Source organism: Antrostomus carolinensis, unplaced genomic scaffold (assembly GCF_000700745.2).
Source record: "Antrostomus carolinensis isolate BGI_N321 unplaced genomic scaffold, ASM70074v2 scaffold30758, whole genome shotgun sequence".
Taxonomy (NCBI): domain Eukaryota; kingdom Metazoa; phylum Chordata; class Aves; order Caprimulgiformes; family Caprimulgidae; genus Antrostomus; species Antrostomus carolinensis.
Window position 1 is genome coordinate 1 of NW_010332847.1, and position 55,988 is coordinate 55,988.

At 37.9% G+C, this 55,988-nt stretch overlaps 2 protein-coding genes across 2 annotated transcripts; one reads left to right on the forward strand and one right to left on the reverse strand.

Moving 5' to 3' along the window:
* Window positions 1-1,358: 1,358 nt before the first annotated feature.
* On the forward strand, window positions 1,359-33,541 carry LOC104517641 (extracellular sulfatase Sulf-2; the record flags this gene model as incomplete). Its single annotated transcript, XM_010173665.1, has 15 exons — window positions 1,359-1,534; window positions 4,562-4,690; window positions 5,641-5,697; window positions 6,416-6,545; window positions 16,499-16,706; window positions 22,884-23,127; window positions 24,942-25,038; window positions 26,757-26,851; window positions 29,368-29,427; window positions 29,865-30,034; window positions 30,525-30,667; window positions 30,890-31,013; window positions 32,020-32,050; window positions 32,359-32,415; window positions 33,511-33,541. Coding segments are annotated over 15 exons (1,752 nt in total), but the record flags the coding sequence as incomplete, so codon positions are not given.
* Window positions 33,542-38,679: 5,138 nt separating this feature from the next.
* NCOA3 (nuclear receptor coactivator 3) lies at window positions 38,680-55,171 on the reverse strand (the record flags this gene model as incomplete). The annotated part of the gene is made up of 18 exons (XM_010173666.1): window positions 38,680-39,175; window positions 40,185-40,326; window positions 41,002-41,176; window positions 41,379-41,604; window positions 42,078-42,182; window positions 43,124-43,420; window positions 44,201-44,372; window positions 44,849-44,975; window positions 46,354-46,593; window positions 47,126-47,314; window positions 47,414-47,549; window positions 49,111-49,991; window positions 50,249-50,637; window positions 51,559-51,706; window positions 52,932-53,072; window positions 53,910-54,011; window positions 54,257-54,445; window positions 54,997-55,171. Coding segments are annotated over 18 exons (3,846 nt in total), but the record flags the coding sequence as incomplete, so codon positions are not given.
* Between the last annotated feature and the right edge of the window lie 817 nt (window positions 55,172-55,988).

Here is a 55,988-nt window from a genome sequence, read left to right on the forward strand (position 1 = left end):
TATATATATATATATAAAAAAAATTAATTAAGTCTGCATTATGTAACAATGAAATTTCTTAGTGCAAGCTGGGCATCTTGAACAGAAACATCTGAATTAGCTAAAAGCTACTCTGAATGGGTTTCCAGTTGTTAGAAGGCAGATTGCAATTTACTGCTTATCTCTTGGCATTCTTACTCAAAAAAGGTAGAACATAAAATAAGAGGACTCTTGTAAGGCAAAGATGAGATTATCTGGATGGCATTGCATCAACTTGTTAGTAATGTCTTATGATTACTGATTCAGGCAAGTATGATCTCTACTTCATATTAATGAACCTGTTTAGATGGATCAGATACCAGCATTAGGGAAGATTGGCTGTTTTACTACACTATTTTGATTTTCTGTTTAGTAAAATAGTTTCACTTTAGGTGATACACTTCAGGCAAAATCAGTTGGGTTGTTTTTTAGTTGTAATCACCAAGTCAGCCTGATCTTTTCTACTGAATTATATGCATCTAATCATCTTTCAAAATTTAAAAAAAAAAAAACAAAACAAAACAAAAAACCCCAAAACCCCAAACAAACCCCCCAAAAGAACCAAAAGCCCAAACTAACAACAACAAAAGAGTTTTTCTTCTGTGCTGATGCGTTCTGGATCTGTGTAAGGCACCACTTTTGTGGTCTCCCACCACCTTCGTACCTTTGCAAGCGAAAATGTCATAGATAAATTGATCTGTGGTGCTTAAGTTGGTACATTTCACATAAAGATTCTCATGTAAATCTACTGAAGCAGCCACAAACAGAGTTAAGGCTCCTTTTAATTCTCCTTGTTAGTTCTCTCTCCAGTGAGAGAGTATGACTGAGTGATATTTATCTGGAAGAGATTTTGCAAATACTCTGCATAATGGGGACTCATTTGTCTGAAGGCAAGGTCATTGAGTGTTGCTTAAATAAGTATGAGATTCAAAATGCTGTCATTTTATTAAAATTGTTTGCTGCAGGAAAAGGATAAAGGTAGAGAGAAAACTTCAAAAATTATTATCACCTTGAAACTTTTATCTCTGTTACTATATGTATTTAGTACTATCTTGACAGCTCTCATGCAAAATACTGAACCCAAACACTTTTGAAAATATGACATGCTAATATGTTTACTTTAAAACAGAAGTTTGCCTTGTCATAGCCACAATATTCGGTTAGTAAAATTATTATGCAGTTATGGATTATTCTGAATGGTTCATTGTGATAACTCAGTGCCATCCTGAACTGTTGTTATTTATTTGTATATTACACATAGGAAGAAAATTATATCCCATATTTTACATATAGTACTACTCAGTGGAATTAAATTTATATTTTGTTTTGCTTTTTTCCAGATTTACAATACATTGGTTGAAACAGGTGAACTGGACAATACGTATATAATATACACAGCAGACCATGGTTATCACATTGGGCAGTTTGGGCTGGTGAAAGGGAAGTCCATGCCATATGAGTTTGATATCAGAGTTCCTTTCTATGTCCGAGGTCCAAATGTGGAGGCTGGATCCTTGTAAGTTCTTGGCCATTGTGTGTGTATGTAGTGATCAGAAAAATCCTTTCTGTTCACATCCTTAGTTATATTGTCTTGGCATCCAAATGGAGGCATGAAGTCCTGTCCTTCCTGACTGACTTCCTGCTCACCTTTGGCAGAAAAATATGTCTACTCAGGCAGCAGGTGCTGTTGCCTTTTTGCTTGCATAGGTGTGCAGCCTGAGCCACTGCAGTTTTGTGGATGTAGCTGAAAAAGCCACTTTGAAATATGTCTGATCTAGGAAATGCTTATTTGCCTCCTTTTGAGAGGTGCAAATAATACACAACTATGACATTTTCAAGGTAAAAAATATATTGTGTAATGTTCACTGACACGGTAGATAATTATTGCTGAACATTAAAGTGGAACCATTTGTTTCAGTTTATAATCAGAATGTACATAATAGTTCATATATTATCATCCACAAAAGATTCTTTTTGGTTCATCCTTTGAGATTACTTGGTTAGGGATGTTTGTCGGATGCACGCAAGCATGCAGAATATGCCTGTTAATTAAAATGGTAGCTTTGATCAGCTAAGAAATTATGTAAATACACTTTCTAAGTAATTATTTCAATAGCAAATATTTGCACTTAAGTAATGATTTTGGACAGAGTGCCATAATTTGCTGCCTTTTATTTATATCAGTGTGCATGTTTTAGCATAATTAACACGCACAAAGTCTTCCATACACAATTTTTTTTCTTTACTGCAGAGGAACAGATCCAATGTGCAATATGGTAGCAAATAGTTGTAAAAAAAATTTCATTCCATTTGCTGGTTAAATTCACTGATTCACATTATCAGTAGACACAAAAATTTTAAATTCTGTAGATATTGCACTATGTGTCTAATTTGTTTATAACAGTTATGCATGTGAAATAAACAATATTACTTTTCTAAAGGGCAGGGGAAGGATTCCTCAGGTGGAATTAAACATATTACCTCAGCATTGAAAAAGGTTTGTCTGCAGCAGCACTAAATTTCAAGTGAGCTGGATTAGCCTCCTAGGAACCTGCTCTCTTTCCCCTTGACTGCAGGTTTTGGCCTTACTGGAGAGGCAGTGCTGATATGGCCCAAGTGGACTGAGATAATTTTTCTGCAACATGCAATGCTAGAGACCAGCCACCTCATGTCTCGTTCAAGGATCTTTACACCCAGGCATACATAAAATCTGCAAAACCATCCCACTGAATTTTTATTTTTCAGTGGCTTCTGAAGATGAAAAAATGTTTCTATTAGAATCAGAGGAGTCAGCCTGACAGAGTCTAACAGAACAGGGCCCATCGCAGTATAACAAATAGGAAGAACAGGATAAAATACCTTGAGGGGGGAATATATCAGATAATAAATTTATCCTCCCTTTCAGCCTGTTTTTCTTTAAATGGTAGAACTTCAATCATCTGTGTTTTGCATGAACCTTGTGTTTTTCCTGCAGAGTAATTGTCATGACTCCCTTTTGATGCTGACGAAGATTTAGTAGCAGTCACTGTAGCAAGTCATTACTAAGCTCTCATTTCTTTTACCAAATGTGCTACACCACAATTATTAGTAATTAAAATCAAATTAGGTACATCAATTTAATTCATCATCCATGCTCTTGTCAGTGCCTGTTTGCTCACTCGCTCAAAAATGTAGTAATTTTTGAATGGTGTCTCATTAATTAGTGTGAATTTAGCAGCTTTCTTCTGTCCTGTATTTTAAGCTAGAATTCTGCACTGACATGTATAGCAGCCCATCTGGTCCCATCCTTCCTTTGTGCCTGCAAATCATAGCACAGTGATTCTTTATGTTCAACACTGTAGAAGACTGTATAGCAGTATGCTCACTTTCTCTTTTTTTTTGCCACTTTTAAGAAATCAAGTGCCCTACTTGAATTTTTTAAAAAGTAGAAAAATAAATAGTACGCAGCTGATAAACAGTAGGTATATATGTAATATTGTGAGTAATTACACAATACTGTCGTAGACATATTTGAGACAAGTTTGTAAGGTTCAACATAAACTGAAGACACTTTGCAAAACCAGACCCATAGTAAAACCAAGTCACATGATGGGAAATTTGGGCTTTGATTTAGCTCCTGTATGCTGCGCTGTGCAACCAGATGCTCTGATCTGCAAACTCACCCATATTGTGCTGTGGCAGTTCAAGGGATCTGGGGATAGGAACTGTCTGTGCTACTCAGGAGTTGATGCCAATGTTTTAAAACCAAATTTGAAGTCAGTTTGAGTTCAAATATTGTCCTGCTAACTGTGGTGGCTAAGGAGCAGCATATGCCATACTCTACTCAGTAACAGGGCATGACTGTTTCTAAGTGTTTGCAGAATGGATAGCTTGGGAAGACATTATTCCAATTAAATCTGTGCTTTTGTTTTCTCTCTCTTTTCTTTTCTTTTTTTTTTCTCCATAACTTTTTCCTCTCTACTTTCTCTTTCCTGATCTCTTTCCTTTTCCTGTCTCCCACTCTGCATTAGCAGCAACTTTTAGTCATTTCCTGTAGTGTCTAGCAATATATTTTTCATCATATTCTATTCAGAACATGCTTACTGTGATATTAGCTGAAGTACTTGCTTCTACAGCATATTTTGAAACAGATGTGCTACCTGCCAGATCTACTTTTTAATAAAGTCATCAGCATATTTGGCAGACACTTTGATTCTGTAAGACATCCAAGGAGTTTTTTCAATACCTTCTCATGTTTTGAAAGACTTTTGAACCCTCTTTTGCAATAATGAACTAACTTTGCCTTATGAACTACTTTGCTTTCTTGAAAATGCTCTATGCTAAAGTTTTAAATCTTCATATTAGTCCCCCTTGTTGTTATGCAACTTACCTATATTCTACGTTTTAATTCCCTTCATGGAAAGGAAGTGGATTGTGTTCTCTTTTCTTATTTGCAGGTGTCACAAAATAAGCCTTTTCAGCTCCCAGGTCTCTGTAGAAGAGCTGGAGTTGCTTGCTATCATTGCACAGACATTAAACCAGGCTCTCATATATATTTTTTCAGGAATCCTCACATTGTGTTGAATATTGATCTTGCACCTACAATTCTAGATATTGCTGGATTGGATATTCCATCTGATATGGATGGTAAATCCATTCTCAAGCTTCTGGATTCTGAGAGACCAGTGAATAGGTAAGAAATGTAAATGTATGTGTAAACATGCATGTGTTTGTACAGGAAACTGAGCAAGGATTCAGCAACACACAGCAAATTTAAAGGAAAATATAATAAAATTACCATCTATATGACTACATAATTCACTGGAAAATCTAAAGACCTATTTGGCAATATGTTACTGACTTCAGTTACTCATTTTCATTTTGTGAGGTTCATATACTAGATATATGGCATGTATGGCATGCGGATATACTAAATGTAATCTGTGTAGCAGTGAGAGGGCTATACGTGAAGGTCTTTAGCTATATGAGTTATAGATTTTAAGTGTCTCTGTGGCATCATTTGTAGCAAATCATTTCATATTGAAAAAATTGTAGAATAATTGAGTTGAAAGGGTTGATTGTGTATCAGACTATAATATAAAGACAGACTAGCACTCAGAATTGCAGTTATTATTTCAGACCTTCCATCAATACTTTCATTGGAAAAAGACTGAGGAAGAGAATTTGACTGGATGCTTGCTAGAGAAAATCAGCAGCAAAAAAGAAGAAGATTTGTTTTACAAGTACTTGGGTGGAGGGAAGAGGGGAAAAGGAGCAGCTGCTTTAGGATCTGATACTTTGCGGGTAGTTTGCAGGCTAAGAACCCAAACTGGAGTCAGGAAATCCTGATTTAATTTGCAATCCTTTGTGATCAAGGACAATTCATTTAATCCCCTGTGCCTTAAACATGCTTATGTTGAAATAGTTGTACTGTGTGAATCTGTTGTGGATTTTGTCCCTGTGAGAACAGATCTATCCTATGTTTGTTCGTGATTTGCACTGGAGAGGCATGTGTGCCTGCTTCATAAAGCTGGATGTCCCCTTGTGCAGTCATATGTAGTGTTTCTCATCTGAATTGAGTGGGATTTGATTTGATTACTGGTTTTGTGGGAATTGCTTCTTCCTTTCCTTGTTTACTCCTAGGTTCCATTTAAAGAAAAAGATGAAGGTATGGAGAGACTCATTCCTAGTGGAAAGAGGGTAAGGAAAGTGTTAATCACAAAGCCCAGTCTTTTTAAATAGAAGTATACTGAATAGCTAAAGCCAAAGCAGCTCTCTACCACAGACCTAGAGCCATTTAGCTGTGCCAGCAGGGACACGGCTGCAGTATGCCTAATGGCAGTGATTGTGTGATGGGAGGGAATGTATGGCCTTTGCCTACAGCCTGCATGAATGTGCTATTGAGGAGGGGGAAGGGGAGTTTTACTTGGATTGAGAGATGGAAAGGCATCCTGTTTTTCTTTCAGCTGCTGCCCCTCGACCTTCCCACTTGTATCATGGGAATATGAATAACCCTTCCTCTCTATGTGTTCATCTGCTGGCCATTCCCTCTATGCCTCTGCCTTAATAGGTAACAAGAGGCATGAAGGGTTTGCAAAGTGCAGCCCTGCAGAGTGAGGGGGATACGGTCTCTTTATATCGACTGTTGTTACTGCCTGCCAGTCGGACATGAAACACACTGCTTGGATTTGTATGTTTTTGTACGCTCCCTGAGAGCATGATAAATAACTGCATGCTATCGAAGATTGTAATAAGTGCTAGTTTCTACTGGACTATTAATTTTGGCCACCAGTGATGCTATGGACTTGTCTGATAACCTGCTTGCGTGAGCCTTTTCAGCAAACTGTATGTATATCTTGGAATTAATATTAATGCAAAAATAAACGTGGTTTGGTTTTGGTTGTTTTTTTTTCCCTAGTAAACTACTGCATAAGAGAGAGAATGAGAAGGTAGATGCCCAAGAAGAAAACTTTCTACCCAAATACCAGCGTGTGAAAGACCTCTGTCAGCGAGCTGAGTATCAAACAGCTTGTGAACAGCTTGGCCAGGTAAGGCATCGTACCCCTGACTGAAAGCAAGCAGTTGTAGTTGGGCTAAGCTTAACACCTTAACTGTGACAATGTCCTTCACTTTGTTATCAATGGCAGCTTATAAATTAAATGGCTCATTCTGTGGCCTTTGCTCAAAACTGTATTACAGCATTTATGAGATGGACTGTCAGTCAGGAAATTGCTGATTCAAGTGTTTCTGTATTGATTTCTGACTACTGTTAAGAGAACTGCCTAGGCTGTTTTAACATTTTGTTCCCCAAACAGAATGTGGTTTGGGATTCGTTAGCGATGAGAAGCGACAATGAACCTAACAGATTAGCTGCCTCCAAATACATGTAGCTGCCTTGCTTTAAATTCTTAATTTAACTCATTTTGTCGTTATTGTTTGGAATTACATATAATAATGGGAAGCTAACATTCTGTGAACTCAATATATCCCTTTTGTTAACAAAAATACACTATGAAAACGCACGTGTGAGTATGACTGCAGGTGGCCTGTGTGTATATGGGCACAATGCTCATCGATTGTGTGTCATTTCTCTTGTTGTTACATAACTGGTCTGTGCAGATACGAAAATACGTTCACTTTCGATCCAAGTTATGTAGAAGAAATTCAGTAAACAAAATTTAGAGTAGTATCAGTACGTGGTCTCAGCACAGAAGGTTTGCAAATTTACCAGAGCAGTGCAAAGGCATAGCAAAGCTGTCACCAGCAGCTCCACTCTTGGGGGAGTTCTTATCCTCTGTATGACTGTGTGCCATTGCTTTCTCAGGCAGGTACTGGTCAGAGTAGCCCCTTCCAAGGACTGTAACACATTCAGTCTGTGGAGGTGCGGACAAAGGGGTGAAAGTAGATGTGTCCACATGGTAATGTGTGTTATTAGACTGGCATTACCTCATATCCTGGCAGCTCAGAGGGCTGTTGGAGTGTCAGTCTGTGGAGTATAACTGGCAGACATGATCTGAATGTCCTACCAAGGATATAGTCAGTAATGGACGACTTAGGCTGCAGTAATTAGTTTCCTGCTGTCGGAGGCCAGACTCCCTGCTTCTGGCTCTACTGATCACAGGTTCGGTGCACCTGTGAAATGAGTCCATTGCTTCTTAGGTGTTTGGGTCCAATTTATATGTATAAGCATTTTCCAGATGTTCTTTTCCTCCTGTGGCTTCTTTGTCAGATATAGTATACAGAGGGATTATAATGCCCTGTTCTTCCTAAAGATATTGAACTGCAGTAGTTTATTGTCATCAGATGTCTTGAGCTGAAATTGATGGGTGGGAGCAAGCCATTGTTTTTCGAATTTGCAGTGTTCTTTGAGAAACTGTGTGAAAAGTCATTGTTTCTGCTACAACATAATCTGGTAAGTAGTTTGGGGAAATTGAGCTTTTCTTTTTCCATCAGTATTTTCCCTTTGAGAGATGTTTCAACTTCTTCCTTTTGTCTTCGTCTTCCCAATTATTTTGAACATTATTGTAAGTACAGAGGGGAAAAGAGACTTTCCAAGTCCGTGTTGTCACTGAAGCTGTCTCTTTGCATAAGGTAACTTAGCTACATTCAGGCTTTCTTACTCTAATTACCACTTGTCTCAGTTATGGAAGAGAGAGGAAAGGCCCTGTATTGTCTACACACATTCACAGGCTTATGTTTTCTTCCATGGATAATAAAATATCTTTGACATCTGTAAGAAGTGGGCATAAAATGTCAACTCTGTACTCAGAATTGCCAATAAATTCTGAAGTGAAGGTGTGCTAATAAGAGATGCATATGCTGCATCCTCATTGTCAGGAGACAGAGAGGAGAGGAATTGTTTTGAGCTGTTCAGTCAGACGTAATTGGAAGTGATAGGATGAAATTGAGCAAAAAACGAAATTTAAGTTGGACATCAGGAAAAATTGCCTAACAATCAAGTCAATTAGAGTCTGGGAAGGGCTCTCAAGGGAGTCCCAATCCATCTAACCCCTGCTCTAGAGAATATGTCCTAGTAGTCTGTCTAGACAGCAATGGGAGATGAATGTGTGTTTTTGAGGATAAATTGTGTCTAAATATGGGTGCACCCAAAAGTCTTTTCAGAGTAAAGCAAGACTAACTTCTAAAATGATAAATGTTGTCTGTTTGCTGGTGCTGTTCACAGCTCTGCATAGTAAGTAGAATGAGCCCAAATGAATAACATACCACTGCCTTGGGGGAGTTTATGGTATACAGATACAGTGGTTATTTAGCAGATGTCTCCTGATCCTGCAGGACACTTTATTATTGTGCATTTAACAGTATCTGGAATGTTCAGTGTAAAAGGTGAGTTTTCACATCCTGATGCAAGATGAAGAGAAGTCTGTATAAGAATTAGGTGAAAGTTTGCTAAAGTCATTGAGAGTCTTTCTTTTGACTCAAACAAGTTTTTGGGACCTGCTGTTCCATGCACAGAGAAGGCTGAGCAGTACCAGGGAATCTGAAATGTGAGCAGGAGACAAGGAGCACAAATGGAGCACAAAGACTCAGAAAGGGAGTGAATGAGAAGAGACAAGGACAGAGCTTAGAGTAAAGGAGAGGTAAAGAAAGCTTTGAATGTGAGATGGAGAATTTGAAATTCTGCTTTGTGAGCATGCAAGTTTGTGAATACAGTTCTATCACCACAAAATGCTCTTCCTTTGCAAATCTCTGTCACCCTCCTTGACCTATAATCGTTTTGATAAGAGAGCACCAGGATCATGGAGATGAGGCTATTCACACTGCTTAAAACCTTGTTTCAGAGTCCATTATGTGGGACTTTTTTGGCCACACTAATATATGTAAATTCTTCTGAGCGCAATGGGAATCTGTGTGTTGCCATGTTTTCTTTTTCAGTTAGTAGGGTTTGGTCTGTGTTAGTTATTTGCATCCAACAAAGGGTGACTGTAGGCTCAGATGAAAGAGCAGCTCAGCATTTATATTCGAGGATTTAAAAAAGATGAGCTCTTTCTTCCCACATGAAATAAAAAACATTTATCCTAGTACCTAATGGCTTCCACACAGATTTTTTTCTCTTCAGTGTAGTTCAGCCTTTCATTCTAAACTGGCTGGTAAGTGGAAGCTGACCCACTTTTATCTGGCGGCCTGCATTAATGTGCTTTTGTGGAAGCCAATTATGATATCAGCATTGCTCTGTAGAGTATTCCCAGCAACTCCACAGTATCATAACAACAGCTGCACAAAATCTCCCTCTAACTAATTTGCCAACTTTGTGTACATTTTTTAAACATGAAATACCTGCAGCACTGCTGATTGCTATAGGGAATCTATGCTGTACATGTTAAAAAAAATTATATATATATATAAAATTTGTCTTTAGCAGGACCTGGCATAGTACAATAATTTTACTAACTTATGGAGAAAAAAATAGTTATCTGAATTCACATTATTGCCTTTTCAAATCCTGTTTATTTTCAAAGCTCTGTTTATGTGCATATCTGATACAATTAGTATTTGACTTTAAATAGCACTAGGAAGTATTAGTTTATATGACAGGGGTTTTTTTTTCACCAGGAGAACATTCAAAATGCAAAAATTTGCATTTTGTTTCCTTCAGATGTCCTGCAAATGAAAGGTTTAATACACAGTCTTCCCTTTGACTGCTTTGTGCTGTACCAGGATCATGAAGGGATAGTCTTTTTTTGTAACTGGCATGAAAATACCATAAGTAAAAGTATGTCACTCAGTTGGTCCCCCCAGTTCTCTGCCATGACATGGCATAGCAGTGATGAAAACTATTCTGATCACTGTGTGCTTTCCTACAGCAGTTCCTGAGTGGTACCTCTGGATGATATTCCTGCCACCATAATCATTGTTAGCCATTGCCTAGTGCCAAAGGTGGAACAGCAGAAAAAAATTACTTACTTTTTCTCCTTTTGCTGAAGGCACTGTAGCTTGAACTTAGGTTAGCCAGACCTAGGAAACTAAGTCAGGTTCTATAAGGAATTTCTTTAAAAACTGGGAAGAAGGTTTTTGATCTGTGTATCTTTTGTGGTTGTCCAGTTCTTTTGTACCCAGCAGAGATATCTTGAGGTTACTAAAGAATTTAGGTTCTGCTGTTAAGTGAAGCTAGAATCCAGATAATTTTAATAGCTCTTTAGGTAGATCTTTGGAGTTCCTGAATTCTAGTGTGAGTTGCACATGCTCAGCAACTTTCAGGATCTGGTTCTTAATCTGTGATTGCAACAAGAAATGACTTGTTGATAACTTCATACATTAAAAATTTTATCAGCCCTCAACCTGATAACATGAGGAGACAGCAAACTATGATAATTAAAATCATCATGATTTATTAAGGGCTGTTATTTAAGGATTGTATTCCTTATCAGGAATTATAATTAACAAAACTGTTCTCCTCCTTTAGCCAGAAATAGCTTGTAATGATTTCTAGAGGCTATTTTACTTATGGGGTTTTTTGCTGCTGTTACTTCACAAAACCAAGAAATTTCCATCTCTTGTTAACTGAGATTTTTAAACTTCTTGTCATTGCAGTAGTGGAGGTTGCAAGTAGCTTGCCAAAATCAATACCAACATTTAATAAAAACACCAAATTTTTCAAATATCTTGACATGAGTAGCAGTGTTGTTTAGTTCAAAAGACAATGAGCTGGAGGTCAGGAGACTGACTTCAGCCTCAGAACTGTTACAGGCTCGATGTGGGACCTCAGAGAAATCAATTCCCCTTTTGGTGCTGCTGTTTTATTCCTCCACCACTAATGTAATTTCTGCTTAGGCTGCACTCACTCCTTAGCTTCTGCAGTACCTAACACAGCAGCTGGGACCATTTGATACCACAATCCAATTACTATATTAATAATAAATGAATTATATAATTGTAATCTTAAATTTAGCTGAATACCTGATGTTTCATTGGTGTGCTGGTTGATTGTCCCATCTGCCTCACTTCAGCTACAGTTTGGGGCATTTAAAAGCCCTCCAAATTGTCTGTCAATAAATTGTTCATCCATCTTATACTTTAAGGTTTGAGTGATATGTAGTGTGTGACAACTGAAACTGAGCTGAGAGCCCAGAGGTCTGAATCTCCAAAAATCGTGAGCCAGTGTAATGAAATAATGTCCAGTTGGAATGAAGACCAAGCAGTGCTATTTATATACTGATGACATGAAATAGAGGAAATTAGACTTATTCTTTGCCAATGGATAAAATTGGAAGAAGGTACAGAGAAGGGAAAAAAAACCTCAACAAAAATGTTAAAAGATTAAGAACATAATGCCTGTTGGGAAGAGTTAAGAAACTGAGCATAGTCAGTAAAAAAATAGCTGAGGAGGGAGGAATCTGTCTGCATGAATCAAGAGATGCTGTACAGAGGACACGAGCCAATTATTTTCTGTCAACAAGAACAGAGAGGTAGTAATGTGCATGAGACAAACAGTGGGAAATTCAGGTTGACTCTTTCCTGAAACCTGTAACAGCTGAGCAGTAGGATGAGCTGCCAGCAACAGCAGTAGAAATACCTCGTGTAGAGAAGGGGTTTGCATCCCTCTCTGGATTTTGCTGTTTTGTCCTCATTAGCCAAATAAAAAATAACACAAGGAGGAAACCAAAGCAAAAGATAAGAGCTAACTAAACTGTAACTTCAGCTGTTTACTACTAAGTAAACTGTAACTGTATTGTTTCATACAAGATAAAAAATGTGGCCTGACTACCCATAAATTAATTTAGACTGGAAGTTAGAATATTTCTAGGCATTAAAGCAGTTTGTCTCTAGCTCACCATCCAATGTGGCAGCAAGAATGGGGTTCAGAAATCATCCTCATACTAAAGAAGATGGTTATTGCTGAAATGTTTTTGTCAGGTTGTTGGCAGGGACAGAGGACTTTATTATCCTGCAGAAACTTTGATTCCTAGAGCCTATATTCCTAAAACTGTTAGGGAGGGAGCCTTGCTGGCAGCTAACTGATCAGATAGTTTCACTATTCACTTCCCTGTAAAAGGGAATGGAATCTCTTTCGCTTAACAAAAAGAGGAGCTGATGAGACACAGCATGATGATTTAGGGCTCAGCTCTGAAAGCTGTATGTTTCAACTGGAATCTTTTCTTAGCCAGGCTTGTGTGATCAGCCCATTTCCCCCAAAGAAAACAATGTCAATTGAGAGAGATGCACTGAGGGAAATGAGTGAATTGTAGGAAAAAATCCTACAGGGAAGGTCATGGCTATTTATTTCTGATTGGGGCCTCAAGTAATGACTTTGAATTAACATCTGTGATTGCAGTAGCGTTAAGAAGACATTGATGCACAGTAATGCAAAAACCACTTCATGGTGATGGAAACTATGAAGGAAATAGTGGGGTTTTGACACACAGAAAAATATGTGCCTTTTTCTGCAAAGGGGTCATTTGCATGTTCAAGGTGAATGGTGTTATGGGAGGGAAACAGGGCATCTGTTCAGTGTACAACTGCTGCTGTTAAGATTCATGTTTCATAAGATACTGAAGTCCTGATTTACTCTTGTTGATACATACAGCAAGTAGTTTGGGCTGGAGGGGAGAATATATGTTACAAACTCTTCTTTTCACCTTTGCAGTGCAAACAGTAGCACTAATTTCTCCATTAAACTAAAGCCCAGACTCTTCTGCTTTGCAAACAAATAACTGAGTAGCATGTGTTGTGCAGTGGGAGGTAGGGTAGAGGATGGAGTAGAAGTGTTAGAACAAGCCCAGCACAGTAGGTGGCAGAAAGCACAAGCACAGCAGCTAACTTGGCCTTGCCTGAAGATGGTGGGAAATCTCCAGCTGGAACAGCTTTAATGATTAAATGAGGTGTCTGGAAAGTTTTGCACAACGTGAGCCTGATGGACTTTGGGACATATTGCAAAAGCCATTTGTTTGATGGCTTGAGTAGCTGTTCTGCATGGCTTTACAAGAGGAAAGACAGATTCTTCCTTTGGAGTTTTGATATGAGCTGAGATAAGATTGTGTGGGAGTCTGGGTTTTCCACAGACTTTTAGTTTGTGTTAAACTGCCCTCCCTTCCAGGACTTGACTCTTGTGAGATATTACAAGCTATAGAACTTGAATTATGAACACATCTTTTGGTCTAATGAAGAAAAGACCTGAAAAGTTAGGGGCAAGTGGTGAACTAAGGGTTCTTTGTTTTCTTGACTGGTTGAGTTAATCCACTATTCACGTGTAATTATGTTTTGCTGCCGGATGGTTATCATTTGTACCTGTGAGCCAAAGTATCTCTGGGGCACTCTGGAGTTCTTCATATAGAGTTAATTATTTAAGTGATTACCTCTTAGAAGATATTTTAGTTGCTTCCAGGGTTGACACAGGTTTCTGCATGATGGTATGCTGTGCACTAGAAACTAATTCAAAATGCCAAAATTCACAATGTTTAAACTTCTTGACTGTCAAGCAGAGGTTTTCACAATTCCCTGGCAATTACTGCCCTTTTTCCCTACGTTTGAAAGCATCCTGTGGAAATGACTGCAATTGATACAGCTGTGATATTGACCTAGAGAATGAATTTGTGTTTGTACACAAGCAGACTAAGGGTAAGTTGCTGAATCCCAGACACATTCACATACATGCCCATATCTGTTTTGGGGAAAAAAGTAAGAGACTTTTCTTTTTCTGTTTTGTTTTGGGTTTTTTTTCCTTCCTCCCCAGTGTGTTCAATATTTGCTTCTAAAGTTATTTCTGTAGTTCTGCACTGCAGTCCTTCGGCAGTGGGCCTGTTAATGGATACAATGTGCCCTTGCAGCAAAGCCTTTAAGAAGTTTTCACTGCAGCATACAGCTGCCTTGGAAAGATTTAAACTGCAACAAAAAATAGAGGATTTTTTCCAGTTCACCTGGAGGGGAAAATGAGCATCACTTTCTTGACAGGAGATGAAAGAAATAGAGTAAAAAAATATTTTTGGGCCACACATCAGAGGACTTATTTACAGTAGTTCTCATCATGGCATTTAACTTGCCTTCTGTTGCATCTTAATTTTGCATGTATCAGATACCTACAGCATAGTGCTCTACTGAGCAGAAAATGCAGCTTGTTCATGTGTTTTCAAAAATAAGGTTCAGATTAATTGAAATGGGAAACAGCAACAAACATTTTTATATCTTTTTCTCATGTGAAAGAAACCATTGCTTATTCTAATAAAATAACTTTTACTTCAAACCTCAGTCTGTGCATCAATCAGTGCTAGGCATTTATGAGAAATACTAATAAAATTAAGACTCAGCAGTTTGTTCTTCAAAGGTTGTTTTTGTTCTATACCCCATATAGGTAAATGTGTCCTGCTTTACAGATGAAGACAGTGACACAAAGATGTCTGATTCAGATGTCTTATTGTCAGTATCTCTCGCTGATTTGCTATGATTCTTTGTGCTAAAAGTTAAGCCAGGTTCATCCACGTCAGTGCGAGGCTTTGATTGTACAGGAGCTTGGACACAGTATCTGCGCCGAAGAAGTAACCATAGCTCAGGAGACTTGGCATCCAATTCTCTGAGGAAATAAGTGGACACACCGTAAAAATCTGATAGTTTTAAATGAGAGGAACTCCTGTGGACATAGATAAATCCACTGTAACTGGCCAGTTCGCTTCCAACTCCTGTTAAATTCTTTATAATAAAAAGCACAGCAATACTGTTTTCTTAGTTTGCTGTCATGCAAACAACGGAGGGAATTTCAGTGGCAAGTGTAGGCTTTATTGTCCTAGCCTGGGCACACCTTTCTGTGGGAACTGAAGTGACTGAATCTCTCTCGTAGAGCTGCAGGCTGCTGTAAAATATCATCTCACTTGGGAACTGTTGCTGTTTCTCCTTCTGTTCTTGTATTTGGAAAATTCTCAATATTCCAGTGAGTCCTGGAGGCACAGACGTAGGATTTTGTAATAGGGGAAAAAGAGGAACGCCTCTCAAGACTCAGCAGAAAGCTGAAGTGTTTCCGAGAGCTTCTATTTAAAGCAGTAGCAACTGCTACTGTGAGGGTTTTTAATGTATCTCAAAGCTGAACTCTGTAGCTAGTCATGTGTTGGTAAATAAAGGAGTAGGTGAGATCGTTTTGTGATGTATCCTGGAAGTGGGTAAAACTTCTGTGCCAGGTTGAAGGTGGCTAAACTCCCTTGCCCTTGGCACAGCTCTGACAGCAGCACAAAGGCAGCTGTAAGCAAGTTACTTCAGGTTTTCAGTAACAAAAGGATTTGGAGATGAGAGATGAGATTTTCTCTAGTTTGAGTGGAAGAGGGAGGGAATTCACACTTCCCAGGCATCCAGTGCAGCTCACCATTGCTAGTCAAGCCCAGGGGTGTTGAATGGGAAAAGCTATTAGAAACACTCAAGATGGAGATAAACTCGTCTTAACTACAGACTTACATAGCTGATCCAGTTATACTCACGCTTTTAAAAGTCAGTGAAGAGAAATAAGTGCTTCTGCAGGGCAATCCTTTTTCTTATCTCTTTTATACGGCCACTTGAGGATGAAGTGAATTATACCCTGGAAGTGACTGTTCCTGGTTTTTGACTGTCAAACGGTCTAGATAACCAGCTCAGACTAGATCTTTACAAGAAGGGAATCCACAACTTGGATGAAACCATCTCACCATAGATTCCTGCCAGCCTGACAAACACACTTGCTGGTAGGCAAGAATTCTTTTCAAATCTGCGAATAAGACTGGATTGTCCTTGGTTTATGCCATAGTTATGGTTCTGGAAGTTGTCACTTGTCACCTCCATGTTTTTAGCTGTAGTATTGATTTTGATAACTTTCCATTGTTCTGCCTCCAAGAAACAAATGCAAGAGTATTCCAAAGAATTCCTTTTTTTGTCTGAAAATGGGAGGTTACAAAAAAAAAAAATATGTTTTGGTAGTGGGTGATAGATGAGCCCTAGCTTACTACAGTCGTGCTTCTGATAGATCACTGGAGCTGACCATTAGACAAAGCACAGTTGGGACAGAGTTTTAATGACCAAATTTTTCTTCCAGAAATGGCAGTGTGTGGAAGATGCCAGTGGAAAGCTCAAGCTACACAAGTGCAAGGGAATGGCAAACTTGTCAGCTGCAGGGAACAGCAAAGGCACCTCCAATATTTTGCCCAAGTATTACAACAGGAATAGTGAAGACTGCAATTGTGAAGAGAACGAGTACAAGCTGAGCCATATCGGAAGGAGAAAGAAACTCTTCTCCAAGAAAAGTAAGTGAACCCACTGTATCTTCTGTCTCTGCCTTAGAAAACTGCAGTTTGTTTGCTAACACACATAATTGTCCCGGTTTTCATGGGCATTGAATTCTGTCAGCATATTTACTGTGTATCTAACTTGTAAACAGTGTCTCTGTAGGAAGAGGAGTGTTTTGGTCCAAAATAGGGTCTTCTATTTATGTCTTTCAAAACTGGGAAATGCAGACACTGAAATGACGAGCAGCACATCCTTACATAGGCCATGAAACAGGAACAGTGTTTTACAGCAAATACTCCAGTTTTCAGTAGGTACTGCAATGCTTGGAGCTGTTACTGCAGTAATTTATTTTTAATAAGGATGCGTGTGCTTTGTTACAGAAGCTACTTGCTTCTAATATCCGTTCCCTGTGCTCAGTCAGCAGAGACGAGGCTGACTTTCAAGCAGAGATCACGTCCAAAGGGGATGACTGTTTCTAGTTTCCTTGGCACAGATCACGTGCGTTTTCAGAAGGCCCATTCCACTGGCCCTGTATTAAACCTTAGTCAGACTAACATCTATATTTGAACTACCTAGTCTAATTATAGATTAAAGAGGCAAACGGCAGCACAGAATTATTATTCACTTGTAATGTTTCTTTCGTCTCACTCCACAAATACAGAACCTTAATTATTTAGCAGATTAGTCTTTCTGTATAATGACCTGGCACAAGCTTCAAACAGAGAGTTTAAATTGATTTTCTCCTATTATATTTGCCTTGCAAGCTGATTAGTACCTACTAAGCTAATTTTTAGTTGAAAAAAATTACTGGTTCCGGGATGAAATTACCCAACTATACTTGCTATCTAAATATGTGGCACAGCAGATAATCTTTAAATAATACCAGAACTTGCAGTTCAATTAACTTTTTTTTTAAGTCACACAGAAGAAAGTTCAGTCATGGGGAGTCAAATAACACTAGATCGAAGGCACTTAAATAAGAAGAGGAAAACAATTTAAGTGAGGGTGACATAATGCTATCTGATAATAGTTAACACTTACTTAAGTACTTTTCATCTGTGTCAAGCTTCTTAAACATTAACTAATTTTCACAACATCCAGAGGAGGTGGTTAAGTGTATAATTACCTTTAGTTTATTTATGAAGGAGGTTGAGGTAAACAAAGAGAAGGTTGCTTCCTCTAGCAGAGGGATGAGAATTGTGGGTTTTTTCCCATGTTCTGCTCAGAAGAGGCAAAGTTTACACTGTACCCTTCAGCTCACTTGCCTCATGGAACCATAAGGCGTAAACTTTAGCAGCATAAGATAGGACCTCAACAATCGTGTTCCCATTGCTCGTGTCCTGAGTAAATAAACAGACTCCACAGATGCTTTGTTTTTCCTCTCTGCCCACATCCAGGGTGTGCCATACAGTGGAAGAGATTAGCTTGGACCTATTGATATAGACTCTTTGATTTGGTGTTGGCTATTCTTTTGTGTGCACTTATCTAATAAATCACACACTGGATGCAAGCAAGCACAAAGCAATACAAGTCAAAGTAACATACCAGTGTTTTTCTAAACAGCTTGCCCAGAAAGCTGGATCACTGGATTGTGAACAGTAAGAGGGGGACCTGAATACTGATGATGTGTATTTGGATTTTTATGACCTGTTTCATGAGACTTGGGATAAAATGCAGTCTGTGCTGGGTAGCATAGTTCTGAGGGCACCTTTGGGGTCTGCTGATCATACTGCAGCCCTACTTGAATGTCAGTAGATGCTATTCATCACATTGAACAATAGCTAAATAGAAAACAGAAGTTTCAAACTGGGCTAGGGTCACGTCCACATTAATGCTCTAGCTCACAGCAGTAGTGTAGTTTGGAAGGAAACACCCTGATCACTCCCTTCTATGATGCACAATAGAGATGGATTTGCAGAGCAATTTGGGTGGATTCTAATCTATAGCCATTTGTAGAAAAGTAAATTGGATGCCCTGCTTCTAGGGTGCATCAGGTGTGTTGCAAACCTTGATGAGGGTATGAGGATTAGTATTTCAGAAAGATGAAAACCAGTCATGTGTAGTGAGAACATGTGGTCTAAAAGACCAGACTAAATTGCAGATAGAGGGGCTGGAACACCAAATGTTTTTATTAAATAATTACTTTCTAATGTAGGCATTGTCTAGACCCAATGTCAGGTGCACCAGTGCGTTTAGCAGGCAGCAGCGTTTTCTAAATTGAGTAAATTCAGTCGCAAAACAGTGTCATGTCGTGCTCATGCCGTTTGGGTCATGTACAAATACACAACCTGCCTGCAAAGCTTTTACATGCTAGAAACACATAAGCATTAATACTGGGTACATCTGGGTTTGGGTGCCAGGAATGTTTGTATTTCTGTGTCCTCTTTATTTTCTTTAGTATGGTTTTATTTTTATAAGAAAGATGAAACAAAGCTTTGCAGTAGGAAAAAGTTTAAAGTAATATTGAGCTCTTAAAATCTTTGTCTGTGTTGTGGTCTATTATGTTTTTCTGGCTGTGGATTTGATCTCCTCCTACTGTGATGAACAAGTGCATGTGATTAAAGGAGTCATTAAGCTGCATGTAGAGAAATTACGATGGGCCACACAGATTTGTAAACAACAAACAGAAGTGTGTACAAAGGGGCTAGTGCATTTTTATTCCAATTTTTATGTCATTCATTTTTCTTTTGAGGTAGTCTCGATGCTGGAGCAAAATGACCTTCTTTGTTATTAAAAAAACCCAAAACCTCAAAACTGAACATCAGCTGCTTTAAAGATAATGCATTTGAAGTATAATTTTTAATGGTAGTTGTGATAAACTGGATGTTAAAAAGGTTTTTGGATTGTTTTTTTTCCTCTTTGAAATATCTAAGGACATGGATTCAAAATAAGATTTCTAGAAATCCCTAGGTAACTAATGCCCAAGAAAAAACACCTCTAAACCTTTATCTGTGTTTCTAGACACCTGAGGTATTTTCAAGAATTTTACTTCAAAGTACCTAATTTTCTTTTGGTGTCATAGAAAAAAGATGCTTCTTCTCTGCAAAATTCTGGAAAATACATAGACATTACTGGGAAACATCAAGCAGGAATTCATGAGGGTAGTGGTGGATGTTTTCCTTGTGGCACGTGTAGAAGCAGAGCCCTTGCATACTGCCTTACTCTGTTGTCATTGTGATGCTGGAAAATACATCAGATTGAAAATACCTGTGTAGAGTAAGTGTCAACAGGGAAGACCAAGAGTTCTCTGTCTTCTGCAGTGTTCCCAATGAGCAGCTTTGGGGAAATTGCCATCCAGTAGTTGTAGTTGGTTACAATCTTCTCAGTTATCCCCAAGAGAAGGAATCATTTCCAAATGAGCTCACTGTTAAATCATTAATTTGGCAGCTGCAAAATAAGTAATAAGGCTTGAATGATGAGGATGTGACAAGAGTTAAATATGAACCCAAAGGCTGGACATGTTTATATCAGATAGGAAGTTTATGGTTTTATCAGTGCTTCGCTTTATTCAGTTGAATAATAATTTTGGATACTGCAGTTTGTGCTTTCACTAGACTGTGAAACCAAAAAATAGTAACAAATCAGGCGTGTTTGAGTCTCTAGGTTGTCTGGGGAAATCTGGACCAGAACAGCGTACTTCCTTTCAGGCTCCAATGAAGACAAACATGCTTGTCAAGTGGTCCAGGAAGACACAGCTGGATGAGTAGGGCACTGAAATGCGGTTAGATGTCTTGGGCTTAGATTCCTCTGGACTCCATTTTCAGACTCAGTTCTGAGGATGCAGCTTTTCAGCAGTTGCATCTCTAAGACAGCTGGCTTCTGTAAGACCAGAGGAAGAGATGCCTCAGGACTCATAGAACTTACCAAAGCCAAATTTTAATGCCTTGATAAAGGGAGTATAGGTGTTTGGGGCTGAATATTTAACAGCCCTAGATCTACTTTTGTTTGTGGGTTGTGTACACAGGCAAATGAATTGGAGACTAAAACTTAAACCTGGAGGAGGATCAACTAATAAGTAATTAGATGTTGGTATTTATGCCTGCAGTGCACTTTGCAGGTGGGAGAGCACAGCACGGATGACTATTGATCCTATTAAATATTTTAACCACTCCCTCTGAAAATAATGGAGTTTGGTCCTAATCACAGCGCTGAGTCAGCACTGTGGATAGCATGTTGCAATAAAGCAAGACACGAAGTCCTGTATGAGCTGTCTCACTGCAGACCAATTTGTTTGTTGTAAGGCTGGGTTAGTTTGGCTGCAAGGGCCAGGTAACTCCTGGCTTCTAATTCTTCAGGGACATGTGTAGACAACAGTTCCCTGCAGCTATCTGCTGAGATCCAACACACAGGATTGGCCTATTAGACTTGGAAGGAAGGTAAATTGTTAGTTGGCTGAACTTAACAAGATGAAATGAGGGAACAATTAAAGAAATGGGAGTTTATACTTTTAATATAATTGTTAGGGTGTAGCTTTTTGGAACTTCCTCCTACTTCTGAAAAGATGGGTGTTTCCTTCTCATTTAGTCAAACATTTCCTGAATGGGTGCCTGAAATAGGGTTGGTCTTTTGGGTTTTTTTTTCCCTTCAGCAGTGACTCACCTGGCTTAATATGAGCAATAAACTTTGAACCACAGGTGGAAAATGTGCAAAGCCAGACCATCCAGCTGGTATTCTACTTTCTATGTGTGGCACTGACAAGAATATAGTGCTTGGACCAGTTTCAGGTGGGAGGAGATGTTTATTTCTCTTCCCACAGTCTACAAAATGGCTTTTGGGGCTTTGTGATCTGTTTGGAATTAATGTAAAGCTTCTTGAAAAAAGTCATTCTGTATTAATGCCAAAGCATGCCAGTTGACATGAATATTGGTCAATTTTGGTTGTTCTACCTTCCATTCCTTTTTTTTCCCTGCTTGTTTCGCAATGGAGATTATGCCATAAAGAAAGTTGTTTTTTCTGTGGAGTTTGGGATGGCAAGAAAGATCAGTCTTCTCATTTGGCACATTGAGTTGAGTTTGGCACACAGTTGAGTTTCCACTTATCAGATGGTGGAAGAAAGATATTCTTAAGATGTGCTGTGTGTTTCTGCTCTGTGTAAAGAAGTGACCCGAGGAGCCAAGGGACTTGATTGTTTCCAGTTATGTCTTAGATGACTCCAAGCCTCATATACAGAGCAAATGAGTGGGCAGAAGAGAAGCTATAGGACTGAGGTGGTACTTTTTTCTCAAGGAGTGAGATGATTATGCTTCCTGCAATGAGTGACTCTCAGCAGCCGTTGGCAGTGAGCAGGAAATATGGTCAGAGATGGACTCCATCATCCAGTAGGGAAGTTTAGCTACAGATTTAGACTCCATAACTAGGATATGTTTGTGCCATTCCAGACCAAACGTAAGAGGAGCTCTGGGGCTTTGGGCTGGGACAGAGAACTTTGGAAAGCAGTAGCAGTGAAAAGATCAAAGAGAATCTGGTCCTATGTAGTGACAATTCATAGCAGATGTTTCATTTTGCCTTTGGGCTGCAAATACAGAAGCAAAGTCTGAGGGAGTGTATAGCACTGGAGGGTGTGCACTGACTGGTCTGCACATCAGGAAAATCATTGCAAAGAAAATAATTAGATGTGGATGAAAGTAAAGATTCAGATATTAATCCCCAAAAAAATAAAAATTATTTTACCTTAAAGAATGAGCACAGAATTGAGAAAAGGCTCAAGATAAACACTGGGAATATTTGGTACATCTTAAAGGAAGTGTCGCAGTGGAGCATTGTATGGTGGATGGTAGAAAACTATTAGTAGAGAGCTAGTCTGCAAGGATGACCCAAGATCTTACTGTCATGGTTCATTTTTAAGATCTTACTGCCACCTCGTGCCTCTTGGGGGGAAGGGCAGAGTCTCTTCAAATGAGCTGTTTGCTTTTCAAGTGAGATTGGACAAGTACATTTTCTTTCCCCTCTGCCATCCTTGTGCATTTGCATTACATCTGCCCCTCTCTCTCATGCCCTCGGGTGTCCATCTATCCATGCCAAAGATAATGAAGCAGCAGCTCAGAGGACAGCTGCAGCAAACGCCATTTGTCATCCAGTTAATTCCAAATGTCGCAGGATGAGCTGTTTTTTCCCTCCCAAGAACCACAAAGAGGACCAGATTGTAACATGCTGTTTCTCCTCCTCTCAATCCTTTCCCTTCCTTTTCCATGCAGAATACAAACCAAGCTATGTCCGGAATCGCTCCATCCGCTCGGTATCTGTTGAGCTGGATGGAGCCATTTACAGCTTGGGTTTAGAGGATGCCTACCAACCTGTCTTACCAAGAAACATCACCAAGCAGCACAGGGTACAGAGGGCTATTCCTCATGAGGAGGAAGATAAAGATGTGGGGGAATACAGTGGCACTGGTGGCATTGTGGAGTACACGGCCCCTAACCTCGTAAAAGTGACTCACAGGTGAGTGCACGTGGTGTATTTTAAAAGCTTTTGCTGCTTAGGTGTCTGCTTGACATAAATGGATGTGTTAACTTGTTCTAAGCATATCGTGTCCCTTTTGAATACCCAGTCTAGCTTCACTAAAATTCCTATTCTCATCTGTACAACAGCTTTCAGTTTAGTTTTAATTCTGTCACATACCGAGGGCCATAAAGCTATTGCAGAACTGCAGCAGTGCTCTTGTATCTTCTGTGCTTTGGAGACAGCAGTCACTGGGAGGACAAGCAAAGCTGCGTGCAACAGTTGTGTGTACGCCCATGTGAAACCAGGAAGAGCTCTACCCATGGAAATCTCAGTGTGGGGCGGGTGACCTGGCCTGTCTGAAGGCCAAAGGCTCTAAGTGGAGTGTGACTTTGCTTAATGTCATTGGTTGCTTTGTATTTCAAACATCAAATCAGTCCTAAGGGAAGAAGCAGCCTCTCAGAGCTCTCTGTAGCCAGTGCTAGGAAAGGAAAATCTATATTATGGATGAAGTTGGATGGATCAGGAGCTTTGGGAAATGGAACATTGTCTGGGCACTCTAATAGCTAAAAGTCTGTTCCTCAGTGTGCAAGTCTAGGGGCTGATGATGTATCTTCAGCTACACTTAATTAGTTTAGTCACCATTTCTGCTTGCGAATTATCAGGAAATCCACCGATCATTATTGATTACATTCATTAAATTGTTTAATGACTGGCTCATATAAACATGCATGAGGCAGTTAGCTGCTGTTGAAATCTGTGGTTTCCATTTGACTTCTGTTTACAGAGTTAGAGACTGGCTAATACAAGGAAACGCAGCTAGGTTGGCATCAGAGAATTGCTCCCTCTGAGCCCAGCTCTGGTGAATGTTCAGGACCCATAAATCACTGTTGTGCTTTTCTTCTGGAACAAGTTAAATTGGTTTTTGCTGCCTTATTGGGTGAATCCCAAATCCAGACAAGGAATTGTCAGGAAGGTTGCACATAATTCATGAGGAGCCCCCAGGAACACTTGCAGAAAAGAATGCAATGGGACAACATGCATGTCATCGTGGTTAAAAGAAAATTAAGGAGTATGAAAATACTCAGCTTTAATTTAAACAAGCATTCAAAAAACTACATGGTGTTTGTTAACCCCTAATAAACTTCTCAGGTAAATCTGTCAAGCAAGTTTTGTTTGTTAGTTTTTAAAAGAGTTTTAAAATCTGGATTGCATTAGAAGTTAGTGAAACATAAGTACTTTAAATTGTCAGAGGTTATTTTGCCTTTGAAGTCAGGGAGATATCTTTGAAAAATTTTTATCCCTTTGTAGAAAACAGCAAAATTTATTTATTTTGTTTTGTTTTTTTCCCCTTTTCTTTATGGTTTAGTAATACATCTTATAAAAAGTACTTTATCTTTGCCCATACCCTGGTGTCACTTAATTATGCATAGGGAAATTGCTTCTGAGCAATGCTTTCTGTGCTTGCTGGTTAGCAGATTATTTATGCAGACAGCCTAATGAATAAGCAAGAACTCTGCACAGCACAATTTACATATAGAAATTTAACAGGCAACAGGTTCTGCTTGACAGGAATATTCTCCTTGAATTCTTCTAGTTCTGAAAAATTTCCATGGCAACTCAAACCCAAACTTCTTTCCCAGCTCATAGCACACTCTTCTCTTGAATGAACATCAGTTTTTTGAACTCTGCTTGTCATTCCCAATCTGGCTTCTCATCTGTCCTGGAATTGTGTTATTAAAACCAGCTGTTTGCATTGCTCTGTACATGTGTGTATCCACTATAACAAACATTGTTTGCTTTCCCATGCCAAGGTGCTATATCCTGGAGAATGATACCGTCCAGTGTGACACAGATCTGTACAGGTCACTGCAAGCTTGGAAGGACCATAAACTTCATATTGACCACGAGGTCAGTGATGTTATCAGTCACGCATTTCCAGTGTGTGTTTTTAGTGTGGTTTTCTGTGGGCTGATAGGATCATGCTGACTGTGTCTGTCTGCCTCTGGGTATCTGTGTCCTTCCCTGGAACCTTTTGAACTTGCTGGCTGATTTCAGAATAGGTATTTCAGAGATAATTAAGTTATTACAAGTTTTTGAAGACAAGATGCTGAGTGGAGAGAACCACAACTGAAGCGACAGCTGAGAAATGTCAAAAGCCCTAAGAGATGAATGAGAGACTTGTAAGCGTCCCCATCCTGGGAAAAATTTCATCTGGATCTTTTTCACATCTTATTAGCCCTGCTCCCCAGTGTACCTCTCAAAAAGAGGCCTTCAGCTGTCAAACATAAGCCTAAGGAAAAGTGAGCTTCATTAGTTTTGGTGCTTCTAGAATTGTTTCTTTTGCTTGCTTGTGTTTAACCCTTGCACTTTTTGGACTGAATTCATGTTCCTTAAGCTTGAAGAAACTGCGAGATAATTTGCCCTATGAAATTTGCCTATAAAACTTACACATTTTTGTCACTAATATTGAAGACTATAAGCTCAAACCCTTCACATGTGTTGTGTATGAAAGAGGCAGAGTTCTAAGGGCCAGATAATGGTGGAACAAATGCCAAAGAGGGGCATAAAGAAAAGACCTCCTGTAATCTCTTACCAAATTACAGGAATCCACAGCAGAGTCCTGTGTAAGAACTTTTATGGTACAGATTGATGTGTAGCAAGGCAGACAGATACTGAAAACTTGCTAGCTCTGCTAGGATTAAAAAGGGGTAATTTATTATCACCATACTCTTCTAATTCTTTTTTCTTCAGAATATGTAGGCTATATGGAGTGACAAAATGAGAGCTCATTTCTCTCCTGTTGTGTATCTGATTTAGGGTCACAGGGCTGGATTTTTGTTGTGTAGTTTTCCTGAACACTCCTTCTGGTCTATGCTTCAGCAGCCGTGTGCTTCTCCTAGATGTCTGATGGTAGTTTTAGAGTGACTTTGTTGTCCACACTGGATTACTTTGGTTTTTTCTGCTGTGTAAAGAACCAAGGTAGAAGCCCATCATACCCATCTGAGTGGAAATGTGTGCTCTGAGCTCACTGTGTGTGAGCTGGACTGAACAAAAGCAGGAGTTTCATTTACTGAAAAAAAAAAAAAAAAGGGCAGTTAAAAATAAACCATGTGGGTGGCACAATTAACTGCTAACCATATTCCATGTGGCCAGACGTTGCAAAGACTGCCATGCAAAATGACAGAGCTTTGCTGCTTTTCTTTTTCAGAAGCTCTGAAGAGGGAACTTCAGAGCACTCCCTCCCCATCCCCTTCTCAGGTTCATAACAGGCTGAAATTTAACAGCTTCATTTTCCTTTCAGTAACCTTTCTTCCCTCACAAATGTGCTGTAGAGCACAAGAGGAAAAATCTCAGTGGAACCAGGAGTAGTTATCTACCTGCAGCTGTGTGCCCTCCCATTCCCCCAGTGCCACATTCCGCTCTCACATTCAGCAATCAAAGCAGGCAAACCACCAGCGAGGTTTCCTCCTGCTGTAGTTTGCTGTTGGAAAGGTCTGAAAATGCTTGTTAGTGGTGAGAGTCATGGAAGGTGAAGAGGAAGCATTTGGTGAAAATAGAATGGGTTTCAGAAGGTTAGACTAACTCATGCTGTATTTTTTAACATGTATCTTTGCTTTTTTTTTTAGATTGAAACTTTGCAAAATAAAATAAAAAACCTGAGGGAGGTGAGAGGTCATCTGAAGAAGAAGCGACCTGAAGAGTGTGACTGTAACAAGATAAGGTATTTCTTATGTAACTGTAGCTGATTTCTGCCTTCACAGGAGAGATCAGAATCTGTTTTGTTAAGTGGCTGCCTGCTTATGCTCCTCGTATAATGCTTTCTGGGGCAGCTGACTGCTGCAGAAGTACAAGGCCCACCTTCTGCCAGGCTTTACTGCCTCTGTGTCAAGTGGTGATGATGTAACAGGACGTGTAATGTGGTTTATAAACCGGTTAGTTATGCTCTTGTACTGGCAATGCTGCTATTAGATACCAGAGATTAATACTTTAAGCTACAGGCTTTTTTTCTGAAAACTTGCTTTCCACAAGGGCAAATTGTCAATATGGTGCAGTGTTACACCAACATGTTTTTAAAAGAATAGAGTGTAAAGTGTATGGATTAATGGGGGGAGAGATGAGAGAATTTCTTCCCATTCGGTTTCTTCAAGGCTGGATGTATTATCTCACAGGATGCAATTACTGCAATGTTTTGCAGTTTTGCCACGTGGGAGAAGCAGCAATTTAACAGTTGATGCAGAGTAACTGTATTTTTGTAACCAGCACTGACTTAGTGCACCAGATCGTCCTTCTCTAGTGCAGATAGTCTGTGAATTTTAAGTGCAACAGGCAATACTAAATAGTGATTATGCATTAAGGTCTCTGCATAGTTGGTTTCTCATATAGCCAAATATTTGCAAAATGCCCACCAGTTGCATGGAAGGAAGGTTCAAGCACATCTGAATCCTTCTGGGGAGCAAGCAAGCTCTTGCTCTGCAAATAAGCACAGCAGAAAATCTTTCAGAATCAAATGTTGACCCAAACAGAATTTGCCCCTGAGAAAGCTGTTCAGAAAGAATCCAGGAGCAGCTGCTCCAGATCATAGTGGTCACAGAGCAATCTCTGAGGCTGCTGGGAGCCAGATGTCACCAAGAGTAGAGCAGCCACAGTAGCAGTACAAGTATTGCAAAAACAGCTGTACTTGAATGCATGCAAAAGCACAAGCAGCTTTAACTAGGTAACCTCTGTGGGAGGTTTGGATGACGTTTCCCTGTCTCATCGATGCAACAGAATGAGTTTTGGGGTGTACCACTTAAATCCTTGGAGGTGCAGCCCTGTGTGAGGTAGGTAGTCCTTGTGACCTACATGGATTCTGCAACAGATCACTAAAATACAGAGAACATCAGTTTCTTGGGTTATGCCAACCCATACATGGAACCTGTGGCAAAAAGCATTTGGAATGAAATCAGTATCATTGTAAATGGCAAATCCCCAAAATGTGTATATTGTCTTGTAAGCTACTGCTTTAAAACCTGATGTTTATTTAACATATACTGTGAAGATGAAGTTATTTTTATAATGAATGTTTTATAGTAAATGTAAAGAAAGCTACATTTTTCAAGCCCCGTATAGGAAGCACTTATATTTGTGCATAGCATTATTAAGATGAATAATCCCACTGAAATCAATGAAGTTAATCATCTGAATTATATATGTTTAAGTGGTTGCAGAATTGCATTGAATTGGGATTTAGGATCAGTTAATGAAATACCCAGTGTCTGTGCATGATAAAAAAATTGACTGAAGATAGATAGTTCTGTACTAATCTTATTTTGTTAATTTGCTATAAGGATTAAATCTATTAAAGCTCCCAACAGCATTATTAACCTAAAAGATTTGTTTTGAAGGGATTTTTAGTCTGACAACTAACTGAATTCTGATGTACTGTTTAGAAAATAACATTTATTGAACTTAGTTTGTCGTTGCTGATTTGTGTAGGTAGTGTAATGAACTTCATCAGTCAGAAAATACTGCCATCCACTAAGGCTGTTTTGTCTTTTTTAACTTTGCAAACTACACAGAAAGGAAATTTCTGCAGAATCCTGTAAGAGTGGCTGGAGACAGACAAAACAGTAGGACCGCCCAGCTCAGATGTGTATGCCTGCTTACACCTTCCATATCTCGGGATATATTAGACACTGCTATTGCTGGGACAGTTCCATGCAGCTTGTTAAAGTTTTCCTGGAACTTCTAGGAAGTAACAATGGAAAAAAAGCCCCAACCCTACGAAGTGCAACTGGTATTTAAATTCTTTCATTCGGAAGGAAAACGACAGGAAGGTGGTGTTTGGTTGTCTTCAGCTGAACAAATTAGTGCATATTCAGTTGAAGAACTGTTGTAACTGAATTATATTTTACATTATATTGATTTTATCTGCCCTGTATAGAGAAACAGGAATCAATGACACCTAAAATTGCAGATTGTAGCTGGAATCATCTGTGGGTACACATTGCAATACAGTGTGAGGGCACCAGATGTCCCTGTGCAGAGATGAGCTAAGGAAAGAAAGCAGCACAAGGCTCAGCAGCGCCTGACCCAGTCTAGCAAGGCTGCTTTGTATTCACCACACACCTGAATGAATAAACTGAAGGGAGAGGTCACCCTGAATTAAATCTGCTTCAAATCCAGTACCCAAGTGTGGTATGAACAGGAGCAATTGTCTTTCTGTTGTTCATCAACAATGCTGTTTTTATTTTCCAGTTACCATTCAAAACACAAAAGCAAACTGAGGCACAAGGGATCTAGTCTTCATCCTTTCAAGTAAGTGAAAGTCTGTTCCTTTGACACAGGAAATGCAAAGATGGTACCATTTGGTTGATGGCACCAGTTACAACTTCTTTTGCTTAGTTGGTATTTCATTTATCCTGTATTAAAAGGAATAAACAGATAACTGGGCAAGGAACCAAGCCCATGTTGAAATGCTTGTAAATTCAAGATAAGGTTGCTGGTTTGGGAAATGTCACATCACAGACTTCAGGCAAGCCTATAAGCCCCTTTGGCTTCCCCCACCCCCTCCCCAGTGACATAGAATTGCAGAGTTTTATATTCAGAAACATTTGGAAGAGAAGCCATTTAATTGAAAAAAAGGTGGGTTTTTTTTCCCCTCAAAGCAGCTTATTTTATTAGCTGCTTAATTTTTTTTTAGGTGTGTTCAAGTATAACAGAGTCTGCATGACCCTAATGTTTCATGTGTGCAGGAAAGCCCTACAGGAGAAGGACAGGCTGTGGCTGCTGAGAGAGCAAAGACGAAAGAAGAAACTGCGCAAACTGCTGAAGAGAATAAAAAATAACGACACGTGCAGCATGCCTGGTCTGACCTGCTTCACCCATGACAACCAGCACTGGCAAACTGCTCCCCTGTGGACACGTAAGGACACTTTAAACTAAGTCCTAGGTAGGCATGTACTGGCTAGGCTGGGCTGGGCTGCTGGGCTACTAGAAGTGACCAATACCATTAGTTTTGTAGCCAAAGACATGTAGCTTTCCTCATACTAAATAATCTCTGTTATGTGTTGGCACTATCCTTGCACAGAAGGCCAGGGAGTTAAAAACAAAAACAGTTGCAAATAAAAACCTACAGATACTGTGTAGAGTACAACTGTGTGTAGTAACTCACCATCTGGGATGTTTCCCAAGCAGAGAAGACAGGGAAAGCAGCTAGCCAAGATGTTCCTGAAATCAGCCATGCCATGTGGGTTGGGTAGGCACAGAACAAGAAGTGGATGCTGGAAGGTGTCGGCTGCTTTAGAGCTCAGGAGTGAGAGAGTAACTGTCTATGAATAAAGTAACACCAGAACCAAAACATAGTAACAGTGCCTAAAGACAGCAGCTTATGTCTGTAACTCTTGTATTTCCAGTGGGCCCTTTCTGTGCCTGTACCAGTGCCAACAACAACACATACTGGTGTCTGAGGACAATCAATGAGACCCACAACTTCCTGTTTTGTGAATTTGCTACTGGATTTTTGGAGTATTTTGATCTCAATACGGATCCGTATCAGGTACCTGATCACAGAACAGCTCTAGAAATACATCCCTGTCCCTTACTGATGATAAAGTGAAATAGCACAATATTGGTGCAGGATGTAAGTAAGGCCTAAATCACTGACCATAGTACGATTTGGCTTCTTTTCCTGTTGCAAATAAATCACCTGCATTCCACAGTGAAAGTTGCCAAACTACAGAGCAAATAGTTACTAACAAAGAACCTCTGTTTATTGCAGCTAATTAATGCAGTGAATACGCTAGATAGAGACGTTCTCAATCAACTGCACGTCCAGCTCATGGAACTGAGAAGCTGCAAAGGGTATAAACAGTGCAATCCAAGAACCAGGAACATGGATCTGGGTAAGTGCTTCTCTTACATTCAAGAACTCCCCAAAGGAGATGGGGCTCTTACTTCCCATTATGAAACTTGTATCAGTCAAAAGGATTTTACTATTTGTTTATACTGGTGATGTCCTGCTGAGGTTGATGGCTGCATGCTCAAATTTTTGTATTTGTTCAATTTGTTATGTAATATTCCTTAAATGAAGAATGGTACTTAACTAGTATTGTGAGGAGTAGTGCTGAGATGCAGGGGAAGGAGATGAGGAAGGAACAAAACTGATTAAGAGAGGGAAAGAATACCCTAATAGCCACTTCCCAGTTCTTAGACTTTAAAATAGCAGCACATCTCAGAAGGATGGCATCGTGCTACCAAGAGATGTGCTCTTGTAACAATGGATTTCACTTCCAAAACCAAAATTGGCCTTTACTCTTGTTCTAGGTTAGTTTTTTGCCCTTTCCTATTCCTTAAATTCTTTCTGGATCTGTTTTTTTATACTGCTTGTGATTCTTTTTTTCCATGTTTAATGATGATAGCAAACCAGAAGGTACAGTTACTGTATTTCTCCTTTTTAAACTGCATTTCTTATACCCCTTAGAACAATTAAGTTGACATAAGAAATGCTGTTTTAATAAAATCGTAGCCTTTAGAGCTTGAAGACCTCCACTCCCAAAACAGTTATCTGAGTCCACCAAAGCCCAAAATATTATTTCAGGTCTTATTTAGTACCTGCACCACATGGAGCTGTACATTTCAAAATCAGCAGGTTTTGGCATTTCAGTACACCACTGAAGGATATTTACAGAAAAGTTTAGAAGATATCTATCACAATTTACAACCTATTTTACCTAGAACAAGGGATTAAATACAAATATAAGAGTTACCACATATGGAAATATTTATCATGGCAAGACATGCTAATCTGTTAATATTCTTGGGTCTTTTTTTAAGTTGTGCCTTACCTGATGCCTTACTGCATTGCAGGCGATGGTTCCTTAATAACACTGTTATTTTTAATTCATCTAGGACTTAAAGATGGGAGCTACGAGCAGTACAGGTACATATTTATTTATTATTTTTTTTTTTAAGTTAAATTATTATTTTCAAGTATTACCTTCATGCTAGAGTTAGTGTGGGATTGGGAACCACATGGACAGACACTGCCTGGAATGGCATTGCAAGATCTTTCCACGCCAGTTACTTGGAAACACTGCAGCTATTTCTGTTTCAGTGTCACAGCATGTTCTAATCTTTGTAGTCAAAATTCAGGCCCAACTCTTCTCCTTCCTCATCTTTCAGACTGTAGTGCTGGTGGTTTTCTTGGTGATGGTTAACTTTTTTCTCCTTTTGCTGCTTGAAAATTAGGCAGTTTCAGCGTCGAAAGTGGCCAGATGTGAAGAGACCATCATCTGCCAAGTCACTGTGAGTTGGGAGCAGTTCACAAAAAGCATTGGCTTCTCCTTACCTTTCTCTCCTTCACTTTTCTTTTTGCATGCAGCACCTTTTTTAACATCATCATCTATTCTCATGGAATGCTTAAGTGGGAAGTCCTCTAAATTATGCAAGAAATATGATGCTGCCATCATTACAGGGAACTACTGCGGTACAAACCCTCTTGGTACATGTTTTCTGGGAATCTAGGAACGTTAAGGTCAAGGTAATTTCAAACCTGAGCAAAGGTGGATGCTCAGTTGAAGAACCCAATTATGGTTAACTGCCATTAAAAATTAAGAGACCATTATATTGGTTTTGTCTAAATTTAAACTTGTAGCAGCTACCTGGCCTAGTGGTCTCTCACACCACCCAGAAAGAACAAAACTGATTGTAATTTCCCAGAGCAGAGAGAGTACATCATGTATTTTCTTGCTATTTATCCAACCACAGCCTTGTGTTGTGAGCAGAAAAAGCAAGTTAGAACACAGTAGACTCCAGGACAGATCTGTGCATTTTGTTTTATTCTGACATTATACTAAAACTAGGATTGCTTTTTGCTTACTTTACTGCCCTTTAAAACTTGAGGATGATATTCAATTCTCAACTTGCCACAGCCCAAAGGTGAGATATAAATTTAAAGACATGAAAAATAGTTACCTTTGCCATGCCAGTTACTGGCTCTGTATCTCCCCTTAAACAGTTCAGACTTCAGCTCATTAAAATCCTAAGTTGCTCTCAAATTGTGCAGTGAAAAAATATGTAAAAGTACCTTAACAGGCACAGTCCAGCATTCTCAACTTGCCCAAGAGGATTTGCTCATTTCATGGTAATATTTTTATTTCTAGTTGAAGACATCAAAGACTAGTGTTAGAACTCAAAAGAAGCGAGAATTAATGAGCTACAAGTTCTGTACAGGTTGAAGTTTCACACATCATGGATTGTTTCTGTGACACACCAGCTGTGTTTTTCTAGCTGGTCCACAGTGTTTCAATTGGTTTTTCCTGCATGGAACCATTGAAAATACATTTTAACCACTTCCTACTAGAATGTTATACACTAAATCCTGTTTGTTTTATTTTAAAGAGGACAACTGTGGGAAGGATGGGAGGGCTAACCTCCCCCAACTGCTGCACCTCCATGAGGATACAAACTGGCCAGAACTTGAATCAGTGTACAGACTAAATGAAAACGTGTCTGACTTCAGAAAGAATCATCGTGTTAGCCTGGAGAACTGGAAAAACGCTGAGGCTGAAATAGATAGAACGTTTGCACTGGTGAGTGAATTAGATGCAGTGAAATGATGGGAAATGCTGTCAGAAATACAGGTCTCTGAAATCCCCTATTGTACCTGCTTTTTGCTTTGGATTATACCTCACCTGCTTCACAAAGCATCTTACTTCAAGAAGACACCACTAACACGGATCCAGGAACTGACAGAAGAGGAAATGCAGCCGCATCCCAGAGAGGATTGCCATCCCAGGCGGCAAAGTGTACACAAAGACAGTGGAAATAAAACATTTTTCAGTTCAACTATATCTTCAGTTGTCATGAGAAAAACTTCAAAGCCAAGTATAACTCTACAGCAAGATTTAGAAAACATGGATGCTTTTGCTTCTAACTGGGGTAAAGTTAATGGTGGAAAAGAACTTTTAAGAGATTCAGGAGTTGAAGCGAGCAGCATTGAATATTCTCAACACCATGATCATTTCTCAGATTTCCTCTGAGGATACATTTTAGTTCCATGTCTACTTCTCCATCCTGTTGGCACCTCTAGGAAAATTAGAGAAAACCTTGACTAACAGGACACCAGATTTTTTTGAGGGGTTGTGTAAATATTGATCAATATACTGTTTGAAGAGAAATTCCTTCAGGTTGTGAAGAATTTTGTTAATAAAAAGAGTGGAATGCCCACAAACCATTTCTCAAAATGTTACTTAATGTTGCATAGTACATTTCAGAATTTATCCATTTTTAAAAGTACTGAAAAAATTCAGTAAATGTACATCTTAAATTTTAATGAAATCAGATTTGTATGAAGTTTTTTTATGTGGTAATATTCTACTGTATGTTCAAAACCAAAACAATTCCTTTGAGAAAGCAGCATTTGCTTAGTAGTAAACTTTTACATTTATTTTTTAAAAAGGCAGCTCCAAGAAGTTCAATACTTGTAGCCAATAAAAAATAATCTCATTATAGTTAGTCTACAGAAAAGTAGATGTTCTGAATAACAGTTACTGTTTAAAGGCTTTTAAAGGGAAAAAAACATCATTTTAGTAAGGAAGCACAGTGTACAGAGTCTATTTGAGTATTTTCATAAAGACATTATTAAATACATTGTAGTCCAGGCACTAGCAGTGATATCTGTATTTATAATTTTTTTCATGTTACCCTGCAACCTGTTTTAAAGGCACATGCAGGAGGGAGCTCACGTGACAGACTCGACCAGCTGTGGCCTTCACTGTTAACAAAGAGGTACTTTTTTTCAAAACACAAACTTAGCCTGCACTCCTAGAAACCCAGTGTAAAAACACATCATGGAAACTATTTTGGTAGCCTTCCTGGTTTTGCACAAATTCAAGTGGAATTACTTCACGATGGATATAGATCCTCACCATATACTCAAAAAAATATACTTGAAAAAAAAAAACCAACACACTCAAAAAGTGGCAGTGGGGTCTCTCATTGTATGTGCTATATAGTAAAACTAGGCTTGAGCTTGTATTTGTATCACATGTGAATAAGTCAAATACATTTCCCAAAATCTTCTTGCAAGTTTTTTTTTTTTAATTATGGAAGTAATATATGATTGTCTTAATCTAGCCATAGATTTTGTTTATAACCTGTTACAGATTTCATGGACTATCAGAAACATCTGCTAGATGATGAGATCCTGGAGCAATACAAATAAGTAAAAAATACTGACTTTGAACTCAGCAGTAGAAACACATTTTTGCTGCTTTCCAGAGAAAAGTGCTAGCTTTTTACCATTCCCAGTGAGTATGCAGAAAGAATACTAGGTTAGATTAAAAAAAAATTTGCACTTACCTTTTGTTTGTGTTCAGCCTGTTGTCTTTGCCGAGGGCGTATCACTGTCCTGCGTGGCCAGTGTTACCTGTCAGTCAGAAGCCTGAGAACTGACCCCGTCCCGTTATACAAACACTGAGCTGTGGGGCTTGTGTGTGACACAAGCAGCAGCAGCCGCTGTTTTAGGAAAGGTAGGTTGCTGCCAAGTTATGGGGAAAGCTACCACCTCTTCTCTTTTCAGCTCTGCTAAAGGCTGCTTTTTACACTGAAAAAGACACAAATTCCAGGCAATGTTAATGCAACTTCAGTTGCTAAATGGGTCTTAGAGGTGAAAGGTCAAAGTTGTCATTCCCTTCGCTTTTATGGCCAATTAGGGCAAAAATTTAAATCATTCACTATCCATAGCTTTCTTCAGTAGTAGCACTGGATTTTTCTCTGACCTTTCCAGGATACAGTTATCAGCCAGCTAATACACTGCGTCACCAAGTTCCAATTTTAAATAGAAACCTTTATTTACATTATTATTAACATCCAAACACAAAAATCAGAAGAGCAGTAATACCTTACAACCAACTCTTTTATAAATCAGTCTCCGTGATTTTTCTGTTTTGCAAAATACAGATATTTCAAGCAATACTTATAATGTAAACTAAACTTAAATGCAATTCTCAATACTGTATGCCTTCTCCTGAGAATTTTTTAAAATATTGCTCTCAGAATTACATGGTTTCATACTTGCTGTATCATTCTGTCATCTGGTAGTCTGCACATAAATTCTAAAATAAAATGTGTGCTAATCGGTGCAACATTCAAATACTTCTTTCTTATGACTGAAAAAAGGGTCCTGATTTTCCAACTTTAAAAGTAGTATTTTAGGCCAAGTCTGGAAATAAATACTACAAATGAATTTCATTAAAACATGGTTTCTGTGATCAAAAGAGTAACAGAGATGTAGCAAAATGACACTCATTACGCAGCAGTGATCAGAGGTTGTTGCACTAGCTAATTGTTCTTTTACTGTTGAAAAATGTTACACAGGTTTGGGGTTTTTTTTAAATATAGGAGAATCTGCTATAGAACTAAAACAGAATTGATGGGAGATATTAAATTTTAACAGATCTCAGTTTTATTTACTGCAGTCAGGAAGATTTTCAAACCTGATGTAGTACTTAGGATCAGTGCTGCCAAGAAAGATGTCATCAATACATTTTAAAAATGCCCCCCTTCCCCCTCTTAATCAAGTTTAAACTAAAAATCTTTGGATTCAGCAAAAAAGTAGATACTGTAAAGCTCCAACATTCTAAACACAGATGAGAAAATGATGATCCTTTATAACATCAGTCAGGTACCAGTTATACATAGATGTATAAACAGAATCACTCATTTAAGAAAAAGTAAAAGGGCACAATGTATAAAGTAGTATATTGTCTAAGAGCTCACCTAATGAAAGCAGTCAGGGTTTGTAGTTTCCATCAATATAATGAACAACTACAAAATATAAAGATTGTTCTACTCTGGTTCGATATAAAAAGCAAGGGATTGTTGCCTTTCAACTTCAGTAGGCAGCATTTACTCAACAAATAGATATGTTCCAAGAAGTAAAAAAGCAGATAAAAGTTCCTTAGGTTTTTACAAGTTTTGCATTAAAACACACACATGAATTGGACTGAAGGTTTCAAATAAATACTATCACCTAATCTATAGACTCGGCACTAATTGCAGAGACAGGGTTGCATAAAGTAGATCGATTGAATCTACATTCCCTTTAGAACACAACTGGCTGTGTGCTAAGAATAAACTTTTGGAGAATATTTCTAGATAAAGTTATTTCTACTAAAATGGAAGATCACTGAATATTCTGAACAATAAAACCACCTCTTGCTTACAGTACCAAGAAGAAGCAATCAAGAACACAGATAATTTTTTTTTACTCACTTGGGAGAAGTCAGTTTCCATTACACCGTGAACACCAGACCAAAAGCACAACACACCTTAAACATTTCCGAGTCATCCCTTATGGAAGTTCAGAGGTTTGACTCGTTGTAACTGCCTGAAACTGGAAAATCTGTAAAGGGATCTTCAAGGAACCAAAATGGTGGGGAGGGGAACCTATCAGCAAATAATATGAATAAATTTGTAACCAGACTTAAATACTGATATGAGAGAAACCTGCTTAGAAAATACATTCATTATGATTAGAACAATCCAATGAGGTGCAGACATTTGGTTAAAGTGTGGCTTAATATCCTTAAAGATTTCTGGATGTCATGTAACAACAACTATTTTGCAACAGACAGACATTTTTGAAGAACATTTAGAGTTCATTAAAATTGACCAAAAAAAGACACAATCCAGATTTATGAACTGAAAAGGCAACATATAGAAAGACGTGGCCGTCATGGCAAGTCCTAACATCTTACAATGCAGAGCCTTTTTGCCAAATTGCCTTATGTGAAAAGAAATGTAACAAAGTGCTCACAGGTGGAGAAAGCATTTAACAACTGGTCTTTTATAAAAAGCTATATGTTAAAGATGTAAAAATAAATGAAGTGTTGAAGACCAAAGAAGAGGAAAATGTGGGCCAAAGTCACCCAGCTTCAAATTCATTAAATTTAATTAAAAAAAAAATTCTATTTGGACCTCAACTACACTGAGTTTACAGAAATCAATTTTGTTAAATACTTAGCTTCACAAACTCTGCAAAAATGAGTTAGTGACCTACAAAAGTCATATATATAATACATTATCTTAAAGATCATATTTACAAAATGTATTCACAAAAAGACTGCAAAATTCTGATTCAGACTGCAGTGCCTTGCCTTGAGTTTTCTGAAGTTATTTTCAAAAAGATGAAAGATTATTGCTCTAATTTCCACACACAGAAAACATTACATTATGCAGTCTTTTCAAATAATTCTAAGAGATTGTGTTTGAGAAGGAACATGAGTACACCCTACTTTCATATTAAGTCCTTATTAAAGATATTGCATTAATCCATTATATAGTCTTTTATAAAGTGCACTCAGCTGCACATCAATATGTAAATATTAGTCACAATTGTTTTTAAATAATTTAAATTTATTAGCCTCTCTTTTTACCCCTTGGCTTCAATGGATAGGATTTTGGACTAATACGTGCCAATTCATTTTGCACTGCTACTTTGCTTGGGAAATCCTGACTCTTGGGGGTAAGAGATTAAAAGCAGCATTTATATTCAGGAATTAATATAAAAGAGTCAAGGCTAGGAACTACATTCTCTGTCAGATATCGGTACTAGAGAAATCAGAAAATTCTTACCACCGTGACTTCTCCAGGCACTTTTGTCTGCCTGTAGTTAAAGGGCTTTGGATAGCGACAGTAAATAGATCAGGTATACCTGGAGTCTACCCATCCTATCTACTGAAATGCCATTGCCAAATTCACATTTCTAGAGGCAGAGCGCCAAAAATATTTATGACTTTTTTTGTACACCACAATATACAGTAATACAGAGACTGCTTCTACTAAAATGTATTTTTGTTAGGTTTGTTGTTTGGGTTTGTTTTTTTTCCCTCTGAATTAAGTAACTGAGGACATCGTGGTGATTAACAGGAAAAATCACTTATTTCCGTAAGGCCAGAACTAGTTGCCATGAAGAATGCGTAGCTTTCCTTTATAATACTAGTGCATCATTAATACAGCGCATTCTTGTCTGAAGATACGGTTCTAGGTGTCAGCAGTATTTCTGTTAAAGAAAAGAAGAAGTATTCAGAGAAAATAAAAAACACCTTTGCTGAAAAAACTGGTCAACATACTGCATATTGAGGAGGAAAGTACTGTGAGTCAGTTTCTAAGGAGAAGAATAGCGACCACTGTGAAGATAAATTTGTAGAAAATAAATGCTGTTCCAGAATTTCCTAAACCCTTTATTTGGGTATCTTCACTGTATGGCATGTGGGTTTGGAAAATCTGACATTTCACCTTCATTTTCCTCTCTTTATAAAGGTACTTGTTATATCAAGGTCCTCTAGTACCTTACTTATGCCCCAGAAGTTGTCAGATTATTTTGGCTGCTTCCTTAGGTACCTTAGACAAAATTTCATGAGGTATTTTCTACTTGAATAAATTTAGCTTATCTCAATATTACGTTGCTCACCCCTTGGTATTTTGTGGAAAGATTACAGCAGAAGTATATTCAGTATTCCAGCCTTCTGTGCAGTGCCTGTTATTAGCTCATTTGTCCCTAAGGGGCCTAAGTTTTCCATAGTTTCTTGCTGTGCATACACAAGCTATTCTAAGGTATTACAAGGGGAAGTATCATCACCAGCTTCTACCAGAAGGAAGATACTGTGCTATCAGGATTCTTGGGCTGACTCATGAGAGCCATTATATATACACACACTCTTCTGGATCTGCTGAAGATGCTTTGCACAATCTCTGTGTTTTGGTCTCTGGGGTTCCTCTAGGCTCAGAAGTATTTAAATCATCCTTTGTGCAGTTTAAGCCTTGATTCTACCTATGATACTTCAAAGTCAACAGCTAATCACAGCATACGACTTGGGTTCATCATGGATTTGATTTAAATATCATAAAAATAAGGTATCTTTTGGGACATACAAATGGTAAGTTCACAGATGTAAATGCCAACAGGGTAACTGAGAACAGGCTTGTGCCAGAAGAATGGCTTGAAGCAAATTGTACTCAATGGGAAAAGAGTCGACAGATCTTTTCATCAATCTTTATGTGCAACTCACCTGGTCTGGACCCATAGGCATCCCTGACATAGGCATGGTATTAATATTCATCTGTCCAATATGGCCACTGCTGCCATTCATGTGCATCATACTGTACGCTGCTGGATTACCTTGATGGCTGAACTGCTGCTGTGGGAAAGAACTGAAGGACAAATAAAATTACCTTCCAAGAAGTTCACACACAGATACATCGCCTTCCCTACCCCACCTCTCAACACATGAAACATAGAAACAAGTAAATGTAAAAAGAGTTTTTACCTAATATCTGTTTAACGCAGAAACAGAAGTTTCCCTTCCAAAAGGAATTTTGAATTTTTAGATGCACACAGAATGTGTATGCATTTCCTGTTGGAACCTTTTGGAGGCTTCTGTTAGGGTTGTACATTGTAATGCTATTCTGAAAGTGTTTATTTCCCCCTCAAGTTATTTTTTTCAGTATTCAAAGACTGAATGTTGCTTCCTGTTACAAAGATTGCAGAAGTCCAATATGAATAAATGGAGCTAAGCATAAGATACAGATAATCAGTCTATTTCCTAAACCAGAGCAGGACCAAGGACAATACAGACGCCTTCCTGTGTGATCTCATTTAGGTTCCTGCTCCGGCAGGGGGATTGGACTGGATGATCTTTCGAGGTCCCTTCCAATCCCCAACATTCTGTGGGATGTTAGGGAATCAAATTCTGTGATTCTGTGACTAGAGATATAATTATTTTTCTCTCTTCTAAATCCTTTTCCTACTACAAGCTATTTAACATAGCTTCTGCTTTTGACAGAATGAAAGACAATTTTTGAGCTCTAGGTTATAACTGAGCTCACCTGCTCCTGGCCATGCTTCCCGATGGCCAGCCCTTCATCTCAGGGGACTGGTACATTGTTGCTGTCTGAGGATGCTGCATCATAGGATTCTGGGAGGGTCCAATTCTTGATGACATCATTGGGTTGGGAGGGCTTGATACTCTGCTAAATGCAGGATCAGGTTGTTGGCTTATTCCTTAAAAGACAAAGAACAGACAATATACTTCAGTTATCATCACCTAGTACTTTTAGTTTATCTTCTTACAACAACAAGAAGGGAAAAAGTCATCCTTTTTTCCATTTTTCACAATGACTGGTATTTAGGTAGTTTGGATTAATAATAAATGAAGGGAAAAGAACACCAGACAGACAAAGAACCAACATGTTAGTACTAGTACCGTAATTAGGTGAATAGGAGAATTGCTGTGGAGGAACTTGAGCCATTGGAGGGCCTGTCAAAGCACTATCCATGCTTCCTGAGGCAGTCACGTTTGGTGGTGGACTGAAGGCCTGAGGTTGCTGTTGCTGCTGCATCATCATTGCCATCCTCTGTTGTCTAAAATGATGACTTATTAGCTCCCTGTTACGCTGAGCCACCATTTGAGCATTAAGAAAACCTTGCTGCTATCCCCCAAAGAAAAGAAAAATCGTATTAGAAAACACTTTTACAAATGAAATCATGTTAGAGACAGTCAAAATCAAACCACCTACACTCTTTAAAAGACCTGGCATATCCATTACCAGAACAGAAAGTTCAGAAAACCCACAGCCAGTACAAAAATCATGAAAATATCAGACAAAGGTTTTCATTAAGTTGGCATTAGTGTAATAACAAATGCTAAAGCAGATTATCACATCCTACACAGAAAAGACTACTGGCACACTATATTGATAGCATGATGTAATGAACAAATCCCTTTGAAATCTCATTAAAAAGTGAGTTAAAAAAACACCTTTTTTTTAATTGTACAGAGGAAAAACAAGACAAGAAGGAATGCTGTGAAACATGAAAGAAGTGCCAAATTCTAAACAGATATGTAAAACATGTGTCTATTTAAAAATGACTGTTTCAGGTGGCTGGTGTAATAACTACTTACCTGTGATCCCACCTGTGGCTGCATAACTGGTCTCATCACTGACGTATTACCACTGACTGGATTTTCCATTTTCATTTCAAGCGCTTGACGGGTCTGATTCATAAACTTGGAAAAAGACATTTTAGCACTATTAGCCTGAAAATACCAGTATCTGAACAAAGTAACAGCAACTCCTTCAAAAGACATTCTTTACAAACCTCTTCAATCCATAAAGTGCAAGGGTTAATTTTTGTCCTGTTTGATGTACCTGAAGTACCAAACTATTTAATTAAGCAGCTCAAAAACACACAAAAAGAAAAACCCTCCAAAGTGGCTATTTTTTTTTTTCCGTCTCCCAAAATCAACACTTTTTAAGAATAAACATATAGCAGATTATCTCTCTGTTCCAAATCACGCTTTGGGCAGAAGGGTATATTTGTACATTGTATTTGATATCGGGGCTGCATTTTCACATGGGGAATTCAAAGCTGAAATCGTGCAGCAATTTTTTCAGCAGTCCTTTCAACCCAGTGTTAAGATCTACATGGCTGTATCTACTCTCTCACCTTTCATCCTAACAAAATATCTAAAAATGACATCAAAATAATAAATAGAATGCAAACCCACATTTCAATGAGCTCAAATACTTAGAAAACACAGACAGAAAGTAACATTTGATTTGCAGGAGAAATTCAATTACCCATTTAATGATATCAGAGAGATTCAGAAAAAATACTAAATCTTACTATGGATAACGAGATCATCCAGAGCTATGTACTACAAGAGCACTGTTTTAAGCAGCAATAATGTTGTGTGCTGCAGGAACCAATCCAATCCGTAGCTAAGGAGGCTGATAAAGGAGAAATATTTGTTCTAATAAAGGTTCTTTCACTCCAGCAGCCATTAGGCAGTCAGTGTGAAATCACTGTCAAAACGAAAGACCCATCCTTTCAATCATCTGCTGTAACGTCAATTTTCATATTTGTGAAGCAACACAATTCAGTCAGTGGGCACCTCATTCCATTCTGAAACAAGACAAAAGTGTAAATGCAGGAGAAAAAGATTACCTGCTGCCCCTGAAGCCTCTGCTGGAGCTGCATGCGGAGCTGCTTTGGTGTGTTGGTTCGAGGTCTCATCACATTTGCTCTAGGATGCATACTTTGAAGTGGAAAATTGCTCTGTTGGCTCATCTGATTCATCACTGCATTAAAGGATGGCTGTTGCCCCTGAATGTTACTAAAACCTCCTGGCATCGCTGCCCCTTGCCCTTGATAGGGTTGACCATATAATGAAGGCTTCTGGTCAATCATAACTGATGATTCCTGACCTTGAAACGCATCTTGTTTGGGTTCCAAAGCTTGGCCCTTCAACACACAGAAAAGTGTTTTCACTAGCAGTATATTCTCTAAGTAGGAATTCCTAAAGAAACAATAAAGCTAACACAGCCCACAACAACCAATAGCTTCTTGGGTACAACAGGGAGTGGACAGATTACTATTAGTTTTGTCTCCAGACAAATGAAATAGCAAAAGTTATTACTAATGATATACTTTTTTAAAAAAGGTTCTGCTGCACACTGCTTACATAGGCTGATCAGTACCATTATTCAAGCCCTTCCATACTTTTAAACTGCTATTTGTACAAATGACATCGTGATTTTGTGGTTTTTAGAAAGTTCCAAATTATTCATAGAATTTCTTTTTCCTATTTGCTAGCCATGCAAATTCAAGCTGGAACTGGAGGAGATGGAAATGTCCTGCTCAATAACGTCACTGCCAGTCAAATATTTCACAACCTTAGCTCAGCTGACAATAGTTATACTAAAGAAACCCAACACAAGTCCCTGCTTATAGAATTATGATTTACACCTAACTCTCCCCCCTATATACCAAGGCATATTACAATAAATTTAAATGAGAAGATGCCATTTTATGTTTTTGTAATGCACGAGAAATTTAATCAATACTGAGCTTCTCCAATGAAAATCACTACTCAACGTAGATGCTTCCAAAGGCTGGTTTAGGAAAATGAAGAAAAGGAATTGAGGAAACACAGTGAGCGAGGAGCCCCTCCTCACTTTATTTTGAAGTAACAAAATAATACAGGTTCTTGGAAAATAAATGGACAGAAATCTGTTTACTTACCTGGTTTACAAGATCAGGAATTCCTAATGCTCTGTCAATTTCTTCCAGACTTGTGACATCCGTATTACTCAGCAATGTGTGCAGCTGATCCAAAAGGGCCCTTTCATCATTCTGACCTTCCATATTCGGTGCCGGACATAAGAGGTCATCCAAAGAGTTTCTGACTAATTGTCTATAAAAACATTACAGCCATTATGGACTATAAAGGCATATACATAGTTTTCATATAATATATTGACCTGGAAATGATTAAGTACAATAATTGCCCAGAAGACAGAAGTAAGGCTTAAGAACTTAAGTCCCAAATTTTGGTCCTCAAATGTGCAGCCAACAACCACCTATCCTTGAACACACATAAATTCTGTTTTCTCCATGTACCATAAAGACATGATTTCAGATTTTCCCACTCTTTTCTCCATGCCTCCCAACTCAAGGATTGATTGACTTTGTTAGCAATGCCTTTTGTGGAGCTGGCTTAAGATACCCAGTGTCATATCATGAGGAAACAGCAGCAGAAATGGAAATAGATTCTGACTCCAATCTCTTATCCCCACTGTATATGCTACTTTTTTTTTTTTTTCTTAATTTCTTCTGACAAAGAGTGAACAGTTGTATGTTAACTTATCTTAAAACCTTCCCCAGTTCTACCTGTTTTGTGAACCCCGCGATGTTTGCTCCATGGACAGCATGTTATCAGGCCACGATCCTGGTTGGTTAGAAGGTCCTGGCTGTCCATATGGATTCCCCCCCATGCCAATGTTTATCTCATTTGGCCCTGCAAGGTAAAACATTTGTGTGTTTTTTAATAACCAAAGGTGTCATCTTACTGTCCCAGAGTTTGTATAAAGCACTGTGGATTGTCAAGCAGCTTCATGACCTTTCCATTAGCATGTTTGAAAATGCAAATAAACTCAAAATCATTTGAGAAATATAATAGACCACAGATTTAAATATGACAATGATCTAAAGCTGCTACCCTGTTAGAGCAGAATTGCTATTTCTAATCCTTAAACCCCTAAAATAGGAACTTGACAGATAAAGCAACTTTACATTAAAAAAAAAAACAAACCTCCTTTGGCCAATTAAATCTGGGTACTAGCAAATATACATTGTAACAGTGACATCATCAATTGGCATTTAAAATTCCAAAACAGGGTGAAAATTTAAAAAAACAGAAGGTACATAATATCATTTGGTTCTTTGGGAGCATGGCCTTCCTTCTACCTATTCAGACAGCACTACATAGGAGAGTCTGTGTCATCCCATTATTTTCCAATACTTGTAGGAATCACCTAACAATAACGATTTCTAGGAAGCTAAACTGAGGAAATCTGACTCAGTCAGGACTGCACAAATTTCTTTCTGATTTAGCCTTAGATCCACATGTCACATTGACACAGTAAATCTGTTTAAGAGAACTGGTAACAGCCCTGGGAGCTTTCCATGACACAAAACTTAAAAAGGAATGCTGCTGTCTGTTTTGGCCCTTTTTGGGGCATGCCAGAATTGGCATATTAGACAAGACAACTTCAGCTCTAGGCTAAACCTTTGTTAGAGATATAGAACAGAAAAAAACCCACAGGCTTTAAGGCTCTCTTCATACTTTACACATGCAGTTTATTTTCTCCCATGCAAACATGAATACTTAAAAGAGAACCTGTACTTGCAGTGTGGTGTTATATGAAATTTGGAGACTCCATGTGAGAAGAATTTTTAAATACTTAAGAAAAAGCTTTAAAAAGCCCTGATTACCAAATATTTAACAGCAAAAAAAAAAACATTTATATAAAATACAATGAATTAAATGACAGAATAGTGGTATCTTCATATATATTAATAGATGGTATTTAGTTCCTGGAATTTAGCAGAGAAGTACTGCACTAAAGAAATAGAAAAACCTAGAAATAATCCCCAAAAGATCTGGAGACTCAGCATGAATTATCTGTGTATGAAACACACAGATATTGTCAGAAGAAACCAAAAAGAACACCAAAAGGTCATCAAATGTCCCAGTCAGGGAACAGCTTCTACCTCAAAAAGCCTTTGGATGAAAAGCTAGCATTCTACCAAAACTAAAAGATTCTGATGATGAATGCTTACAAATGAACTAGTGAGATTGTGTGAGGTAGGACAACAAAGAGGAAAGAACTTACTCATGTGAATCATTTGCTGCTGCAGCATTGGCCTTGTCCCAGGTATGCTGTTAGAGCGAACGGGCAGCCCAGCCATAGAGCCACCCACTGTGGCTCTGGGAAGGGACACACTGAACTCGGGTCCTGGTCTCAGCATCGAAGCAGAACTTGTTGGTTCCAGTCTGTTCACCTTGGAGTTTGGCAAACCCCAGTCTCCTGACTGATGCTGATTCATAGCGACAGTTCTGTTGGGAGCACTTGCTATAATGAAGAGCAGAAGATACAATAATTTTTCATCTAGAATACATTACAGATTTTGGGTTTAGAATTATTTTTATGGGTTTTTGTTTTGTTTTACCAACAAGGACACCTGCCAATGACAGAGTAATTCACTGAACTCCTAACAAAAACATCTAAAGTTTATCATGCAGAGTTTTAAATCAAAGAACCATATCCATCTAAATACATTTAAAAATATTAATTGCTGACTGTTATTGTGATCTGTTCTTGTTTCTGTATAACAAAACTACGTGTTAAAGTCAAAACTCAATAGTAAAAATAATTTAACTACTAAACAAAAGTAAATTACTGGTAATAACACATAGATGGTAAACATTTTCTTATCATTTTAGGTAGGGATAATAATTAAAAAGTATTTATATGCTAATGCTAAAATTAATATTCTTTAACATTAGGGTTTCTTCTAACCAAAACTCATATTATGATCTCGCAACGTTTTTTTTTTACATTAAAGCTTTTCCCTTTACAAACTATTTATACACAACCAACAAACCTAGATTTGCTCCAAAATTTTCCTGGTTTTCAATCATTCTTGGACTTCCACCCATCAAGTTTTGCTTTTGTAACATGGAGAACGCATTGACATTCCTCACTGGAGCACTTGAGACCGCAGGGCTGTCTAAAGACATGGCTCTGTTGAAAGGTGGGCGAGTATTCTGCACAGACTGGGGGCTCCTCATACCTGTTAAAGAATTAAAAGATGCATGAAACTGCGTTTTAAATAGAAAGTACATTTTACTCTAATTTTAAAACCAAAGTGATAATAGATTAAATTCCTTACCCGATAGGGCATTTCCTGGAAATAAGGCTTGCTTTGTTCCAAGGTTATTTCCATTTGCAGACATAGCATTATTGTAAAAATCTGAACTAGTCAGATCACCTAGAATTGCATCCAAATTATCCAAGTCTCCACTCATCTGAAAATGAAGCAGTAAAATACCAAGGTTATTTACTATCATATGGCCATTCTTCAGCTTTTATTGAGATTCTCACTAATCTTGAAAGATATTTCTGGGAGACAAATGTTGTAGTTCCCTGACAGTCCTTGGGCAGTACCATTTCCAGAGAACTTCAGATATCATTTAGTTACATTTTTTTAGAGTATTTTGCTTGGTTAATTTTGAGAATTAGGAGAAAGTATACATAAATAAAAGGAAAGGCATCTTTGAATAGAAATGTTTCAGTCATCACAAATTACAAAGATAAAAGCACTAATGAGAGCAAACAATGTCAAGAATGCATACCATTCAGTGATAAATAATGTATTTGTCATGTACAAAAAAGCCTAACTTGATTACTGGTAAACACAACAACACATGAAAAGTACCCACAGATTTTTCTGGTCAATCAGAAAATCTTTTAAAAATTGTCTTTAAATGCAGCTTTAGCATAAGATGCAGTTTTAACAGAAAAAGAATTGCATATGTAGTGGATTCATATCTTCACAAACCAAGCTTCCCTCAATATGTTAATTAGATCTCAAGGAGCAAGTACTGAAACTACACATTGGGTACCATTACCCAATTGTTAGTGACTTTTCCGCAAGTGGTACTCAAAAAAATGCTACAGGGTGTTTCATTTATAGTCAGCCATTAACTAATATAAAAAATGTGCAGTAATTTTTTATTTACATAGTTATTGGGAAATCCAAATTCTAAGATATCAACATGTTTGCAGTAAACTGACATACTGACCAGTATTATTTATTTTGAAGAAGTTCCAGTGTGACTTAGAAACTAAATACAAAATTATAAAGTGTAGATAATATTTCTTTTAAGAACAGCTGTCCCTAACAAGTATACCACTGCTTTCAGGAGAGTTGCTCCATGGTGAAGTAGTTTGTTATATCTTGTTATACATTTCTTGGATTTTCAACTCTAGAAACATTGAAACAAATAAATATACATATATTTATTTGAATGCTGATTATATATATTTTTGGAACAACATTTTCCCAAATTTAAGGGAAAAAAAGAGTGCTAAAACCAATGAATGAACTAAAAAAAAATATCTATAGTTAATTTTAAGTATTGCACATTTTTGTGTATTGTTTGTATTTTCAAAACAAAATCATGTAAGTTTTACCTTTTGCTATTTTATTGCCAACTAATTACAGAGGCACTTACAGCTCTGTTTCCTAATAAGCCATAAAAATAAGTATGTGCAAGGTGAAATGGCAGATGTCAAAGATTTGGTTTTATGCAATAATTTGTAAATACATGATACCTTAATCATACCATAACTTAAAGATAACTTTAGTCTAGGACTTCAGTCCAGCACATTTGGTTATACACAAATCCTGTAGTTCTCCTTGTGCTTTAACAGTTACAATAAAGCCTGAGCATACAATTTCACACCATTTGCACAGAACTTTTAGAAACATTTACACAAACATACTGAAGTGTTCTATTTTTAGCCATTCACTGTAATAAGAAAATAGTGGTTTGTTCACTACCACCATTTTACATTATACTGTACCTCCTCCGTTGGTTCTGTTTTTATTTTCATCTCTTTTTCTTGACTCGAAGTAGGAATTGTAGAACTACTGCATTGCCCCATTTTATTGTCCACACTTTCTACTTTAGGCTTCAACTCTTTGGAAAGCGGGTCCTTAACGTCATCTTTATCTAACAGATATCTTAGTAAAGCATTGTTTTCCTTCTTCTTTGGGCTCAGTTGTTCCTGTTTGACAGTGCCTTCTCCACAGGGGGCTGTGTTACTAGTATCATGATATGTGTCTTTACCAGTAGCTTCAGCTGTGATCTTGGCTACCTCTGCAGGAGAATTGCCATTCTGCAACAATTTATGCAAAATCCTATGCTTCTCTTGCAGGAGCGACCCATGCATGTTTGAGGAGGAAGATACCCCTCCAGATGTTGATGAGGAAACTCCTGAAGGACTGGTAACGTTGGTGGAAGGTTCTTTACAATTTGAGTCTAAAGGTGAGTTTGATGCTGTAGAATGTCCTCTTTCATCTGAGGAGCACGTGAGTAGCTGAAGCAGTTTTTTATGCCCCTTGCTTTCAGACGGTCCCCTCTGACTTTCAGATGCCTCCAGATTCCCCTCTTTACTATCTTTTTCACTAAGGAGATCTCTGCTGTTAGACTGGCAGATGGAACTTTCCACTTGGTTTTGTTCACAATACAAACTAGAAGGGCTTTTGGAGTCCTGGGTACTCGTTTTACTTTGCTGAGCTATGCTTACGTTTGGTGAATTATCCAGTTTTGGACCTGGTGAAGAAAGTGTTGATAAAAGGGAAGTTCCAACACCCTCACTAATGGCTTGAAGAGCACTAAGAGAACTGCTTGAAAAAGTGCTGTTGCTGGTGTTGCTGGCAGATCCCATTGGAGAGTGCATACCTGTATCACATGACAGAGATCAAACTTATTACAGTACAGTACTGTCTGTATCTACTTTTCCTTTGGATTATGTATGACTGCCACATTGAGTTAATTTTCAAATAAATTTGTACTATGAAATTAGATATACTACATTTCAGTAACACATACAGGGTCACATAGAACTGTTAAAAAGGATGAAAAATGGAATTCACATAAAAGTGAGAAAAGAGCTAAAAAAAAAAAAAAAAAAAAAAAAGAAGGAGCTTATAGATTACCTGTAACTGGAGAAAACTGATGTGAATTCATTTTTGGACTCCCTCGATTCCTGGGAGATATCATTAGATTCTGTTGGTTGGAAGTTAAACCAGGACTACCATGTGGTGGGCTACTTATATTTAGCCCATAACTGTTGTTCTGATAAGCAGAGGACTGCATCCCGGGTCCAGAGTTCACTGGCCCCATATTACCAGGGCCTCCATATCGAGTGCTGCTCAGCTGACCCACTGCATTGGGATCTCCCATACCATAGTTCCTGTTCTGCATTGGCATGCCTTGACCAGGTGACATGTTCATAAGACCACCAACAGAATTTGTGTTTCCAGCCACAGGTGTTCTCACGTTTTGCCCAACTGAATTAGGATTTGGCCGATATCCATTTTGTTCTCTGTAAGTTCAACAACATCCCCAGAAACCCCAAGAAAACCAATTAAAACCTTATTTGGAATCAAGTGCTACCAAGACAGAATAACATAATTAAATAATTTTTCAAATATTTTTTCAAAAAGAGCAGTGAGAATTCAAGCTTCCACAAAAGCAGAACTAAGCCGTGCCACTCATTTATTCATTACAGAAGTGCTTGGTCCTTTAGGTGATTTGAGTTATAAGTACCTACAGTATCACCCCTTCAAAAGGCTTTCATCAACAGTCATTAGTCAGATTTATCAGTTTAAACATCTTCCTTCTTTGACTCCCTTCCTGAGTGAATGCATGACACCAGTCTACTGTGCACACTAATGATGCCCTGAACAATCTCAGCTACTCATTTTTCAGCATCTGGAGGCACATTAATGCCAGAAGCAGACAGAGTCCCTCCAGAGTGGCATTTCAATTATTCTTGCAATCAACAAGAACAGGTCACAGGAAGTGCTATTTAAGGTACATTTAACTGAGTCATCAATGATGCATCTGAGGGGGTTTTGTTGTCTTTTTAATTGGCCCGCAATTAAAGAGACTAAGATAAAGCATGTGACTGAGCATTTCTATTTTCATTGTTTCATCATTAGAAATGTTAACCCTAAAGAATAATGAACACATAATACCGGCTCCATGCAGGTACTGAGGAAAATCCTCTCTGTTTGACTGTGACTGTCGTTCTGCCACACAGTTAAGTTGGGAGTGCCAGTGTTAGGCTGACACATTTATTTGGATGCTGTGTAACTCTGCTTCCCAAATTATGCTCTCTCTGCTTGAGTTTTAATCAGTTAAAATATTTTGGCATACTATTTTTTTTCCAGGTATCTTCAAGGTCAGATATATTTTTGAAAGCTACGACACTTAAATGACAAACAGATACCACTGATTTCACCTTTGAAGAAAATGGGTAGAGACAAATCCATGGCGGTCATTAGTTACAGGATTTCGAAATAGTTTACTCTTCGTTTGTGCTGTCACTATAGTTCCATCCGCTAGAGAAAACCGATACAATGGTGTTTCAGCATGACCTTGTGTATAAGCTGCAAAAAAAGTACATAAATATAGTTTGAATTTGAAAATGCAAGAATTATTAATATGCACTCTACAGATTTTTAACACAATACCCTTCATTTCCTGACGATGTTAAAAAAAAAGGACACATCCAAGACAGATATTCAGAAAAATGAAGTATACCACATTTTCTCCTAGATTGTAGAGGGAAGATAAAAGCAAACAAGATTATTTTGATGCCGCAGTATTTTGTGCTCACTATGCCCAGCTGGCAAAGTTCTACATTTTTTAACAGATTTCCAAGGCCAGGTTAATAGGTTTCCATGGCTTCTCCTTGGGGAGAAGGACTAACCAACACTTAAGTATTAATTGCACTAAAATATAAAGGTAATTAATATGGAATAGAAATAAAACTTGGAAGACTTCAGATTAAGTCTTTTTAAGTTTAGAAGTTTTATTTCCATCAAAAAATCGTGGAAACCATTACTTTTAATCCGAGCTCCAAATCCTTCTTAATTTAGGATTTAATTAGTCAGTTAAGTTGAAGAACTTCCCATGGGATGGAAACTCCATTTTCTGGCAGTATGAGTTTCTCTTTATTTAATACTCCCTCTACTTGAATTACTTCATGAATCCTTCAAAAAGACTAGAGTTTAGAAAACTTATAAAATGTTATCTCTCTTACTGAAGACAGTGGCTGTACTTCACTTTATCTATCAGGATTACAAAATTAGCATTACAAAACACATAACACTGGAACACTGAAAATATTTTGACACCTTGTGCCTTGAATAAGAAAAAGGCCTCAACACAATTGTTATCTCTTTTAGTGAGGAAACCTTTAACAGAAGAAAGGATGAATTAAAATAAAAGTCAGTCAAACTTATGTTAAACAAAGCTAACAGCTAATGATAATTAAGGATTACATGTTATTACAGAAACGTAGCTGTCACTGTCATTGCTATATCCACCTGTGGTAAAACAGATTACTTTGGGCTCCCATACCAGATCACGTATCTGATATTTTCCATGGAAATTGCCAAAAAAGATACATTACAAAAACCAAATAATTTCTGTTAGGATTCCTATTTCTCAAGAGGTTATCCTCCTTCAACTTGTAAATATGAGTCACAGCAATTAACACTAACAAAAATATGAAAAAAATGAACACAGGCAGAATTATAATCTTGGTTTTTCAGAAAAATGCAGCTACTAGGAGAAGCAGTACGACCAACACTGCAAACAGACTTGTACCTTCATGATAGTGGCGTTTGTTTGACCATGACTGTCCATCATTATGGCATAAGAACCTCTGAATACACCGACGAATTATATCTTCAAAGCCAGGTCTCATGGAAGACCGTAATGAGTTTGTATCAATGTTGACAAGTTTGCCTATAACAGAAAAGAAAATACACAAGTTACACTCTTCATGACTATGCCAACCCTTTTGTATCAGTATGGGACATTTCAGAAGGCTCCAATATAACCATTTTAATTGTTCATCAGCCTAACACCAAATTTTGAGTATGCAGAAGTGACATTTATGAATTATCTGCTATATGAAAAAATGATGCTGCTTGTTAAAACATCAGTTTTCGAAGTAATTTAGATTAAACTGAATAAGAGGATGTTAAGCACTCACATTAAGGTTAATGCCAGAGCTTTAGAAAAGAGTCTCTGGTTACAGGCACCCAAAGGATGGATACACAGTAAAATTTTAAAAAATACTGACCAACTACATCCACAAATTATCATATTAAACACCAAACAGCATCTGAAAAAGCCCCATCTAGATTGTCTAAGTATTTCAATTTAAACAGCATAAAACACTTTAAACATTAGCTCATGTACTGTAGAAAATACAGTTCTAAAGAACTTCCATTAGCTTCACTTATGATTTAAAATATATCTTATGTGTAAAGGAAAGCACGATGACAACCACTGGAAATGCTGCCAAGTTAAAAGACAAGTTATGCTTTATACCTGGCTGCCAAACAATAGCATAGAGACAGAAAATGTCTAACACTGTTACATTAAATGTATAACACTGTTCTTGTTATACCCCACTGCCAACAGAGGTATATTGCAAAAACCCATTGGGAATTCTCAGTATGAATTCTGCTAGTCACTACAGATACATGATTTATTTACATACTTGATTTAAAACAAGAGCACACAGACAAAAACAAAAAGATACCTTCATACCTTCATCTTGGGTACATTTCTCACCTGAAAGATCATGTCTTGTAATAAAGCTCTCTGGATTTGTTAGAAATACTCTTTCTGCAGTTGTGATGCGACGTGCCACACAAATCATACAGGACTGCAAATCTGTATTTAAAAAAAAAAAAAAAGTTTATTCTTTAATTTCTCTCCTGTTGTATTCTATTAATGTATCTAATGAAATAGCTGAAGTGTCCTTCATTGTTAAAATAGAAGTATAAACAATAAGAATTTAAGGTTTTGTATTCTGTTCCTGCTTACTTAAAAATGGATTGCAGAAGCTACAGATTTCATACCAAATAGCTTTACTTGGAGATTTCTTTTCTGCACAGTAATTCCACAAAATTTCCTACCTTCCCCCTCTTCCATCATGGCTCTTGGCTGAGATAAAGCAAAGCACTGCATTGTTTCATATCTTTGACGTATATCCTGGTGGCCGCCTACATCTTCCAAAAGATCATGAGAGGTTTTCACCAGCATCCGGCAATTGAATGTGTGACTTTTCTGTCTAGGTGTTTCGTTGGTCCAAGCAACTCCATTAACTTAAAAGAACACAGTAAGAATTTATAAAGATCTTCAGAAAAAAATCAATTCATAACTGATTTTTCTTAATTTAGATACCTTTTTCCTAGATTAAAGAGATTAAATAATATTTTAAGATGCTTTCTCAATATACCATCAGTTACCTTGGAAATCGTAGCATTGAGAACCAAGTAAAAAACCCTCTTTCCCAATTACATGACACTCAAGTCACTTGAAGGACAGCTGAAAAGTCATTCACATATTTAAAAAATAAGCAGTTCCCTCTGCTAGGCTTGTGGCTTTAGGCAACATGTTCCCTTAGTATTCTTGTTTTAAGTTATATGTAAACAAATTGCAAAGGCCAAAGTACTATGTGAAATTCCAGCACATTTATTTCTAGTGGTGTGCTTTAGTAAGAACACAGTAATATTTTTGAAGAGTAACATACTTCTATAGTCAAATATTCTTTGTGTAAGTAATTTGTTTTGAAAGGTTATCCATTACAAGCTGTTTTCTTCTCTGATTGATTTCAAATAGCTTAGTAACAGTGCAGTAAGTCAGCTTTCATTACCTGAAGACTTCGGTAAGTTCTTAAGAAAGTCCTTCCGGTCCTCTTCATGCAAGATACCGTAGACACTTGTATTAACCAAATCTTCTTGTTTATATTGCAGATACTGTGTGACATTTTCTGAAACAAATACTATGTTCCCATCTCGATTTACAACAAACAGGAAACCGTCCAATGCCTAAATATTAATGTGACAACATAACATATAAGACATACTGCCTAATTCTGAACATAATTTAGTTTAAAACCTATGTGAGTGAAAAATGTCAAGTTGCAATACGTGCATTTCTTTTTAAGGGGACAGCTGAAGTTTTAAATTTTTCTCAGAGGAAAACTGTGTCCGGTAAGGAATTATTTCAATATTAAAAATTAATCTGCTCATTTGTTATTCCATTGAGCTCTTGCACAGTGATAACCAGCCTTCTTGTTTCATTCTTGCTTTGTTTGAACAAAAGATAATGAATTTGTAACATTATTTCAATTGCTGGCAAATTGAAACAAGAAATTCAGTAGAAATAAGTAGTAAGATATAGATGTGAAGACATTTTCACCAATAAGTGTAGAGATAAGAGAAGAGGGTCTCTATTTATATCTTAAAATACTGTATTTTCTTAACTGAAAAGAAAAATTCATCTATGCAAAAGTTACATTTCAAAAGTGCTTTTTAATGGTTATTTTACTTGATGGAAACATTTGTCTAAAATGCTTCACAATTTAGAAACACAAACCCCAACACACATCACAAATCTCTAGTCTTTGCTTAACCTCATCCATTTATTTTAATGTCTATCCCTTAAAAAAGGCAAAAAATTCCAAAAAGTAATTTGCTAGTTACTGTTGGAGAAAATAAAGCACAAGAATGTGAGAAAAAGCAAAATGCTGTTCTTCTCTTCTACAGAGAATTCCAGCAAAAATAAGAAAAACCAATAGATTTTATTCCTGTCCCTTTCAAACACAGTTCTGTATAGTTCACAGAATCACAGAATGTTGGGGAT